Source organism: Lactuca sativa, chromosome 3, assembly GCF_002870075.4.
Source record: "Lactuca sativa cultivar Salinas chromosome 3, Lsat_Salinas_v11, whole genome shotgun sequence".
Lineage (NCBI taxonomy): Eukaryota > Viridiplantae > Streptophyta > Magnoliopsida > Asterales > Asteraceae > Lactuca > Lactuca sativa.
In genome coordinates this window covers 79,264,790-79,336,878 of record NC_056625.2, presented here as the reverse complement: position 1 = coordinate 79,336,878, position 72,089 = coordinate 79,264,790, and the positions used below count along the sequence as shown (strand labels likewise).

Genomic DNA, 72,089 nt, shown 5'->3' with positions numbered 1-72,089 from the left:
ACGTTCTATATATCTACGGAAATCGTATTGACATTTCCTACGTGTTTATGATGATTAATTTGGATATAAATTAATATATTTCTATGAGGTTTTATATTGAATTCTATTGGAAATGTAAAAATGGGGTGCTACACGATTTATACGATTTGGGGGGTTTTGTTATGTGTATTTAGGGCTAATTTATTATAAAGATACATTATTTGAAGAATATGATTCAATCTTTGTGGTGTTCTTGAGGAAAATTTGAGGCAAGTTATGGTATTCCAAGAAAAATCGATTTGGGGTTTGTGTTTTTTCGTCAGATCAGTGTTGTAGACTAATAGATGTTAATGGTTGGGTCTTCATCATCATTGTAATGGTTCTATAGATGCAACCGATTCATTAGTGTTCAAATCAATCAATAAGATTCATATTTATATTTTCCTGAGTGCAACGGAGGTTTCATAGAGGAGATTGATAGCTCGAATAGATTAAATGGGTTCGTACTTTTTAGAGTTTCACTAGAGTCAGTTTCCTGCTACGCCCATGTACATGGTTGGAAACGGGTAGCACAACCCATTGTTGAGTCCTAGCCTATTGTTACTCCGGAGAACTAGAAGAAATGATGGTTAATGGTCGCCAATTAACCTGATTATTGTTCTTTGTGGACCAACAAGCACACTGGAAGAACCGGGTAGTGGCATGGAGGAATTCAGCACTGATGATGGGTTTGAGATGTATTAAGAAGATGGAGATGGGTCGGATCTAAGGCCATTCCTAGCAAGTATGTTAGAGTTTATGTTGGGTTTAGTAGTGGATATGTACTCTGCCTCGAGGGTAGCGACAGGTTAGCGAATTACCACTCCTCTGAAGAGTTTAGATGATCTGCACTTGTTGTTTTTTAGTGGTGTGTGGTGTTCGTCGAAGTTGAGAGAGAGAGACGATGGTTAATGGAGGTTCGTGATACATAAGTGTGACATCCACGTTATCATGGCCCGAAAAAAAAAATTTTTATGCTTATTTAATTTAGAGTATTCTTTTATTGCGGAATTTGTTCCCACAACATTATTTTAATGTGAGATAATATAAACAACAAAGAATTTCCGATGAAATGTTTTTCATTAAGATATAAGTACTTGGGATGTCATCATCGATACAGAAACATAAGCATAAACTTTTCTTAACATGTCTTACATCATCTAATTATACTAATGGCCTAAATCTCCTCGAATCTCTCATCAGATCCAAACATCAATGTCTCTATACCTTTGTACTGTTACCTATGACACAAAGAAACTGAGTAGGTCAGGTTGGGAGGCCTGATGAGTACATAGGATTTTCAATCACAGTAATATAATTGTTTATTTTAATTATATATTTCATATTCCTTGCGACATCTCTAGGGACTTGTGATTTGGGCAGTGCTTCGCCTAACGCCTTAGATTTTCCTCTGATATGACCTAGGTATACACATCACTAAGTCTTGATCTTATATTCCTTGCGACTAATGATAGTCTAGATTACCCAATAATCTCAATGTCTACATCAAAATCTGTCAAATAAGGAATTACCAGGTAAGATCATATCGGAGGTAGGGTCCGTTTGGTATACAGAGTATATTGTTTGGAAATCTCACTTTAAAAACCTCACTAAATCTAGCATAGACATCACTCCCATAACTAGATCAATCAATATTATTAAATGAAATCACTGATAAAACTTATTTATAGATTCATAATACCGATTATGAATATAAATATAAGCTGCACTTCAAATAAAATAAGCACAACTTAACTTATAGAGTTTCCTGACAAAAGTTCGGAAAGTTCGTAGACAAAACTCTGACAGGATGTTTCTATTTGTTACATTCTCTAACGATTCAGAACCCCGCTAAATACTTCTAAAATCTAGGGAAACTGGACTCGAGAGGAATTGAAGTTTTGAGAGAGAAAGATAGTTGAGTGTGAGAACAAATGAGCAGCAAACACTGCTATTTATAGCAATCTTTTAGGCATGTCGTACCTATACAAGGGGTAGGCCGTGTCTCCTTACTACGTTTCTCCTCCAGTTTCGTGCCACATGTCGAAAAGGTGGTGGTATGTGTCGCCCTTCTAGAAGCCAGGCACACCGTGTGTACGATATTTTGAAAAAATCACATCTTTCTCATATGATCTCCATTTTCAACGTTCTTTATATCCACGCGTAGCTATCGACAAGTACTACAACTTTTATTTAGACTCCGTAAGGTAATTCTCAATTTTTTTAATTTATATTTTTAGAGGACTTAGAGTGTTAAAACCCGTGTAAAAATCATAATTCTTTTGTATGATTTTCGTTCTCGACTGTCTTTATATCGACAAAATTGTACTCACAAGATCTACGACTCTTGTTTACATTGTCTTGGCCAACACTCAACCGATTTTTGATTTCGACTTCTATGTCGCACACTACTATGGTGAATCTCCGAAAAATCATAACTTCCTCATACGAAGTCAGATTGGGGGTTCTCTATATGCATGAGTTCACTTTTATGGTAACTTCGACTTTCATTTTGCATTATTCCTACTAATTAGTCTTTTATTCTTAAAGTGCATTTCATTAACGTTATATACCCACAAATTACATATACTCAAATAATTCTCTTTTATTTATTTATAAAAGATTACAATTGTTGACCAACATAAATATATATATTTTATAACTTATGTTTAGCGAATCATCCATCAACAAACAGATGTGGATAGCGACTCTACATGTCACTTTCTGTCTCATGGAAGAGGCTCCGCTCCGTCGTATGTTTCCTTCGCACAAGCACCAATTCGACCATCTTATGTCATAACTTCTTCGTCTTATGGTAAAAAATTGTTTAAGTTATTAATAAGTGCAAGCTTGCTCTCAGCTCTAGAATCTATCAAAACCGAAAGTTGTATTAACTCTTAGATAACATATGAACAATAAAAAAAACAAACCATAATTAAAAAGTTAATCTTAAACCTAATTCAATTTGTAGTCTTCTTGTTTTACCCCTACGAATAGGGGTACTCACACATCCCGACTCCCAGGTATAAATTGTAAAGCTTTATATTCATAATTATAGACCTACTCGACGAGTTGGCTGCCTAAACTCGTCGTGTAAAAACTGATAAAGCCGAGTGGATTCTAGAACCTACTCGACGAGTTGAAGTTGGACATAAAAACCCTAATTTTTAGGGTTTGCACCTAATTTAAAGGACCTTAAGTCCTCCTTCCAGCCTCCTTACCACCTTTCACGTCCAGAAACAAACCCTAATCGAGCTAACCTCCTATTTTGAGTGTGTGTGTGTGTGTGTGAGAGAGAGAGAGAGAGAGGCTAAAAGTGTGTGTTAGGTGCATTTCTTGAAGAGGCTTGAAGATTGAGAAGCTTGGAACGAGAAAGAGCTTGTAGATCCAGCATCTATTTCGTTTTGGCATTCATTTGAAGGTAAAAAGTCATTACCTTGATCATTCTCTTGTTAGGTCTCTTCATTCAAGAGTTTAGGGTCATTTCTAGCTTATTCTTGAGGCATTTCTGGTATTGAGCACGCTTTAAAGTGAGGAGTTCAGATCTAGACTCCTTTAGGCCCTCAAGGACATAAAGCTCTCGACTTTATCAAGCTTTGGCCCTTCTCCATGCCCTAAACATCTTCCTAAGACTAGTTTTGGGTGTTTTAGCTTCTTGAAGCCCTACATGCACGTAAAGTTGGCAACTTTACGTGGTAACTACACCCTAATAGGCTAAGTCTCCAATTTGGAGCCTTGGTTTCACTTAAAAGCGTCTGAATGAGAAAAGGACTGAGGGAACTCGACGAGTTGGATGAGGGTTTCCCGTTTTCTGGATTTTGCGTGAACTCGGCGAGTTAGTGAGATAACTCGACGAGTTGGTTAGGGTTTTCCCTATATTCTAGACATTGTATGTACTCGACGAGCTCTTTGATAACTCGGCGAGTTGACTCGAGTTTTCGTGATTTTATGAGTTCTGAAGGAACTTGACAAGTCTATAACCTGCACTCGACGAGTTATGTCAACGGGGACTGTTGACCTTGACCTTTGACTTTGACTTTAACCAAGGGTTGACCAAGTTTGACTTCTGAGGGTACTTTGGTAATTGGGTCTTGATAGAATTGGTCCTATGATGATTATAGGTGGTTAATTTTAGAGTTGTGTTTAGGAGTTTGACATTATCATCCAGTGTTACTTGTGAGGTGAATTTTCCTCACTATACTCAAGGGTCGAAGGCACCAAGGTCGGCCCTTTGGATTGTTATCCTGGTTTATTATTAGTGTGACTTGTAGACCGGTATCTTGGTAGATAGGATGTTTCTATGTGGTTATGATCAGTTAGATCGGTATCCTGACAGATAGGATGTTGTTATGCTTAGATATATGTAGATCGGTTTGACTGTCTGTAGACTGTTATGTGATTATCTGATATATGTACACATGATTGATTGGAGGTTGAGGCTTATCTGCTTTGTGCAAGAGCCAATAGACCGGGGCATTCCAAACCGATGGTTGTGGGCCAAGAGTATTTCATCCCGAGGATGATTGGACACATAGTATGTGGGAAATCCAACCCGATGATTGTGGGCGGAGGGTATACCATCCCGATGATGATTGGACTCATAGTATGTTGACATTCCAACCCGATGGTTGAGGGACTGGGGTATTCCAACCCAATGGTTGATTGGGCCCATAGTATGTTGTTATTATATGTATGTTATTTGTTGTGTGGGTATTTTGGGGGAACTCATTAAACTTTAGGCTTACAGTTTTGGATTTTGTTTCAAGTACTTTGGATGATCGCGGAAAGGCAATGCTTGATCGTGCACCTCCTCGTATTTTATGATTTTGATTTCTGGATACTCTGATATGAAACTATTTTGAAAACATTTTGTAATAAATAATGGTTTTTGGATGCTTGAAAAAGTTTTAAATTTTCATGAATTTTATGGATGTTACATCAGATGACGCTCTAAGAATTGGTCGTGCATCACATAGGTCATAACTCATAATCGGGATATCCCAAATCTTTATAAAATGCATAATCGTAAACCATGACTCATTCTTGAAGCTACACGGATTCATTACCTCTCAAGATAACCAATTCTTTTTCTCTATATGGACTTGATAACTTGGATTTTTTTAGATCAGCACATGCAGTCGGTTCTTGAACTTCTGGAAAAATCAAACACATGATGAACATACACACAATAAGTGACTAAATGTGTACAAAAGCAAAACATTGTTGGCCAAAAAACATACATCAGTGGTCATAATGGTATTTTGTGAACAATCTAAACATATTTAATGATCATATGTGTACAAAAAAAACATAAATAACCAAACGAATACAAAAAACAAAACTATGTTATACTTATAAGTCATTATCTTTTAACAAACTTCAACGAAGTCTTATATTACCCTTACAAGTCATTCTCTTTTAACAAATTTCGACAAAACCCTGACGTAACTGATATTTATACATATAGTTAATTTGTGTTTTTTTTTAATTGTTACGTATGAAACATAGTTTGTGTTAGATGACACCGTAGAAAAAAACTAATAAACAAAACGGTTCTATTGATTTACACTTTTTTTAAAAAAAATTAAAGAATTAAACATAGTTTGTCTTAGATGACATTAGAGACAAAAAATAACAAACAAATCGGTTTTATTAATTAGGTGTTTGTAAACAACTATTAAGAAAGTAAATTATAATTTAAAATTTAATAGATAAAACAGTTTTGAGTTAAAATACATATTATATTTTTTTATTGAGTGAAACTTTTTGAACTTTTTGAAAAAAATATTTTATAAAATTAACAAATAATTATAAATATATTAAAAATAAATAAATAGTAAATTGTTATTCCGTTCTTATTTTATAAACTAAACCAGTCCAAAATCTAAAATAATAGTAATTCGGTTTTGATAAAATCCAATCCAAAATCAGAATATCCGAACAAAATAGTTTCATCCAAATTATCAAATTGAATAATTAGTTTTATCCAAACAGGAACGGCCTAGTGTTTGTTTGCCCGAACGAGGGTAGGGGCTCGTTGCTAGAATCAATTTGTGTGCCCAAAGCAGCGTAGGGGCTCGTTCCTAGAATCAAAGCAATGCCTGATAAAGACGAGCCATAAACTCATAAATAATAAATGTCAACCATAAAAATAAAACACAACAAGACAAAACACCCAAGAATTAAAAAATTTAACTGACACAAATTTTTTTAAAGAATTTTGTCAAACAACAATTTAATTAACACAAAAATAAAACCACCCTACTTTACATTACAACACTCCAAAATAAATCTATAAAAACATAAAATTTAAAATCCCCAACGTGTTGCAACTACTCACTTGCTCGGCACGTGTCATCCGATACAGAAGGCGAGTCAGAAACCGAGTCAAGCAACTCATGACTCGGTGACACCTCAACTCCCCGTATCTCCTCTATCATTTTCAATACATAACCCATCGTAGGGCGCTGATCAGGTGCAGCTGCAGTACACGACATAGCCACCTGCAACAACCCTACCATTTCCTCTTCAATATCCTTGTACCTCATCAACTCCAAATCAAACACCTCCGCCGTCCACTCCTCCCGGACCACCGACTGCACCCACCGTGGCAAATCCACCGCCCCACCGTACCCAGTCCCACCATGCTCAACCACCGCCGGACATTTCCCCGTCAAAAGCTCCAACAACAACACCCCGAAAGAGTACACATCGGATTTCTGAGTGGTTTTCCGGGCATCCATTGACGAAAGCTCCGGTGCTCGGTAGCCGGATTTCGGGGCGGTGGTCGGCGGAGCGAAGGCGGCGAGGCCGAAATCGGAGACGCAGGCGTTGCCGGATTTGTCTAGTAAGATGTTTGTCGATTTGATGTTTCCATGGGTGAGTTTAAGAGATCTGCATGAGTTATGAATAAAGACGAGTCCTTTAGCTGCTCCTGCTGCTACTTTTAGCCTTGTGGTCCAGTCTAATGGTGTTCTACCTGGACCTCTGTTACCTATTTTGTTACAAAAACAAAAGACGCATGAGAATTTCAGTCATGTTATGTCTTTTTCCATGAGTATACAAGTTTTTATGCTTAAGGTACAACTTCCAATGCATGGGGTACAAGTTGGAGTGGTGGAGTTGAAAGGATAGGGTACGAGTGGTTGATGCTATAACGGAAGAATCTTGAAGAGGATCTTGATTGAACATAAAGGGAAAATGAACAAACAGAAAAAGGGAAAAGTGGGGGTGTGAAAGGAAAAAGACAGAAAGATGTGGGGGTTAACAGGTAAGAAAGAGATAAATACAAGAGATATCGCAGTTCCCCAGATCAAGAGAAGGTGGGGGCAACCTACTCTCCTGTTGGAAGTGTCAAATCCTTTTTATTTATCTTTTTATCAAGTTGTTACAAAACTTTTCCTTTTAATATAACCATGTGACATAAACAGTCCCTCATGATACCAGTTTTGGCAATAAAAAGTCGTTATAGCTATTTGGTCACTTGTTGCATCAACAATAATATATTGATATGATACTTTTTTTATATGTTTTAATGAAGTCCTAATGCCAAAAACCCTTAAGTTTCACAAAGATGGTCTAGTTTATAATTTTTGCATTTTTCTCGTTATTAAAGTTGAAAGTTTGCAATTTTTTTAATTTTAACCTTTTACATATTTTTAATTCATTAAAAGCCCCTAGCTTTAACAAAAATATGCAGTTTTACCTTTTTTTCCTGATTTATTAAAGTCCTTAAATTTGTTAGAAATTTGTAAAAAATTTGCAAACCGCCAGCTTTAATGAAGCAAAAATACACAAAAGATCAAACCAAACATTTCTATCAAACTTAAAGGTTTTTATATATATTTGCCCTTTTAATAAAAACAAAATAAGCCTATTTATATTTTAATTAATTTATGTAATAACATAAATTTTTAATCATAAATTAGTAAATTTACTACCAGTTGAAAAAGAGTACATAAATAATAAATAAAATCATTTCGTCGTATATTTTGGTTAAAAATGTATTGTTTTGTTGCATAAACTAATCATCAACCTTTTTATACTATATGTGATATGATTAAAGGTAAAATTAGGACAAAAAATGAGTAGACAAAAAGGAGTGAAATAGAGTACATGAACTAATAAATAAAATCATTTCGTTGTATATTGTGGTTAAAAATGTATTGTTCTGTTGCATAAACTAATCAATCATCAACCTTTTTATATTATATGTGATATGATTAAAGGTAAAATTAAGCCAAAAATGAGTTAGACAAAAAAGAGTGAAAGGAGCGGGAGTTGTAAATATATTAAGGAAGATTGTTATGATTGGGCTCCCTAAACTATGCTTCCTTTTTCTTTTTGTTTCTTTCACAAACTTTAATATAATACTTTTCTACTTTTCACTTTTTGACCGTTTCATCCTTATGCCATAAATATTCTATTAACGAGTTTTAATTTTGTTTTTTCTAGAAATCTTTTGAGATAAACTTCAAAATTTCATTTTTATATTCACAAGTCTTAATTTGGTTTTGCCAAAAATCATTTTTATAATTCTTTTATTAAAAAAATATATCCTTTTAACAAGTTTTGATTTTGATTTTTCTAATAATCTAAAGCCATTAAATTTCAAGATTAAGATCTAGTTACAATTCAATTATACTACTTGTGAATCATTTAATGACAATTACAAATGCAAATTGAAATTTCTTAAGATTTAACGGCAAGAATAACATACCGTGAAGAAGCCAGAACAAGTTGCCGTTAGACATGTAATCGTAGACTAACAATTTCTCATCTCTCGCAAAATAATAAGCCTTCAAACTAACGACGTTAGGGTGTCGTAACCTCCCAAGAACCTCCATCTGCTGTTCAAAATCACGTTTACCACCAATCGCCGCCTCCTTCAGCCGCTTCACCGCCACCACATTCCCATCATCCAACACCGCCTTATACGCAGTCCCAAACCCACCTTTACCCAACATCTCCGCCGACGCTCTCAATAAATCCTCCAGCTCAAACTTCCTTGCACCTTCAAAAAAGACCATTCTACCCCTCTCAAAACCCGACTGCGCAGTCGGGTTCGGGTACGGACTTGATGAGTATACTATCTTTTCACCTTCAAGAATCTGCGAAGACGTTGACTTCGTCGTACCTGATTTTCCGGTGAAGTTACGCCAGAAATAACAGTAGAGAATTAACGACACTACCGCCAAAACCAAAACATCTCCGACTATAATCGCTACAATCGCTAAAGTACTTATCTTGCCACTACTATGGTGGTTGCTTCCTGATTTTTTATGATCGTTAGGTAACGACGCCGTGGAGGGCATGGAGCTCGGTGAAGACGACACAACAGTGTTAGCTGGTTTACCCACCGGCGAGGCTATACCGGGAATTTTGGGTTCTGTGCAGTTGGAGAGTGGAAGCCCGCACAAAACCCGGTTGTTTGTGAATGCGGATTCGGGAAACCCGGAGAGTGCGGTGGGTATCTCACCAGAAATTTGGTTCCCAGAGATATTGAAGTCTTGTAGAGTTTGTAGGCTTAACACCCCAATGGAACCGGAAAACTGGTTCTCCTCGAGGCGTAAAGTTAGTAAGTGTTTCATACGGTTGATTGTCGCCGGAATCTCGCCGGAAAAGTTGTTATACGATAGATCAAGCCGGTATAGACCGAATAATGAAGGTAGCGACGGCGGAAATTCGCCGGAGATTTGGTTGTAGGATAGAAATAGTAGCTTGAGGTCAGTGAGATTAGAGAGATCTGGAATGGGGCCGGTGAGGCGGTTACGTTTGAGAGAGAGAATCCGGAGCTGAGTCAGGGAAGCGAGTGAGTCGAAACGGCCTTGTAGGTCGAGGTCTTCGAGGACGAGTCGAGTAACCCGGTTGTGGAGGCAAGAGACGCCGTAGAAGGCGGAGGAGATGTTACATGGATCGGAAGAGTAGTTCCAGGAGGTGAGTTTGTTTGATACGTCGGAGGAAGCTTTGAATGACATCAATGGGGCAAGGTCTGGGTGGTCGCTCGCCGGTGGTGTAGCCTGGAGGGGAGAAAGGTGGAAGAGGAGGAGTAGGAATAAGAGAAAATGTGTGAGATGTAGCTGTGGCGTTGGTGGTGGCGATGGTGGTGCCGCCATTGTTGTGTGTGAGAGAGAGCCGAGTGTGTACTGACTACTGTGGTGGAGTGCAGTGCAGTGAGAAGAAAAACGTGAACGTTAATGGTGATAATCCATGTGAATCAAATATACACTTGTAGCCCTCGAACTTCTTTCAACTCTCAAAACAGAACCTCACTTTACCTGAAAAATAACACTTAATGGTCAAGACTTAAAAAATATTCCTGAAATGAATAAAATCTGAAAATTATATTTATAAAAGATTAATCAGTAAAATAATCAAACCGATTTTTTATGAAATGAACTTTGTAAAATTATTTAGAGAAGTTGCTCTTAATTTGTAAGCATTTTTCAAAATCTTGTATATTCTTTTCGAAATTAAAATCTAGGGTTAGGTTTAGGATTAAAAGTCAAATTCATCGCAATAAGATTATTTTTTATAACTACTACAGGGAATTTTGCCAAACCATATAAATATGTTTGAAAATATGTGCATCTTCTATGAAATGAGGATTCAAGTCTCGTGATAGACAAAAAAAATAGCTTAAAAGTAGGATTTAGAGTGTGTCATCAACATTTATTTGAAGAATATAACGATTTCAAGATATTAGCATCGATTTCAATACTTCTCCTTCAACAACATCGAACCTGAGATTATTGACTATTAGATGAAATTTTCATTATGTAATGTAATGTTTTTAATCGATTTGGATTTTGTTTTTGAACGTTCGATAAGCTTTTCATTGACATCAGCTTATATTTTAGGATGTTTATAAATATATTTTTTTGTTGTGATCATATATTTATGTTCGAAATATATATATATATATATATATATATATATATATATATATATATATATATATATGCTTATAGTATGTTCAGTTCTAAACATATATGTATGTTTATTTTTGAATGTAACACCCCTCACTAGGGCCTAGTTGTAAAATCATTTTCAAACAAAATGTAAAATCTTTTAAATTCAAAAGTTTCAAATCAAAGCGGAAAAGTTCAACGGTCCCCAAAAGTTAAATAAAAGTTTTAAGAAATGATGTTGTTCATTAGGTATCATAACAAAGGTTCAAGTTTCCCACAAGTCGGGGTCTTCTAAAATCCATGATATCTTCTAAGCACCAAGCCTCTCAATCTGAACATACATCCAAAATAAGTTAGACAATGAAATGTCTAATGAGTTACCATAAGATCAACTCATTTTGAGTAAGGAATAGCAATCCCAATACTTGAATTAATCATCCCAAAGATTTATAATTAACATTTTAGTTGAAAAATGGCGGAAATATTATATTCCAACAATAACAAAAGATGGATAATGTAACATCCCAAAATTCAAGGCCAAAAATTTCATTTTTGATTAATTAATTCATAAAACATTCATTAAGAAATATTGTATAAACACGTCATCTCAGAACCAAGTATCATGTTTGAAACCCACAACCATGGATAAATGTCATATCATAGTACAATCCCAGAAAAACACCGTGCGGAATTCATATGTGAGTGTGTGTGATGCCATGCTACGCCGTCGGCTCCTTTCCCTTGGATGAAAAGGTACCTGAAACCAAAAGCTGAAACCGTAAACACAAAGCTTAGTGAGTTCCCCCATCATACCACATACCATACAATACCATCGGTATCTTTCAACCGGTAATCATCATCGGTATCTTTCAACCGGTAATCGTCATCGATATCTTTCAACCGGTAACTGGGAACTATTCCACCCCTACTACTAGCATACAATAGCAAGATATAATCACACATTCAGACATATCCGGGTACTGACCTACCCCTTGGTCCTAAGGACCACTATCAGGGAAATTATCCCTATCATGTAACATATCATACAAATATAACTCATAACCAAACGCAAACTAGACCAAGATAAATTATCACAAAGACAATTATCTTCTAAGTACTCCTCAATGGTGGGTCGGCATTGTGGCCTTAGACCCACCCCTACTGGAAGGTAACTCACATCGTATCTGCTGAACTGTGCGGGAATCCTCTGACTGCTGCCACTGCTGCTCCGGAAATCCACCAGCTAAAATTCCCACAAATCACTTAGTCAGAGACTAACATCTACCCTTAGGGTAAAATGACCATTTTACCCCTTGACCAAATCAAAGTCAAAGTCAAAGTCAACTTCCGATTGACCTGACTCGCCGAGTTGACTCGTCAACTCGCCGAGTCCCTATCCTTCCATCATACCTCATACCCATCTCTACTCGTCGAGTTAGGCGATGACTCAACGAGTTTTCCTTCTAAATGAACACCGACTAAATCCACATCCGACTCGCCGAGTTGTATGAACAACTCGTCGAGTTCATCATTAACTGATACTCATGTCCTGACTTGACTCGCCGAGTTGTAGGAACAACTCGTCAAGTTACTCTTCATCCTATGAACACGTTCTGTCCTCGACTCGCCGAGTTCCATGAAGATTGTCTTGAACTCGCTGATTCCGTTCATGCACTCACCGAGTACCATGAATTCCCATACCACTTTGCTTAGTCCAGAACGTTGGGTCACTCCCCAGGACTCCTAAAACCCTTTCACACTCAACTGGTCCTTATGACCCTCACCGATATGGGACCAAAACCCTTGGACTCGCCGAGTCCAGGAATGGACTCGCCGAGTCTATCACATTCCTTACTAAGAACTTCAATTTCTGATGTACACCACTTAACCAAATGATAGATCCAGGCCCCCAAACTTGATCTAGAACGTAAAGTTACAAACTTTACGTGCATGCATGGGAATTAGAGCTTAAAAGGCTCTAAAATGGTTCTTTTGTTGCATGGGGCCTTCCTTAGTGCAAAAAGCAACCTAGATCTGACTTGTGGCTCATAAAATGACATGATACAGAAGCCCAAACCCCCAACCATGTTTGCAAACATGGCTGGCCACCAAAAATGGCTTATAGAAGCCCTAAATCACCCCAAAGAGGGATCTAACAAAAGAATGAGCAAGGTTTAGACTTTATACCTTCCAAAGACTGCAAATAATGAACCAAACTCGAATCCTTCAGTCCCCTCTTGATCCTTCTATGCTTTTCCTTCTTCCTTGAGATCAAAAACTCACAAGAATCACTCAAAAAGCCTTAAACCCTCACAAAAACGGCTAGGGTTTGCTATGAGGAGTGTTTGGGAGCATAAAGGGGAAAAGAGACTGCATAAGGTCATTTAAATAGGGTGCAAACCCCTAGATTAGGGTTTTTGCCCAAACAGCGGCGACTCGCCGAGTCCGCAACTTAATCCCCGCGCCTCATCCCACTTCTACTCGGCGAGTCAGTCCTTCGACTCGCTGAGTCCAAGGCCAAAATGCAAAAATAAATGAAGATTTAATAATAGAATACATACCAAGAACCAGGTGCTACATATAAGATTTTCATGCTAAATGTACTGTTATGCATGCATCTTTTCTAAACCTCGTGTCAATCTCAAAGTCCAACTCACAAATACCGGATGTGAAGAACATATGACAAACGAAATTATCAAAATTTCCCTTACATCCACAATCAAGGCACTAGGAGCCATCCAACCTAGGACACACGAGAGGTAGTGAGCCTCTACTCGTGTATGTGAGGATTATCTAGAAATATACTCACAACAACAATAATAACAAATATCCATTTGGGTACCCCAGGAATCTCAAAGTCACACCCATCCTGATATGAATATGCACACATAAGATGATGTAAACATTTTTCCAAGATTTCAGCTCTTTGGCTTATTAAAACATTTCAAAAAATCACATTTCATGAATTCACATACCAATCAATGGGTACATAGAGTACCATGCAATAAAAATCAAATAAAACTGATCAAATATAAATGAATAAGTAGGGAGATGTATGTTCCCGGTAACTCACCTTAGCTTCTAGCTCCATACAATCATTTCTTCTTTAATGGTAAGCTTCCTTCAGCATCTACCTGTAAAATCATATTAAATTAATAAAAATAACCAAATTACCCCTATAATATTTTTATCATTTAGATCTTCCTTGTAAGCTTATTTACTTCCTATTAGCCTATATATAAATTTTGAGGGCAATCTGGTGTCATTTACTAGGTTTTCCACAAAAAGTAGTACACTTAATAGAACATTTGACAAGCCTCGTGTCAAAAGGACATGCCCCCGTGTCATTTTGACACACCCCAGAACACTAACCTAATCTCGAAATAAAAGTTTTACCTTTTATCAACCCCTATTCCTTACTTGAACAGTGTGGTCTGTTCCTTTTCCAACCATAGTGGAACTTTCCTGAAGGAAATCTTTTATCTTCTTGTCGGGAAAGAGTTTGATTACCAAGTTCGATTACCATAAGTGGAAGTTCAAACCATCATGACTACAGGTCACTATTTTGTGTAGAATTTTGCTAAAAGCTCTGTAACTTGTTCCTTAGAATTCCAATAACCATCAAACTTTACCAAGTGGTTATTACAAAGTCATTCAAACCATCATTGGATGTTGTCAAGTATATAAAAACACAACTAAACCCATTGTAATTACATAAACTAACTATGGAATCCTCAATTCCATTCTATGTTTCCTAAATTGCCCTTATGGCTAACTATTCCATAATTTCAACTATAGATCACTCAAGTCTTCATGTTTTTGCATTCAAGTCATGGTATTAGTATAAAATCATGTTTATGAGTATCATATACTCATCAAATGCTCACATACAAAGAATTTCATTGTTGCAATTAACTTTTCCCAAAATTATCTCAAATCCAAGTTTATGCATAATCCTGCCATCATGGATGAGTTTGAGCATTCCAATTAGATTTATTGCTGTAAAAAATCATCTAGGTCAGAGAATCTAATACCATCAAGTCCTCATATCCAAGACATAGATCCAGGTCCTTTAAGACATCCTAATCCATAAAGTCACAAACTTTATGTGCTTGCATGCATGGATGGGGGTCAAAACATGATTTTAGTTCTTAAACAAACTTTATGACCATCAAACACTTGCATGGTTGTGGATTAACCATCAACGTCCAGTTTTTATGACTCTAAGTGCTTCCAAGAGCTCAAAAGGACAACTCTTATTGTCTGGAATTATCAAGATACAAGAAACCCTAACAATGGAGTCAAAATAACCCATAAAACACCCTAACACAATAACTAAGCATGCAATGGTCAAGTTTGAAGCTTGATACCTCAAATGAGTCATAAATGGTGCTAATCCCCTGGATCTACAAGCTCCCTTCAAATCCTTGCTCCTCCTTCAAATTTTTTTTTCTTCCAAAACACCAAAACAACACGAAAATGCTCTCAAATGGCTACCAAATCACAAGAACACACAAATATGGGTTATGGTTTTCTTGAGAGTTGCTTAAAGGTGAGAGGGGGTTGGACTAAGGGCATAAGGCTCTTTATATAGAGATCAAACCCTAAAATTTAAGGTTTTTAGTGTCTGCATGCGTACGCTGCGCGTACCCTTTGGTACGTTGAGCGTATGTGCATGGCATTCACGCCTTCATCTCATGAGTATGTTGAGCGTACATGGCATAGTACGCCCCGCGTACGACACTTCTCAGCCCAATCATAAGGATCCAATGGTCCAAGCCCAAACCAATTCAATTCATTAATCTTATGATAATATAATTAATACCTTATAAATCTCGGACGTTACAGTATATTTATAATTCGATGTAAACATGGTTGCATACTATTTTTATTGTAGCTTTTTTCCTGTGTTAACTAAGTTGATGGTGTTGTGAGATTACCTTTGGCAAGGTTGTAGAACTCGTTACTCGGTACCCGTTCGGCTGACTACTGTAACACTCGTGTTTCTAGCCTAGGCATTTATATTGAGTTGATAGTCTAGGTTAACCTTTGTAACTCATTTTGAAGAAATGAAAAGGAATTATGTGAATATTATGTGAATTATGTGTTTTATGCTTAATTATTAGGGCTTAATTAATTAAGATTAAAAATAAGCGTCAAAATTAAAGTGTGAGATAAGCCCGATATCTTTACATAAAGTTGTAGTGGTCAAAACAAGGATTTCGGGGATATAAAGAATACCAAAATCCGAGTTATAACGAAGAAGTTATGACCTGTCGAAGTTTCGCGACAAAACCGGCACGGTGCTGAATGTCGTAAAAAGTGAGTTTTTGATAAACTACTTTTTAGCCTTAGTAATCTAAACGAAAGTCGTAGTATTCGTTAAACCGAGAAGTTCGATAAAAAGAACGCCCAAATCTGACTTCGTATGAGGAAGTTATGATTTTTCGAAGTTTCAGCGTAGCAGTAGATAGCTAAAAACTCGAATTTTAGATCGAGTGATTTTTAGCCGACACAACCTAAACGAGAATTGAAGGTCTCGTCATTAGGCCGTTCAATGTTTCAGCCAGTTCAGTGTTTCAGGCAGCTCAGTGTTTCAGCCAGTTCAGTGTTTCAGGCCGTTCAGCGTTTCAGTCGTTTCAGCGTTTCAGGCAGTTTAGTGTTTCGGGCATGTTCAGTATTGCAGGCAGTTCAGTGTTTGGAAGGTTTCAGGGTTTTGGGTCAGTATTGTATTTGCGTTGGAATGCAAGTGCTGACGATATGGTTGGTTGATTTGGAAATGGCAAGTCCCTCCCAGCAGGATCAGTTGAGCCTTTTGCCGAGTATAAGTGATCTGTAAGGATAGCTAGGCAGGTAGCTCTTCATTCAGGAGGGAAGGCTCGAGTCAGTAGGAGATGAGTAATCAGGCGGGATAAAAGCAACCTGGTTCCAGCAGCATCGTTTCTGTATGAGCGGCAGAATGGATAGAACAGTTATAGATAGTCGAAGTATCTTCAGGAGTCGCTGGAAGAGACTAGGAGTTTGCGATGGAGTGTAGTGACCGGTGGGAGTCCGGTAACTCAGATATCGGGAGATTGGTTAGACCAGAATAGTCTCAGTGCATCCGGTAGGCGGATGGGAGGCAGCAGGATTTTTCAGTCGGAGGATGTAACGTTGAGGAATTATGGAAAAGAGAAGGTTTCAGTATGTTCTATCGGTAGTGATCGACACTGTGAGTGGTCGGAGTGATGGGCAAAAGGGTGATGGATTTTCCAGTCAGAGAGTTGGAGGCAGTTCGCAGTCAGTTGATCATAGCAAACTTCGAGGACGAAGTTTAGGTTAAGTGGGGGAGAGTTGTAACACCCCAAAGTTTGGAAAGCCAAGAAAAGAAAGAAAACCTCAAGTTTAGGGGAGACTCGGCGAGTCCATGGAGGGACTCGGCGAGTCCGAGCGGGATCCGGGTTGAGGTGTTAGCGACCGACTCGGCGAGTCGGCCAAGGAGACTCGGCGAGTTGGGTCTGAACGAGGAAAACCCTAAATCCGGGGCTTGGAGCCTATTTAAACGTCTCAATCTTCTTCCTAGGGCTCCTTTACTGCCCCTCACACCCAGAACGCCTCACCCTAAGCCTCCATTGTGATGATTCATGCTTTTGGCCATTTTTGAGTGATTTAGAAGAAGAAGAAGAAGTGGGAATCTTTGAAGCATCAAGGAGTGGCTTTGGATCTGAAGTTTGGGGAACATTTCAGAGCATTGGAAGGTATCAATTCGTTTCCCTCCTTTAGACCTTCTTTGGTTATGAGTTTTGGGGCTTTTAAGCCATGCCTAAGATCAATTTCAAGCTCGAGGTCCGGATCTGAGGTTGCTACCTCAGATCCATGCTTGATTTGGTTTAGAATTCCGTAAAGTATCAGCCATCGGGTGGATTTTGGAGCCTCTTGGTCTTAAACCCTAGTTATTAGTGCATTTTGCCTAGATCTCCCTCTCTACACGTAAAGTTTGCAACTTTACGTGGGGAATAGGCTTGGGAAGGGTAGATCTACAGTTTGGAGTTCATGCATGACTCGGAAGTCCTCTGCATGTAAGTGGATCTTAATGGACTCGGCGAGTCCTTCGAATGGACTCGGTGAGTAGCTTGAAGATGAGGAGGAACTCGACGAGTGGGATGAACAGCTCGTCGAGTCGGATGAAGATGAGCATGAACTCGGCGAGTTGGATGAACAACTCGGCGAGTTGGATGAAGTTTGCCGTGTGCTCGGCGAGTCTGTTCTTAGACTCGGCGAGTTAGGTCGCGTGGTCCCAAACCCTTCGAGTTAAGTCTCGAGTCAACAAGTCGAGCCAGGACTCAGTGGGTTGGGCTGGACAGGAATCGGGAATCAGCAGACTCGGCGAGTCAGGGGCTGACTCGGCGAGTAGAGTCGCGAATGAAAGGACTCTGGACTTATGAACTCGGCGAGTCAGTAGGGTGACTCGGCGAGTAGGGTTGACCTGGAAGGTTGACTTTGACCAGAGTTGACTTAGTTGACTGTCAGACTAAGTGTTATATGTATATTGATAGCTCGGAGAGCTAGAGGAGCAGCGGTTCAGGGGATTGTTGAGTAGCAGCCAGAGGTTTATCAGCAGAGCTCAGCAGTTCAGGTGAGTTTCCTTCCAGTAGGAACGGGTCTAAGGCCACAATGCCGGCCCGTTTAGCTAGCAGTAGTTTTCGGATGTTGATCTGATATAGTAGTTAGTATGTTTGATGCCTTCGTGGCTCAGACAGGATTTATGTGTTATGTGTTCCGGGCTACGGCCCGAAGTAGTATGCAGTATACGTGTGTTCATGCTAGTTGATATGTTTATGTTATGTTCTGTTCAGTTAGCCCGGACTTCGGTCCGATGCAGGGGACAAGGTCCCAGTTAGTCCGGACTTCGGTCCGATGCAGGGGGCAAGGCCCCAGTTAGCCCGGACTTCGGTCCGATGCAGGGGACAAGGTCCCAGTTAGTCCGGACTTCGGTCCGATGCAGGGGGCAAGGCCCCAGTTAGCCCGGACTTCGGTCCGATGCAGGGGACAAGGTCCCAGTTAGTCCGGACTTCGGTCCGATGCAGTGGGCAAGGCCCGATATGTGCTTTATATGTTTATGTGTGATATGTGGTTGATTGGGGGAGCTCACTAAGCTTCGTGCTTACGGTTTTCAGTTTTGGTTTCAGGTACTCGGTTTTCAAAAGAGGAGCTCGGGAAGATTGCAGAGCACACACCATAGTCAGTTAGCCTGGGAATGTTTGACTCTGATAATGCTATTATGTTTTGAATCTAATACTCAAAGTTATGTTGGATTTATGATACGTTGTTTATAAATCTATTTTCAGTAATGTTTTAAAAGAAATTTTTAGTCGTGATTTTTGGGATGTTACAAGTTGGTATCAGAGCCTTGGTTTGAGGGATTCGGGCGCACTCCTGAGTGTGTCTGAACTCAAACTAAGGAAGTGTTATATAGTTTCAAAAGAAAAATCGTAATTACAAAAGAATTTTGAGAAAAGAAAACAATTTAAAAAAAAAAAAAAAAAAAAAAAAAAGCAAAAAGAGTTTTGAAAAGAGAAAAGGGTGTGGTGCATGCAATCAGCCGAGCTCAAGTAAGTACTCCCAATTTACCCATACAAGTTATATTATGATTATCAGTATCGGTTTCAGTTTCAGTTTCAGTTCCAGCTTCAGTAGAACAGCATGCTAGAATAGGACTAAGGATCTAGGATGATGCCTTATGTGCCTGCTTTATGTGTTCAGTTTTATGAGAATTGCATGCTAGTATTGAGTAGACAGCAGTAGGATAGCCTGTTTAGGTTATGCCTGGTAGCACGAGCTTAGCATTGTATGCTAGTGTAGTTTCTCGTTATGAGAATAGTTTTGCCTGAGTATGTCTCCTTTATCCGAATGCTGCTTGCTTTGTGCTTTGTGGGACTCTGAGTGATGGGAGTTAGCCATTAGGTGAATACATCACATCACATATGATCAGGGTTGAATAATCTCAGAGTGTTGGATTTGGCCCTACTGTGCAGCTCTTGTCTGAGTCCAACCGTTGTAGGGATGAGTCTTTTACTTGAAGGATTATCTAAGCCTCGTCACATGTGATGGTATTCAGGTGGTGACTAATTGGCATTACTAGGAGACCTTCAGCAGCTGAGGACTGGTTGAGTTGAGTTAGAGGTTTCCCTAGGGTAAGCCTAGGATGAGAGTAGCAGAGATCAGTAAAAGAGTAAAGGGGACTGTGTGGAGTTGAGGAAACTCTTGAGGAAAGTATGGATAGATGTGGAAGGTAGTAGGGGCCCATACTACTGAAAGCAGAGGATCCGTACTCGATTCAAGAGGGGCCAAGACGAAACCAGGAATGGGGTAGTGAGTGAGAAATTCCTCAGCAGTAGTATGTAAATTGATCACAGGATTTTGTTATATGTTCAGCATGGTGACGTTGCGCGAGATACCAGTTAGCAGTTCAGGTGTCGAGGAGGGGTCTGGCTCGGGCTTCAGAGCCTGGCAGCTTGATGATCAGATGAGGGATTTCATTTCCGCAGAGATTACGCGCAACATCATTGATCAGACTCCAGTGATTTTCGGTTCGGTTAGAGAGGCCATTGTGGAGCTCATGGACAGTCATCTTGAGGCCTTTAAGGCCGGGTTAGTCTCAGGACAGATTGGGGCTCGTCTAGGTCCCGAATCTTATGGAGTTCCGGGATCCATCAGGGAGGGAGATCCCATTTCTAGTTCCTGCCATCAAGGGGCAGGGGTGAGTGGGGAATTTTGTCTCCAAGAGAGACCATTGCACGATTGGATAGTTGAGGAAGTTTCGCGAGCCATTCGCGAGGATCTGCCCGACATGGTCGTGAGGATCACTGATAGATTGATAGCGAGGCTTCAGGATCAGACATCTGTTGTTCAGTTAGCAGGCGTTGCCGTTGGGGTAACGCAGGAGCGAGAGTCGGGCAGGGAGTCAGAAGGGAAAAGGAAAATTGATGAGACTCAGGTAGCCACAGGTTCGGGTAAGAGGCCCAAGGGTCCAGGTTTGAGGACGAGGAACTATCAGAGCCGCAGTCGATGCGGGAAGTGCGGAAGGACGCACATGGGTGTGTGTAGGCGTAGAAGTGGTGGCGATGCTGGGTGTTTCAAGTGCGGCCAGATTGGTCATTTTAGCAGAGACTGTGTTGTTACCATCGCCCAGGGGCTTGATCCGTTATGTTTCCATTGCAGTCAGAGGGGCCACAAGAAGGCCCACTGTCCGAGTTTGTATCCAGCAGGGCAGGTGCCAGCTCCTGCCCTTGGGACTTCGAGTACCGCCAGCAATTGTCGAGGCCCGGCAGGGGTGCCTACGGCTCAGAGCCGAGTTTTCCGGTAGATTTCAGCAGGGATTCGAGCAGCACTGAGTAATTAAGGTACGTAACTTTTGTTTTTCTGTCAGTTTATGTCATGATTATATTGTTATGGTTCGGCATCAAATTGTGGTATAAGTGTTGTGTTATAGTGTGGCTTGCTTGTGATTATGTTATATGCCATTTGCATACCTCGGATAATTGGTTGGTGGTTAGGGGATGTGCTCTTATGGAGAAGGTTTCGGAGGATGCAGTAACTGTAGCATGGTTGAGAGAGATTTGGTTCGTTTCACTAGTCCGGAGTGGTTAGTGTTTGGGATGGATTGGTTAAATTCCTACCTGGCGAGCTTGGGTTTCCCAGTAGATGTTCCGGAATGGTAGTGAAGATCAGGATCTCTTTTGAGTGTGAATCAGCAAGGGGTAAGCAGGATCGAAGTGGGGGAGAACCCTCCGAGTATTCATGGACAAGAGACACGTAGACCCAGAATGAGTGCGCAGCCTCCGAGAAGAAATGGTAGTAGCACAGTGATGGATGGATTGAGAAGTTCAGAATTGGGAGTTCCAGAACTTTTCCCAGCAGCTAGTTCATGTAATCGAGATGGTTAGAAGCTGGTTGGGAATCCAGGAATGGAGGACCACCTGTCGGACGCATGAGAGTCGGAATGAAGATCTTGAGAACGAGTAGCAAGAGATGTTTTCGTATTGGTAGCCAGTGTCTGAGGCGGCATGCAGGTTGCGTAGATTCAGGAGTTGGGAGGGTGGAAACTTCCCAACAATAGCTTCTTGTATCCGGATTAGTAAACGGTTGGTTTGGGAACCAAGCCGAAGGATTCCTCAACGAAGCGCTAAGTATATCAAGGATATAAGATGTAGAGGATGATGCAGAATTCAAAGTCTAAGGACTGTCTTTTTAGAAATCAGGATGAGGAATCACTAGTGGGACTAGGGATAGTCAGGATGTTCTCGAGATAGCAGTAGTAGTGTTGTAAGTCTGCGGGGGTAGCCGTAGCGTTCACTAGTAGCCATGTAGTACTAGAGAGTTGTAAGTCCGCGAGCGTGGTCGCAGCCTTTTATCAGATTGGTAGGTAGCATGAGCGCGTGTTAGACGCGGGAAAGCAGTAGTACCCACCAGTTCGGGTGCAGCAGTGAGGATATGGGAATCCACGGGTTAGATTTCGGATTTCCCCAAATGGATCAGTTATGGCTAGGTCAGCAATTTGGGCTATAGATCGTCACATCAGTTATGAGATCAGAGTAGCAGTGGACCGTTGGGGTTCGAGTATGTTGCGGGCTACCGTCAGTCTGGGAGCCATCATGTTGTTAGTCGTGGAATTGATGATGTCAGGATGTGACGTATGGACCCGATCGGTTGGATTGGAAGGTTGCTAGAGCCACAGTGACAAGATAACTAGTGGAAACTAGTCCTAGAGGAAGATTTCGTTCAGAAGTCGTGGAAGCGACTAAGTGAGGAGTCCCTTGACTCCACAGTTGGGTTGGAGTTCAGTGTTTTAGCCAGTTTAGTGTTTCAGGCAGCTCAGTGTTTCAGCCAGTTCAGTGTTTCGGGCAGCTCAGTGTTTCAGGCAGCTCAATGTTTCAGCCAGTTCAGTGTTTCAAGCAGCTCAGTGTTTCAGTCAGTTCAGTGTTTCAGGCCGTTCAGCGTTTCAGTCGTTTCAGCGTTTCAGGCAGTTTAGTGTTTCGGGCATGTTCAGTATTGCAGGTAGTTCAGTGTTTGGAAGGTTTCAGGGTTTTGGGTCAGTATTGTATTTGCGTTGGAATGCAAGTGCTGACGATATGGTTGGTTGATTTGGAAATGGCAAGTCCCTCCCAGCAGGATCAGTTGAGCCTTTTGCCGAGTATAAGTGATCTGTAAGGATAGCTAGGCAGGTAGCTCTTCATTCAGGAGGGAAGGCTCGAGTCAGTAGGAGATGAGTAATCAGGCGGGATAAAAGCAACCTGGTTCCAGCAGCATCGTTTCTGTATGAGCGGCAGAATGGATAGAACAGTTATAGATAGTCGAAGTATCTTCAGGAGTCGCTGGAAGAGACTAGGAGTTTGCGATGGAGTGTAGTGACCGGTGGGAGTCCGGTAACTCAGATATCGGGAGATTGGTTAGACCAGAATAGTCTCAGTGCATCCGGTAGGCGGATGGGAGGCAGCAGGATTTTTCAGTCGGAGGATGTAACGTTGAGGAATTATGGAAAAGAGAAGGTTTCAGTATGTTCTATCGGTAGTGATCGACACTGTGAGTGGTCGGAGTGATGGGCAAAAGGGTGATGGATTTTCCAGTCAGAGAGTTGGAGGCAGTTCGCAGTCAGTTGATCATAGCAAACTTCGAGGACGAAGTTTAGGTTAAGTGGGGGAGAGTTGTAACACCCCAAAGTTTGGAAAGCCAAGAAAAGAAAGAAAACCTCAAGTTTAGGGGAGACTCGGCGAGTCCATGGAGGGACTCGGCGAGTCCGAGCGGGATCCGGGTTGAGGTGTTAGCGACCGACTCGGCGAGTCGGCCAAGGAGACTCGGCGAGTTGGGTCTGAACGAGGAAAACCCTAAATCCGGGGCTTGGAGCCTATTTAAACGTCTCAATCTTCTTCCTAGGGCTCCTTTACTGCCCCTCACACCCAGAACGCCGCACCCTAAGCCTCCATTGTGATGATTCATGCTTTTGGCCATTTTTGAGTGATTTAGAAGAAGAAGAAGAAGTGGGAATCTTTGAAGCATCAAGGAGTGGCTTTGGATCTGAAGTTTGGAAACATTTCAGAGCATTGGAAGGTATCAATTCGTTTCCCTCCTTTAGACCTTCTTTGGTTATGAGTTTTGGGGCTTTTAAGCCATGCCTAAGATCAATTTCAAGCTCGAGGTCCGGATCTGAGGTTGCTACCTCAGATCCATGCTTGATTTGGTTTAGAATTCCGTAAAGTATCAGCCATCGGGTGGATTTTGGAGCCTCTTGGTCTTAAACCCTAGTTATTAGTGCATTTTGCCTAGATCTCCCTCTCTACACGTAAAGTTTGCAACTTTACGTGGGGAATAGGCTTGGGAAGGGTAGATCTACAGTTTGGAGTTCATGCATGACTCGGAAGTCCTCTGCATGTAAGTGGATCTTAATGGACTCGGCGAGTCCTTCGAATGGACTCGGCGAGTAGCTTGAAGATGGGGAGGAACTCGACGAGTGGGATGAACAGCTCGTCGAGTCGGATGAAGATGAGCATGAACTCGGCGAGTTGGATGAACAACTCGGCGAGTTGGATGAAGTTTGCCGTGTGCTCGGCGAGTCTGTTCTTAGACTCGGCGAGTTAGGTCGCGTGGTCCCAAACCCTTCGAGTTAAGTCTCAAGTCAGCAAGTCGAGCCAGGACTCAGTGGGTTGGGCTGGACAGGAATCGGGAATCAGCAGACTCGGCGAGTCAGGGGCTGACTCGGCGAGTAGAGTCGCGAATGAAAGGACTCTGGACTTATGAACTCGGCGAGTCAGTAGGGTGACTCGGCGAGTAGGGTTGACCTGGAAGGTTGACTTTGACCAGAGTTGACTTAGTTGACTGTCAGACTAAGTGTTATATGTATATTGATAGCTCGGAGAGCTAGAGGAGCAGCGGTTCAGGGGATTGTTGAGTAGCAGCCAGAGGTTTATCAGCAGAGCTCAGCAGTTCAGGTGAGTTTCCTTCCAGTAGGAACGGGTCTAAGGCCACAATGCCGGCCCGTTTAGCTAGCAGTAGTTTTCGGATGTTGATCTGATATAGTAGTTAGTATGTTTGATGCCTTCGTGGCTCAGACAGGATTTATGTGTTATGTGTTCCGGGCTACGGCCCGAAGTAGTATGCAGTATACGTGTGTTCATGCTAGTTGATATGTTTATGTTATGTTCTGTTCAGTTAGCCCGGACTTCGGTCCGATGCAGGGGACAAGGTCCCAGTTAGTCCGGACTTCGGTCCGATGCAGGGGGCAAGGCCCCAGTTAGCCCGGACTTCGGTCCGATGCAGGGGACAAGGTCCTAGTTAGTCCGGACTTCGGTCCGATGCAGGGGGCAAGGCCCCAGTTAGCCCGGACTTCGGTCCGATGCAGGGGACAAGGTCCCAGTTAGTCCGGACTTCGGTCCGATGCAGTGGGCAAGGCCCGATATGTGCTTTATATGTTTATGTGTGATATGTGGTTGATTGGGGGAGCTCACTAAGCTTCGTGCTTACGGTTTTCAGTTTTGGTTTCAGGTACTCGGTTTTCAAAAGAGGAGCTCGGGAAGATTGCAGAGCACACACCATAGTCAGTTAGCCTGGGAATGTTTGACTCTGATAATGCTATTATGTTTTGAATCTAATACTCAAAGTTATGTTGGATTTATGATACGTTGTTTATAAATCTATTTTCAGTAATGTTTTAAAAGAAATTTTTAGTCGTGATTTTTGGGATGTTACACATAGATATGAAGTATTTACCTTAAAATACGTGTTACGTGTAAATATGTTAATTGTTTATTTGAGGTGACTGTTGTGTTGATATTCTATACAAGTTTTAAACTGTATATATATTTTTATCTACAAATATGTTGGGTAGAACATGAGTAGTTAGTTGGTGTGTAATAAAATAAAGTGATGAGAGGTATCGATGTTTAAGATGATCTAGTCATCTAACAGAGTATAGACAACGGCCACAGACTATTTTAGATAGTCTAGTGGAACGTTAGTAGACTCGTAATCGGTACATATGTTTGAACTATATGTTCATAAAGTGTTCTTGAACTATATGTTCCTTAGGCGTTTTTGAACTATGTGTTCATCCGTTAATTCTTCTTTTTTGACACTATTACGTGTCGGGGTACGGGAGCGTACGGGAGTACTTTATTAGTATTTTCCCTATGCTTTTATTTTGAAGAGATTTGGAGTCTTCGTTTCTTTTGTGAATTGATCGGACGAGCTTCATGAGTCAGTGTTTTCCTTTCCGATGCCGGATAGGGGTGAGTCTAGGGGTTCAGACCACAGCCTAGGCATTAGTTAGTGTTTTCATTTCTGATGCCGGATAGGGGTGAGTCTGGGGGTTCAGACCACAGCCTAGGCATTAGTTAGTGTTTTCATTTCCGATGCCGGATAGGGGTGAGTCTGGGGGTTATATACCTCACGATATTCAGACCACAACCTAGGCATTAGTTAGTGTTTCCATTACCGGATAGGGTGTGTCTGGGGGTTATATACCTCACGATATTCAGACCACAGCCTAGGCAAAGTTCGATGCTGGATAGGGTGCGTCTGGGGGTTATATACCTCACGATATTCAGACCACAGCCTAGGCATTGATAACTACACCCTGACTTAATTGTCTTGTGGTTCTTTCTTTTACGAACAAAGGTTCGTAGTTAAACTTAGTCCATTCATTCAATATCTTTATCGATCCTTGTTTACTGCTAGAGGATTTCTGAAGCAGTTTAGTTAGTTAGTTGTTCATATCGATTCTTTAGGTTAGATCTAGTAAGATCACTGTATAAAGTTAGTATGTGGGGATTGATGTTGTTAGTTCCTGTTGAGTAAATCTTGGTGACGATGTGACGTCGTGCCGATTAGATAAATCTTGGCGACAATGTGACTTCGTGCCTATTTGACATAAATTGTTGAAGGAAAACAATGTTGTCACCCCGGTGTTTGTTTTATTTGACATAAATTGCTGAGAAAGCAATGTTGTCACCCTTTGACATAAATTGTTGAGGAAAGCAATGTTGTCACCCCTAATGAAAATCCTTAGGCTAGGTTCCTTGTGATAGTTGTTTTAGGGACGTAACGTGAGGATAACGGGAATGGGTAATTGGGGTAATTTGGTTGACTGATTGATGTTTAAACATAATAAATTTATGTATTGTGGGTTGAAAACCCTATATGCTCACCAGGCTTCCAAGCCTGACCCACTCAGCTTTTTATGATTACAGGTAGTGGACCCCGAGCATAGTCGGATGATGATGATGAGTGATTTTGGATTATAGGCCATTAGTTATAAATAACTGTTGTAAGGCTTATAATGTCGTGTTTATGCTTTTGATCTGTATCGGAACATGACATCCCGAGGTTTTGTTATGAAATAAAAATATATATTTCTTAAAGCAAGGTTTTGATAAATTTTTATCATGTTTGACTTTGGGAACAAATTCCGCAACACTTTTAATGAAATGATTACTCTGATTTTATTTTAAAAAGCATAAACGAAATCGGTCTTTTCTGGCCGTGAAATTGGGGATGTCACAACTACCGAGTAGCGAGTACTCGGATTCGGTAATTTATGTAGAAATATTTTTAAGGAAATTATATATGTCAAAATCATAAGTTGATTGAAATATATAACAAAATTAGATAGATGTGAATACACAAAAATCGAAAAACATATAATGGTCTCGTTTCGTGAATAATTACTGAAAGTATAAGATATATATTTAGTAATAATCATATGTGTGTGTGTTAAATAATAAATCATTAAGTATATATATATATATATATATATATATATATATATATATATATATATATATATATATATATATATATATATATAACCGAATTGACCGATTTTTATAACACCGCTCAGTTCAGTAAGAGGTCGATCGGGGAGTAGTCGAGATTTTGTAACTCGCCTCGGTAGGGGGCCGAGTAGTGAGTACTCGGAGGAGTAATCGGCCAAGTCGGCGAGTTTTACAACACTGGCCTTTGGATGGGTAAACGTTTTACTATGTAAGAAATTTACAGTTCAAATCTAGGGTTGAGATATAGATGTATTTAATTCGTGTGGTGCTTATTATAATACTAGGTTATAGCCAGTGGAATCACGCTTACAAAAATAATTAACCTTTTATTGTAAAACTCTTAATTATTAATCAATTATTTTCAATAAATTATTGACTAAACATGATTTTGTAGGATTTTTCAATATAGAAATACAATTAATTATCGGCAATCATAACCGAAACTTATTCAATACACATTTAAATTTCTTATAAAAATCAGGAATCAAATAAATACTTACATAACTTATTATCAACATCAATATTTTTTTTAATAAAATAAAAAATGATAAGAAAATACCAAATATCATTTTTATAAAATATTTAAAAAAAAATATAAATTATGAGAAAATGACAGGTAACACTAATAAGTATTATTTTATTAATATAAAGATTATTAAATTCAAGTATTATTTTATTAGTATAAAGATTATTAAATTCGGACACTTCATTTGATTTGATGCAAACTTGTATCGGCTTTAGTTGCTCAAACTTCTAGCTCGTCTAGTGTAAGCCTTTCAAAGGCATAACTTTTGTTCTTGCTTTGGGACAATCCTCAATTTATGATGCCAATTAAAGAATTTTTTTTACATTAGGCTTATCCTTTCAAGGATTCATCAAAGTGATAATATAGTACTCTTGGTGTTAGTTGTATTGACGATTTTCTATAAGAAAATAAATTCTTTTATTATTACATTCAAATTAATAAAACTCTAATGTATCATCCAGATACTTGAAGACAGATTGACATATGTTTATGTTTGGACACTAGAAACATTAACACAGAGTTTAAAATGTTATTTGTTTGCTACAAAATTTGAAGACGATTGAAGTATTGTGTTAGAGTTGATAAAAATTTCGAAATATATTTTGTTGTGAAAAAATAAAAAGTTCATTAAAATATACATTAATATGAAAGACTTAATAAAATTTTACATTTTGATAATGAGCTCATGAGCTCATTGCAAAATTCATTGTAGCCTTGGTGAAAACTTAAAATAATGGCCACTTTATATGGGCATATCCATTTCGGTATGTTTGTGATTTTCTTAAAAAATATCTTTAGCCTCTCAAATCATTTTAGAAGTGGCTTTGTTCCATAAAAAAAGGTTATTGTCTCATTATTTATAATTTCCTAGAAATTGCCATTTTTGCTCTTAATAGTTGCTGATCTCAAAGCACCCACCACCCACAAAATACTTTTTACAAATTTGCCATAACTTGTTTAGTTAAATATTTTTAAATCAAGTTATAAAATTAAATGTATTATTAACCAGATTTTTATTTAAATTATGTGACAAATTATCTACAAATAAATAAATAAAAAATTATGATATTAATCTGATTTTTGTAATTTGTCGGAGTGGTTGAATATCCCTCATGTTGTAACCGTCTTTCTTGTTTGTTCGAGTTTCTAAGTTTTTTGTTGATAATAAGAATTGTTGCTGTTTAAAAATAAATAAATAAAGCATAATAAAATATAATATAATCGTAAATTAGATATTTTCAATCAGTAGAATAATTTAAAATTATTATAATTATTATAGAAATTTTAAAAAGGAAAAATGACTTAAAAAGGTAACGAAGTTTCAAAAATATACATAAAAGACCATTGTTTTTTTTTAGTACACAAAATACCATTTTACCGGCTATTGTAGGTTACCCGGTTTCCAAGTGTTCAAAAAATATCATTGTTGCTTTTTTAGTACAAAAAATATCATTAATGTTACTATTTATACACAGAATACCAACGAAGTACACATGTGTTCAACTAAAACATTGTGGTAACTAGGTACTTCAGGTAAATGAGAAAATGACTTAAAAGTGTAACGAAGTTGCAAAATGTTTAAAAAATATCACACTTTTTGTTAACTGTGTTGTTGTCAGATTATATAGAACACAATTACCGGGGATCATGAACCGTCATATTAGTTCGCAACAATTATGCAAATCTCTTTCATTCCTTCACTCGATCATTCTTGTGGTAACAAGAGAAGTAAGTGGGTAATAACATTAGTTAAACATTCTTGCTTCCCGATCACATTATATGACTCAAACCTAAAAGATATATACGTTATATAGATGCACATACTATACATCATGATTAGTCGTTCATTAGTGTTACGGCACAAGAGAGACACAAAGGAGAAACGAGTGTGACGTTATGTCATGAGAATTCATAAATATGGATTTAGATACAAACTGATTGAGTGATAGGATGAAAGATAGTACACAACTGGTGTGAACTGGTACGACGGTGACTAATCTCCGATGACTATGTTCTATATAATCTGGAGACAACGAAATTAACAAAAGGTGCTCGGAAAAAACAACAATGGTTTTTTTTTTGAGCATTTTGAAAATTTCAATGGTATTTTTTATACTAAAAAAAATAATGGTATTTTTTGAACAAATTTGAAACTTTGTTACCTTTTTAAGACATTTTTCTGTTACCTGCAGTAACAGGTTACACACAAGACTTTATTTGAACACATGTATACTTCATTGGTATTTTGTGTATAAAAAATATATTTTAATGATATTTTGTGTACTAAAAGAAACAATGGTCTTTTTTGTATATTTTTGAAACTTCATTACCTTTTTAAGTCATTTTCCTTTTTAAAAATAACGTTTCATTTTTTTTGGTGTGTGTTATTAGTTCACCAGTTCTTTTAAATTGATATAAAAACATAACTGTGTGCTTTGAACTTAACATTTCTGAGTTATAGAAATTTATTGTATCTGAAAACATTTAACTAGGAAAAAATGATTTTTATTCCATAATACAACCTTTTTGTTTGTAAAAAAGCATAGGAGTTGAAACTCAATAATAGTCAAACAGGACAAAAGAGAAAGTTAGGAGTGTGTGCTGAAAAGTTGTTATTACTAGTAACAAATATATATTATTGTTCCATGATTTAATATTCAATTTCAAGTGGTATATAATGTGATACATAACTTTAATGGCCTTGTCTCCAACATGGGGTTACAAAAACAATTAAATTCCATGTGCTTTACCAATACATATAAAAAATCAAATGTGGCAAATCACTTGTAAAAGTAATATTGGTGTATATACATATGTGATGTAGATTAACATTTATTATAGTTCAATATAACATATGTTCATCTAAATGAACTATTAATTTTCTCAGATACTAGAATGTCTTGGTATTGTAAGGACAATAACCTTATTTAGATGTCGATATTGATTATAAAATAGTAGACTTATTAAATCATGTGTACTATTAATCTAAATGAACTATTAATTTTCATCTAAATGAACTATTAATCATATGTTATGTTCATCTAAATCATGTGTACTATTAATCGTATGTTATGTTCATCTAAATAAACTATTAATCTAAATGAACTATTAATTTTCTCAGATACTAGAATGTTTTGGTATTGTAAGGGAATGTTAATTGTTTAGATTTTAAAGTGTAACCTATTTTGGCTTTGTTCATTTTGACTTATTAAATCATGATTTGTGAAGATTGAAAATCATCACGGTGTTATGTTTTCCCCCACAAAGTTATTATGTAAATTCTTTTTAAAAGCAAAATTTTATAAAAACCTAATTAGAAGTTAGAAATAAACTTGTACTCCTTTTGTACCAAAATTATTGTCTACGTTTGATTTTTTAATTTTTTTTTGTTCAACTTTGATTTTAAATAATTTACTTTTTGTTATATATTTTTTATGCAAGATATATAAATGGATTGTCTTTTAAATGTATTTTCATTGTTATAAGTTTCATCAAAAATTATATAACACAAAAAAAAGTTACTTATGGTCAAAATTGACATAGAAAAACTTTAAAAGTTAAACATGAACAATAATTTTAGGATGGAAGGAATATATAATAAAAGTAGCCAAGACAAAGTTTTTTTTTTTGTAACAAACAAACCCAATTAATAAATATCTCAAAACTTTTAATAACAATTCCAAAATAAGATAGAGCTACAATCTTATATAAAAGAACGGGAGGAACCAAAGGTTTTTTGAGAGACCAGGCCACTATTCCATTTAAACTTATAAGTTTAAAAATAAATGTTATATATATATATATATATATATATATATATATATATATATATATATATATATATATATATATATATATATATATATATATATATATATATATATATATACTAGCCGTCTACCCGCGCAAAGTGGCGGACGACGAATAATTTGATCTCTTTAGAGTTAAAACCATTTTGTGTTCACTTAGAGAAATGAATATTAAATGACATCTATTTTTTAAGAGTATTACCATACCATATTAAGAGGGTGTTTGGCTAAGCTTTTTTAAAACAACTTATTAGGTTTCACATCACTATAAGTTAAAAAAGTGTTTGGATTAAAATAACTTATTTCGGTGGGGAACCTCTAATACATCATTTTTTTCATAAGTTACCCTACACTTACTTATTAACTTATAAGCTAATAAACTAATAAACAATAAGTTTTTTTGCCAACACCCCTTAAATGATTATTCCTTCCATTTATAGATACCCAAACCACTTGTACTGTTTATCGTCCTATTTTTTTTTTTTTCGTTTTTCTTAATTCCTTTATTAATTTAGTGTCCTACTAAGTAAAATGCTAAAATATATAAACAATAGTTTATAAAAATAAACCTTTAGAATATCAGGTGTTGTGATTCAAAAGTCGATAAATAGGCCTTTGAGAAGGCCAAAATACTCAGGTGTCAACTTGTTCATTGTGATTTTAAATCAAGTTTGGTCACAAATTAAAACATTTTTAACGATGGTATGTAATTCAAGGATTCATATTGATTTAGGTTCTCGAAACCTTAAAATATTGAACAAAATCTATATAGAACCTTATAACAAGGACAATAATCACCGTAATCAGGAAGTCCATGTGATGAAACTTGATATTATAAGGACCAATGATGAAAAAGGTTTCATTTTTAGACTAAACAATATGAAAAATATACAAACTACCTTAATCATGTCAAATCTTGTGTTTAACCGTTCTTTATTGCAAAAGTAAGATGTCAAAATATACAAACTAATGATAATACAATGCTCTAACTGGCCCTCTTGGTTGAGTTCTTTGAACCTGCAAAGCCAACACATTAAATAAACATAGTAAAAACTTTTTTAGGAACAAACCTGATATAATAAAGCCTTCACCCAATATATTTATAAGATAAAAATACAAAAAGTTAAAAATGATGAAATCAATTACAAGCAAGGATTAAAATAAAAACCTGTTAAAAAAGAGTCATCTGCAGGAGGGATATTTGAATCAACATGTATTTTCTGATGGTTTCAAATTTTGAATTATCCGAAATTCAGGGAAAGAGATAGAATTTGTTGAGAAATATAAGGATTCAAAACACATGTTAAAATTTAATATTATTTTATTGATGACTACTTGTACTATTAGCTTAATGATTTGAACGTCTTAAAAAAATAATATTATTATATTCAATATATTTTTAGAAATAGTGAGATTTCTTTTATAATATATATATATATATATATATATATATATATATATATATATATATATATATATATATATATATCGCCAAAGGAAATAACAATCAGACTATAACTAACTATAACTTACATAGTGCAGTGCCTCACCTTTACGCCTAGTTCCCGAGTTTAACAAAAGAAAAGAAAATAAGATAAAAGAAAGTCAGAAGAGAAAATAAGAGAAATTGAAGGAAAACAAAATTTTCTTTTGTGTTCCGGAGTTGAAGAGAAGTGGAAAAAAAATTAATCATTTTGTTCTTTCTTTCCAAATCATCCCAAATTGGAAGGAAGTTAGGAGGGAAAAAGATCATTTCATTTCTATCAACTTCCTTCCTTTAATTGAACTCAGGAACACCAATTTCTTTTATTTTATTCTTATTTCCACCAATTTCCTTTCTTTTCTCTCCTTAACTTGAACTCGGGAACGAGGTGTTAGAGGTTGAGGTCTCATGTTCTATTCTTGTCATTTGTGTTTTTTCCAAGGCTTTGATTTTAATTTCAGTTTTGTAAATAATGCATCTCATCCCACATCGGTGGTGGGATGGAAATTTCGCCCGACTTATCCCTTTTATAAACAGACAAGTAGCTTCTTTCTTTTTTATTCAAACGCATGAGTTGTCCCACATTGTTTGCGGTATGAAACACTTGCCTACCTTATCTTTCTCTATAAGGGTTTTTATGTTCTTAAAGAATTGCTAAGTCCCAACCTAAACTTTGGTTAAATGGTGATTTTGTGGCTAAGTTTAAAGTTTACGGGTTTAAAACTTATCATCCCGAAACCGAACCCGAGAAAATTGAGACCGAAGCTTGTCGATTTGATGCCACTACTGCTGTAAATTTTTGAAACCAAAGCTTGTCGATTTGATGCCACTACTGCTGTAAATTTTTGAAACCAAAGCTTGTCGATTTGATGCCACTACTGCTGTAAATTTTTGCGTCCACCATGCTTAAATTAAGTATAGACATTCCTAACCCATTTTAAAAGCTAAAAGATCACTTGAGAAGTTTATCTTTTGAGTCTCTTACTTGTCTTCTTCTCCGCCTATCCCTAACCAATTTCAATCAGCAAAATATCACTTAATATGGTTCCAACTTATAATACGTTTTAACTCAATATATTTCAAAGTTAAGAATAAGTAGTCTGTAAAACGTCGAAAAAAAATAAAAATTCAAAGTTACTATTATTTTAAAGGGAAAATGACTTAGGAAGGTAATGAATTTTTTTTTGTTCGCATTTAGACATTTTTTTCGTACATGATTAACCACTAAACTTGTTAAATATGTTCAAATGTTATATTGTCATAAGCTATCTTAGATGTTGATAATAACATTTGAGCACATTTTGCAAATTTGATGAACAGTTATATTAAAAAATTGTTTAAATGTAAACAAAATAAAAAATCATTATCCTCCTAACTTATTTTCCTTATTTTAAAATGTGGGTTTTACACATTCAGAGTCATATTCTATCTAAATAAGATTAAGCACCAACAACAAGAACTTAAAGAATTGAAAGAATTTTGTACCTTATTTTAAAATGCGGGTTTTACAAATTCCAATCATATTCTATCTAATTAAACACCAACAACAAGAACTTAAAAAATTAAAAGAATTAAAAGAATTCGGTATATATAATTTCTAAATATTAAAATATCATATATTTTTTGATCTATTTTTTCTAAATATCATACTTACTCTTTGTAAACTTTCAAAAAACTATTTTCACACTAAACTTTTGTTGATATTTTTTAATATTTCATAATTATTTTTTATATTTTAAAGTCGTTATAAGTATAAAAAATAAATAAATAAGGCCATATTTTCCGTTGTCCTTGTTTGACCTTATGCTGTCACTGTGTTTAATCAGATCATATTACTTGCAGGTATTAAAACAAACCACCACATGTGACGATGATGGTGTTAGCTCGAGCTTCCAAAGCCACGTGGGAAGGTACCTAAAGAAATAAGTGTCTTTGCCTTGACACTAACCATCACGGGCATCGCCAAACAACTCTATGCACCACCACATGTCTACACCGACAACCAGCTCCCTCATCCTCCTTGGCCCTTTGCACCCTTTGTGGCTTTTCTCTCTAGCTGGGTCGATTTCCCATTGCATGCTCTTTCTTTTGGAGCTTCAATTCATGTTCTAGTATGCAAATTCGGTTTTCATAAGGATAAATAACGTAAAGGTGAGTACATCTATTATTGATACATACTATAAATGCAACCGGGTAGATACTGCTTTCTTGTGTTTTGAGAAGATGGGTGTTAAGAATAAAGTCACCTGGAATACTCTCTGGTTGGTGGGTTGATGAGAAATGGAGAAATTACTAGAGCAGTAAATATGTTCGATGAAATGCCTGAGAGAGATTTTATCTAATATACTTATATACCTTAATGTAATTGATGGGTTTGTAAAGAGAGTTCATTAGGAACATGCATTGGTGTGGTTTCAAGAAAATCAAGCTTTCAGGCTTCAACCTAATCATGTCACCTATTCACCATTGTTGTTGCACTCTCCGCTTGTGCAAATTTAGGATCACTTGGATTAGGCTTATGGACATCAACTTGTTTTGAAAAGGAAAATAATTTATAAGCGACAACTTTGGATAGATAATCCATATAACAGACATGCACTCAAGATTTGGTTGCACCAAATTCTCCCTTCAAGTATTTCACAGATGAAGTGACCTTCACTCGAGCTCTTACTGTCATACTGTGTGTTGTCATGAAAGCTTAAAACTTTTTGACTTCATGATACAAGATCTATAGAATAACCCCAAGAGAATTAAGCATTATAGATGTTTAGTTATTTATAGCTTTTAATTTATTAAATTGATTGCAATAATAATTTGGATAAACTTATATGATATTTTGAATGTTTATTAAAGATTAAAAGGTATAGATGATATTTAAATTTAGATTTATAGTAGAGATATAATAGTCGGTTGATATAAATAAAGATTTAAAATGATTATAAAATGCTTAAATTTTTTTAAAATGAGGATTTTGGGCAGTATGATATTTTGAAAGTTTATAAAAGACAAATATAATATTTAGAAATTAGATGATACAATATGATATTTTGATGTTAAGAATATATATATATATATATATATATATATATATATATATATATATATATATATATATATATATATATATATATATATATATATATATATATATATATATATATATAATTCTCCCTAAAAATTAATGAACGAGATTGTGTTATGATCGTATCAAGAACACTATCCTTGAAATGCAAATAGAAAACTATAATTGGTTAAAAAAACATAAATCAATACCATGAGGCAGTAAAAATATTAGCCAAAGTTAATAACAAGTTTTCCATTATGAATGGATTTCTCAACAGGTCCCTTATTACATGAGAACGCCATAAATAGTGATTACCAATATGTTTGAGTATTTTGTGCACCAAATGTCCCCATGTACAAATAAGGTTTTGGAGGCTAGTAAATGAAAAATAAAGATATAATTAATTAATCTGTAAGTGAGGAACCAACTAACTTTGATGGAGAAGACAAATAAGGTTTTGGAGGAATTTCCAATGATTCCAGGTCCCCTTCTAACATTTCTAACGCTTTTGTGATTGTTGGTCGGTTCAAGGGATTTGTTTGTATGCACCACAAGCCCACGATAATCATTTTTCTTGCCATCTCGTTTTCTTTATCGCTCATATTGCTACGTAGCCCAAGTTCTTCATCTAATTCGACCTTTTTATATATCCAATGAGGAAAGTATATTTCACTTGTATGATTATCTCGAACCTCAATATTTTTCCTCCCTCCAACCATTTCCAAAATCATCATCCCATAACTATAAACATCTGATTTATGGGATACCTGCCCGAAATTTCTAGAATATACTTCAGGAGCGATATATCCTGGTGTTCCTCTCATACGTGACATGGATATCATGCTTCTTTGCTCGGGGAATAGCTTGGCAAGGCCAAAGTCAGATATCTTGGGAGAAAAATCTTGATCCAAAAGAATGTTATGGGGCTTTATGTCAAAATGCAAGATCCGCGTATTACAACCAATATGCAAGTATTCTAAGCCTCGTGCAATCCCAATAGCTATCTCATGCAACTTTTCCCACCCAAGTTGGTTATTACTCGAAGAAGCTTGGTCATATATGAACTTCTCAAGTGATCCATTAGGCATGAACTCATAAATCAATGCCTTTTTATTGCCCTCGAAGCAAAATCCCACAAGGCTTACAATATTTACATGGGAAGTTTTACCAACACTTGCTACTTCATTTATAAAATCTTCATTGTTACCTTTCAATTTATTTAAAATCTTCACTGCAACTAAGTTTCCATTACTTAGCACTCCTCTATACACAAAACCAAAGCCACCTTGTCCAAGTTTGACTTGGAAGGAGCTTGTCATTTTCTTTACTTGCAAATACGAGTACCTTTTGGCAAGGAATTCATGATTTTTTAGAAAATTTTCCACATTACTAGAATTCTTTGTCTTTCTTCTTTGTTTAAGTTTCCATAAGAAACATAAGATTATAACAACCAATATTATCACAAATCCTACACAAAGAGCTGTATCAAACGATGAATGGTAAGTATGAAATTATTTATTGCTAAGATTAAAAAGGTTAGTGGAGTGAGCAAAAAATTGTGTATAATGAATTACCTGTGACAAGAATTACTTGTTTTTTGTTTGTGCTTCCTTGTTTTTTGCTTGTATCTCCTATATGCATAAGAAGCGAGTCAACTATCATATTATTGCAAAATTTAGAGTAAATTACACTAACTGTCTATTGTGCAAGTGTCAAAAGGTATATTCGGTCTTTATTTTCAAAAAATAACTTGAATTGTCCCTGGTATGTTTAAAACTTGCACGCTTCATCCCCAAAAGAAGATTTTCTTGCAGTTTTAGTATGTTCCAGATTTAAAATTACCATAATGCCCTTGTGTATTTATTTTTTAGTTAATCGAATAATATTTATTATTATTTATAATTTTAAAAAGAAAATAGATCCCACTCCCACTCCCACCACCCTCACCCTTTACCCTCACCACACCACACCACACCCATCCGTTATGCTTTCTCCACCTTTCTTTGTTCCTGCTCCGATTATCTTCTCCAACAACCCCAATTTGCACCTCCCACCTTTGGTTCCAAAATTCAAAATCAAAAATCTAAAACCCATAACCCACACATAGGCGGATCTAATATGTATCACGGGGTAGCCCGAGATACCCCTCAAAAAAAATTTAGTAGTATAATTTTTTTCGGAATTTTTTTTTCTTATTGGGAATGTCCCTTTACTTTGATCCTGAATCTGTCACTACCCATATAGTTTTAGAAATCCAAAATTGTTTTAGAATTAAGAGGATGTTTGAAATTACTTTTCAAATTGACTTTTTTTTGGACTTTTGGCTTTTCTGAAAAGCCAAAAAGTTTAAAAAGGTGTTTGACAATTTCAAAAGTCATTTTAGATTTACTTTTTGACAAGAAGAAAATGAGTTGTTTTAGAAGTCAGGAATTGGTGACTTTTGGCTTTTTGATTTTTGCTCTCTCAAAAGTTAATCCAAACACATCTAAAAAACCATTTTTAGAAAAAAAAACCCATAAATCCAAAAGTCCTTAAAATGACTTTAAAATGACTTTTTAGTTAAAAAACAATCCCAAACACCCTTAAAACCAAACTCAAAATCAACTTGAAATACAAATAGTTCCAGAAAATAAAAATGGCGGTGGATCTTTTTGAAAACCTGCAAAATCAGAAATCACCCATATATCTTTGTCTATTTTGCCATTCTCTCAGTATTGCACCAACACGGTTTTGGTTTCCAAATTAGAGCTTTTTGAAACCTAAAAAATAGTTTGATGATGGAGAAAAAACCAGAAAGAAGTTGACTATCGAGAAAACACAAGCAAAACCTAAACCCATCCGATTCCCTTCAGTGTACAACCCCCACTGGTCAATTTCTTCAAACCAATTCCTTAATCTTGTTGTTCAAGATCTTGTATCTGATCAATTTCAAGATTTAGGGTTCTTAGCATAGATTTAGGGAAAAAGGTTGGGGTAAAGGTAGATTTATCTCCCGATCTATAATACATGAGAAGAGACGAGGATGTTTTCTTCATGATCGGTAGGTTGTAAGAAAAATGGGCTAGGGAGAAGGGAATTGAAGGTGGGACGATGAAAGATAAGGTATAAAAGGGGGTAGGGTCCACTTCTATTGTTTTAATAAAAAAAAATTAAAATAATAATAGATAAATTATAACAAATAAAAAATAAATGAAAAAAGAAATCAATAAGGGAAATAAAGTCATTTCATGTTGGCATGGATGGAAATAGGGACCCAATGGTCTTTTGACATTGAAAGATGGATGATACATGTAACTTACTCTAAATTTTACATATGAATAGTTGTTGGTAAATATTAATAATCATTCTAATTTATTTTTCTAGAACCTTCGGGGTTTCAATCATGATACACTTAAAATATTACTAGTGTTCAATGCTTAGCCTTCCACATGGACACTATTCACTAGACATGGTAACATGTAGTACCTTCCATTGTGCATGATTTTGAGTAAAGACCAAAGATCCACCCATCATGTTAAAAATTTAGGTTTGTTAAAATGGGGTTAGTGGAGGGCGTAGAGTTCATAAATTATTTAACAAAAGAGTGCCACATTTTTTAAAGTGTATAAATTATCAAAGGGTTTCTAGTTTAGCAGTATCAAATGTGTTAGAATTTTGGGGTATAGAAATGCTTGGAAATTCTGAAAATCGTGTTGAACATTTTCAGATTAAAGTATTTGGGTGGTACTTTCAATCTTCTTTAATCAGATAAGACTAAAAGAGACAAGAATAGAGAATGTTTTGATGATGTTTCGTTATGTACCAGAAAAATGAGACCAAAAACGGATTTTAAGATCACTGTCTGAAAACTGTCATATGATAGTTTCAAACTGTTACAAACCACAAAAACGATCATAAAAAACGGGTATTTGGCTATAAGTCAAAATTGGGCCAATTCTCAAAAAGCCGGATTTCTATTGCATTTTTTATATAGTAACATAACCTATATAAAAAAACGGCTCGACCCCAGCTAGGGGCTCTGTCCCTTGGGCCCTGCTCCAAGGGGCGCTGCCTCTGGACCCCCTTTGGTTCAGGGGCAAAGCCCATAAATGACAGTGTACTTTGAAACTTAATTCAACTTAAACAAGTATGTACTCTACACCTTTCGTACTTGTTTAGTATTTATTAAGTCACTTTTGGTCAACAAATTAACCCCATTACACTTAAATAACATTATGATAACAAATCACCAACAAGTTGTTGCCCTCCATCTTAAGATTGAGGGTTCATGTCCTGTCTAGAACATAAATAATTTAAAAGAGTAGTTTATGAGTACATTAGATTTATCGTTCCAAAAAAATATCACATTTTATGACTAGTAATAAATGGATGTTTCAAGTGTATCTTATAATTTCATAAAAAACGACCAAAATAGAAATAATAGTAAATGGATGTTTCAAGTGTATTTTATAATTTCAAAAAAAACGAGAACAAAAAAGAAATAGAAATAGGTGGCCCTATACAGAAACAATGATACATAAAAGTAAATAAAACCTTAAGGAATTCATTAAGTGATTATTTATTTAGTTGTGTTAATTAATATATATACGTTAGCTAGTCAAGTGTTTAAAAAATAATATATGCATGAGTGCATGACATAAGCCACTAGTCATTTTGCAAAGGAAAAGACTTTACACTTACCAACTGGGCACGTATCCTTAACGTCGATCGAACTCGGGCAGAGACACCGGAACTGGGAATCAATCCATCCACACCTTCCTCCACTCTGCTCACACTGGTTACAACCTGGTGCAGACCAGCTCATCGTAAATCCCCTCTTCATTACCTCTGTATAATTTCCACCAACCACCACCTGATCACCGGGCACTTCCACCGGCGCCACAACAACGCTATTACAAAATTCCTTTGCCATTTCCAAATGTTCATCATCACCAAGCATTACCAACATAACATCTGGATCACAAGACCCAATCCTATACTCTGTCATATTATTTGGCACTTCCTTTGAACATTCCGTAAGAAAAATAAGCTCCGAAGTTAAACCGGCAGGAAACACCCCTACCAGCTGGCTATCAGAACCAAGTGTTATGTTTCTGATATCCAAGGGGCACGTGCTGGTTGGGGCATGAACCAACCGCATAGATTTTTGTTGGAAGTCAATATCGTTAACTGAGTAGTTAGTTCCAGATATGTTAAGAACTGATGGGAGGCCATTGAAGTTGCATTGGAGCTCGAAACCCGGGTACCCACAATACGATCTTTGTAAACCTCCAACGAAAAATGGATAGCTTATGTTTATATCGTTACCACAGTGTTGCGGGGCACAATCTTCATAGAGGGAACCCGAAAGAGACCCTATAAAAAGAACCAAAAAGATGTACAATAGACGTATGCGGTATTTCATTTGAGACATTAATTGAGGAAAATAATAAACATGGTAGATTATGAGGGAGATAATTGAAGAGATTTAGTGTGGCTGAACATGATATGTTTGACTTTGCGTCTACTTTTCCAATGTTGGAATGATTGAAATACTATAGTGTAAGGCAGTCGGAAAAGTCGTTTCATTTTAGTGCTAATTAGACTTGACTAGCTGAGAAATACCAACGAAATCGCAGATATCACATAATAGTCTTAAGTTTGAAAATGTTTGAGAAATTTTTGTGATCTTTTAACTCGAGACAAGCTGGTGAATCCGGACGCTTTGAACTCAGCGTGACGAACCAAAGTTGAAACTAAGGACGTATAGAGTTCAATGGATTGCCACATCATCTTTCTATAATCCATACAACTCTATTATTTTTTCTTTACAATGCATTCAACTCTACAAAGTTCAATAGAATGTTATAAAATATAATTTATAGTAAATATTTAAGAATTAAAACTTTTCTTTTTCCCATTGAAAAGTTCAATGGCCATTGAACTCCAAATCCATTGAATGCGAATGTGGCATCTCACAATGGTAGAGTTTCATCCATTGAATAACACATGGACTTACCACCTCATTCAACTCTCTCATTGAACTCACAATTATGGATGCTCTAATAGTGTACATGTTTATATATTATATGTAGGACAATGTAAATTGTTTATTTAATTCGTATAACGGTCCAAACTTTATAATCGTGTTATAATAAAAGAATATATTTTTTTGTTGTGTCACTCATTTACACCTACTAATTAATAATATGTCACTTGTCAATTTTTGTTTCTTATAATTTTGCAAAATGTTATTATACCTTCTATCCAATTTACATATTATCACTAATCTCCCTATTCTAATAAAAAATCTATTCTAATAAATGAAAATCTTTTTGCCATGTGTCACACTTTCATTGATTTGGCCACATGTCATTTTATAGTTAATTTCAATTAAATTTTTTTCTAGACAACATTTTGTGGTTGTTTCATTTTTATTGAATTTCACATAATATTTAATTACATGTATTAATTGCAATAAATATAATAATAGGTGCATTTCAATTTCATTAATTGTCTTTCTTTTAATTTCAAAATTTGTAAATTAAAGTCCATTAGTTTCTTTTGTTTATTTATCTAAATTATTTGTTAAAATTTAAAACAGAAAAAACACTTTAATTTTAATAATTTATTTTTTTTTAATTTTTTTATAAATTCAAAATTTTCAAATATTTAGAATTTCCTATTTAATTTTTTTAAATAAACCCATGTAATACATGAGTCTTACACATAGTTACATATATAACCACTAAATTTATGCATACTAAAATCACGAATTCCATTTTTTTTTTGTAATTATACCTGATTAAAAAAAAAACAGTTCGTACACCTTTATCTTCGAAATAAATTTTACATATTCATTTAAATCAATACTTATAATTTTACATAACTAATATATATATATATATATATATATATATATATATATATATATATATATATTAATAGTTTATTTAAAAAATTTATTAGTAATTATTAGTTTTTCTATGAAAGCTTAATTTATTTTGTAACAATGGTTCCCACGGGTTATAACCTAATATATATATATATATATATATATATATATATATATATATATATATATATATATATATATATATATATAAGTCTGTGTCTGCTCATACGTTATTATTCGTATATGAATATGATGGTTGGTGGCAGTGGCAGTGGTGGTGTCGGTAGGTGGCAGAGGTGTTGATGACGATGACGAATATTCATATTAAATAAGTATATACTTAATCATATATGAATAAGTACATTCATATATGAATATATAAGTATATTCATATATGAATAAATATGTATTTATTCTCAAGTGATTATTCATATATGAATATGGTGGTTGTGTTGGATTAGGTGTCTAAGCCAATAACTAAATTGGTATGTACTTAAATTATTAACAAAGTCCTTTTGGTGTAATGTCTAAGATATATCAGGTATTGTATTGCCTTTTATTCAATTTATGATTATCAAATGTTGGGATTTTTGGGGTGGAGCGTACGTTGGGCGTATAGGGGGTAAGCACGGTGTACACATATGAGGCGCGGATCAGGGGACTGCCATGCGTATGCTGGGCATACCCATGCAAACGCTGGGCGTAGGGCAACCAGATGCAAACCCTAAATTTTAGGGTTTGCGCCCTATTTAAACAACTTATAACCTTCAAAATCCTTATCCTCTCAGCCTCCCTTGTCCTCTCAGTGCCAAACTCGAACCTTAACCCCATTGCATGTATTTTGAGCTCACTTTGAACATTTTGGTGGTTTTGCAGAAGAAGGAGCTTGAAGGAGGAGCAAGAGCTTGGAGAAGGCTTGTAGATCTAGAAGTTTGGCATAATTTATGACTCATTAGAGGTATAAAGCTCTAAACTTGATCATTCCTTGCTTAGATCAAGTTTTGGGGTGTTTTATGTCACATTTTGGTCCCACACTTGAGGTCCTTTAAGTTTTAAAAGATTATGTCCAAATGAGCTGTCCTTTTTGGTTCTTGAAGGTGTTTAGAACCATAAAAATTTGATCTTGATGGTTAAGCCACAACCATGCAGGTGTTAGATGGTCACAAAGTATGTTTAAGGACTTAAATCATGTCTTAACCCCCATCCATTCATGCAAAGACATAAAGTTTATAACTTTATGGTTTAGGACATCTTAAAAGACCTGGATCTATGTTTTGGACGTTAAGACTTAATGGATTAAGTCACAAAGGAAGTTCTAAGGAAAGTGACCAGTACGTTGGGCGTACCTCTGGGTACGCTATGTGTACTGGGTCAACCTCCCCAAAGCGGTCAAGAGTCGCGTACGCTAGACAGAATGGTTAAATGAGTTTTTGGGCTTTTGGTGATTGGGCCTGGATTTGTGGGCCTCATGGTCTATTGTGGAGTAAGGCTCAGGCCCTAGGACTGGGATTTATGGTGGTCTGTTGGGCCTTATTAGGCTTTATTGGGCCTTAAAGTTTAAAGTAATGGACTTGGGCCTTAAATTTATTATGGATTAGGCCTCAGGGAAAAGGCCCATTAGGGTAAGGACTAAGGAACCTTTCCTTAGGGAATGAATTAGAAGTTGGGCCATAAGGGAGTCGTACTTGGCCCAATAACTAACTAAGGGACTTACTATGTTTTAGGGAAAGGAGTCCCAAGCCATCCAATGAGTACAATTACGACACACACAATTGAGGTGAGTTACCTTCCTGTAGGAAAGGGTCGAAGGCACCAATGCCGACCCTGTAGTAGTTGTTTGTAGTAGAGATGATTGTCTTTGTGATAATTTTCTGGTATGCCACTATATGTTATGTTTTACGTGCTTATTTGCTACGATGTTATGTGGTAGTGATAGGGGGAGAAATAGACCCTGTATCCGGTTGAAATAGACCGAATGGGAGGCCAACACCCAGATATGCTCGGCAGTATCCGGTTGAAATAGACCGAAGGGGAGGCCAACACCCAGATATCCTCGGCAGTATCTGGTTGAAATAGACCAAAGGGGAGGCCAACACCCAGATATGCTTGACAGTATCCGGTTGAAATAGACCGACGGGGAGGCCAGCACCCAGATATGCTTGGCAATGCATTGTTGTATGGTATGTGGTATGATGGGGGAACTCACTAAGCTTTGTGAGTTTTTCAGTTTTGGTTTTAGGTACTTCTTCCTCAAAAGGAAAGGAGCCGACATGATTACAACGCATCACACCATGGTTTTTCGCACATGAGATCTTTGGGAGTTATATTATGATGTTGTTTTACTATGACATGTTTTGATTAGTGACATATTGGTCTTTGTTATGGGATGATATTATGAATGTTTTTGAACTATTGGTTTTATAATTGCTTAATTAAAAATAAAAATTTTGGTCTTGAATTTTGGGATGTTAGAGGCCAGCACCCAGATATGCTTGGCAGTATCCGGTTGAAATAGACCGAAGGGGAGGGCAGCACCCAGATATGCTTGGCAATGCATTATTGTATGGTATGTGGTATGATAGGGGAACTCACTAAGCTTTGTGCTTACATTTTTCAGTTTTGGTTTCAGGTACTTCTTCCTCGAAAGAAAAGGAGTCGGCATGATTGCAACGCATCACACCATGGTTTCCGTATATGAGATCTTTGGGAGTTATACTCTGATGTTGTTTTACTATGACATGTTTTGATTAGTGACATATTGGTCTTTGTTATGGGATGATGTTATGAATGTTTTTGAACTATTGGTTTTATAATTACTTAATTAAAAATGAAATTTTTGGTCTTGAATTTTGAAATGTTACAAGTTGGTATCAGAGCCTTGGTTTGAGGGATTCGTACACACCTTCGGGGGTGTCTAGACACAAATTGAGGGTTTAAGAGATTTTTACAAGATAAATAATTTTTCTAAAATGTAAATAAGGTTTTTAAATGAAGAACAAGGTGTGTGATGCGTGCAATCGACTTTTAATCTCTAAAAGGAGATCTGAAACTATTTTTTGTAGTTATTGTTGTTGTACATCTATTTTTATATAGTGATTGTTGGTTTAAACAATTTCTAGTGTAATATATAAGCGTTATGTGTAGTGATGTTTGATAAATTATATAGTTGATTTATATAACTGATTTCTTGAGCCTTTATTCAAATTTTTACCTATAGTATATATGTGGGCTCAAAGATTATAAATATTAGAAAGTTGAAAGTAATGTATATAATCGACATGTTTTATGTGTCTTTTTTACTTCTTTCATGATTATCATGTGAGATTTTGTGTTTTTATTAGTTTAACTGGGAAGAACAAAATGCCTAAATATGGTTATAAAAGAGAAGTTGAAGTCCTTGGATTGATAGTGTCTTTGCAAAAGATTTTGGATTTTAATTGACATATTAAATATTAATTTTGAGTTTATTTTAGGTAATTGATAGATATAAATGATTTTCAGTAGTGGCCCAACTGGTCGGACCAGTCTAAAAAACCAGAAAAACCGAATGATGTAACAATTACATTATCATTGATTTTAATATATTAAAAATACAAAAAATATATTTTTTTTAAATTCTCGGTTTTTAATGGTTCTAGCTACCAGATTGGTTTTTTCGGTTTCACTTGATGAACGGTTTTTTTTGGCTTGTAAGACATGTTCCCGGTTGAACTGACGGGTCCGCTTCGGTTTTCAAAATATGACATAATACTATCAAAAACTTATAACTTAAAATGGCATGCATTTCCTTTTTAACATAAATACTAATAATATACATAAAATAATTAACCAAAGATATTTGAAATGAATATATTACTACGTTTATTTACCAACAATGGTGACAAGTAATCAGACTTCGATAAAAAATGAGGGGATTCTTACAAAAATAACATCAATGTGTATTTTTAAAAAGTATTATTAGATCAAAAAGTATAATTATATCCAATAGATTGACTTTCCAGATGGATGAGGTTTCATTAGACTCATACGGTAACGGTAAGAGTTATATAAAATTGCAGAATTAATATTAGAAACCTAAGTTATCCATGTCGGATCATTCAAAAAGGGGATACAAACAAAGAGAGTGAAAGTCGAACACAGGACTAATCAACTTTGAGATATTGGTGTTTACTGTTGCAACATGTAGCTATGTTAGTAAAGTTCTAATTATATCTTTTATGGATTTTACACCGTGATTTGTTATTGTATATGAGATAATATTGTTACGGAATATCGGCCCATCAAATGGTTTGTGTAACGTCACCCGATTGATATGTGAAAGTTTTCAGCACAATGTCATTGATGTCGAAATAGCTGTTCATCAACATGCTGGAAAGATGGTATTTTTCAAGGATTCCCTTATGTCCATCTAAAGATAACATGTTCTCATTCAAGCTTTCAAGCTGAAGAGAAAACAACCAATAAAATTCAGAGAGAAACAATTCCAAATGTAAGTATTTGCCTTTCAGACATAGTTTCTCGCATGACCAACTTTATGTGACATTAACCAGAGGGATATCACGTGCCAATATAAAAGTATTAGTGAACCCTGAAGAAAAATTCAGCGACAGTGAATTTTATATATAAAATATGGTGTATAAAGAAGTGTTGCATGATTAATAATACACAATCAAGTGTAAAACTATTACTTAGTTTTGATTAGTGGGTTAATTTGCTAAATGAAAAAAAACCTTAAAAAAGTACGTACTTTCCTTAATCGTGATCACATTCCTGATTCACATCATTCCATCATCGAGAAATCGCAACCAACTTAAATCAAATGATAGAAACTGGAATCGCAATTCAGGGAGTTCAAAAAATATTGCAATTCACAACGAATCGAAATCAAAAAATCGTGATCACATTCCTGTTTCCCCTGTTTTTTTTGTTCAGACGACTGTAATTCACAATGAATTGAAATCAAAAATCGTGATCACATTCCTGCTTCCCCTGTTTTTTTTTGTTTAGACGACTTCCAAGTAAGTCATTTCTCCTCGCCTACTACTCTATCGTCTGTTTTTTGTATCAACTAATTGTGTAGTTTCAAGGTTTGTATTTTTTATTATCAATTGGAATGGTTTGCAATTCATACAAGTATACTAAGTTTACAAAATTATTTGTAGTCCTTAATTTCAAAATTTTGGTCCTGAGTGCGGTCGCTAATGCTGCATCTTTTTTTTTTTTATTTTTTATTTTTTATTTTTTTTTATAATTAATGTTGAAGACATATACTTCATTGCTAAAAACAGTTTGATTGGTTATAGCTGGTTTAGGCAATTCATTATTTTAAAGAGCTAACTTCATGGTGCCTCCTAAAGTCTTTGTTGTGGGTTAACTCGGATGAACTTGATCCAACTTATTGCAAACAATGAAAAATTGATAATAAAAAGCAACAGACAAATTGAATATGAAGTCATTGGTTGTAATGTATTTTAACGAATGATTTTTTTTCTATTCCGAGTTGTAATGTATTTTACGAATGTTTTTTTTTTCTGCTGCAATTCCATGGAAGCCAATTAAGGTAATTCATACAAATTGCAATTGGTTGTTAATGTGTTTTTTATGTATAATGTTTCCATTATATTCAATATAAAACAATTTGGTGTTAATCTTTTATTTGGAAATGTGCAACGTTGTCTATTGTAGATCATAATGAGTGAATCCGAAGCAACTAATCAAGCTATAGAACCATATATAACCGAAGATATTGACACAAATGATTACGTGGAAGCAACATATGAATGTGAGAAAATAAATAGTATCGGTGAGAACATTGAATTTAACGAAGATGAAGTTAACGATGAAAGTATACTGGGAAAGGTTTTTGATACACCCGAAGATGCCTATACATTTTATAATGCTTATTCATTTTTACATGGCTTTGGTATACATAAAGATGACACAATTAAAAATCCTAAAACAAATGAGCCTTTTCGGAAGATATATGTATGCAACAAAGAAGGTTTCAAAAGGATGGACAAAAATGCTTCAAGTGAAAATGAGAAAAAACGTCGTAGAGATTTTAGAACTGGATGTAAAGCAAAGCTTCGAATAACAAGACAAGAGGATGGGAAATGGTTGATAGACTCGTTTAATGACACACACAATCACGAATTGACCATGACACCTACGAAGGTGACGAAGCATCGATCTCATAGCAGTTTACACCGTTCAATAAAAGGTAAATACATTATGATGCAATTTGGTGAAGCAGGGTTGAAACCTTCTCAGATTAAAAAGGCTGTTAATACAATGAAAACCTCAAATGTAGCTGATGTAACTTCAAAGCAATGTGCCGATGTTCTATCTGAGCATCGAAAACAACATAGAGGAAAGGAGTTCTATGGAATTATAAAACAATTTCAAGATAAAACATTAGTGGACAGTGACTAGTATTTTGTCATGGATATGTCTGATGATGGGTACCCTAGAAATATCTTTTGGACTGATGGTAGACCAAAAGATGCCTATAAAAAATTCAGAGATGTTGTTGTATTTGATGTCACTTATATAACTAACAAATTCAAGATGCCTTTTGCTCCCTTTACTGGGGTGAATCATCATGGATCATTGCTTGAAAACGAAAAGGAAGAGACATTTGAATGGTTATTTGAACATTTCCTTAAATGTAAGTTTGGCAAGTATCCGAAGGCAATTATTACCGATCAAGACAAAGCTATGCGCAATGCAATAAAAAAAGTGTTTCCAAATACTCGACATCGATTTTATTCATGACATATCAGGAAGCATGAAACTAAGCACCTTCGATCGTATGTTTCCCGTTATCGTGATTTTAAAGAGACGCACAAACAATCGGTAAATAGTGACACCATTAAACAATTTGAAGCAACATAGGAAGATATACGTATTAAGTATGAACTAGATAGAAATTGTTGGCTTAGTGACATGTATAACCAATGTATACATTGGGATAAACCCTTCTTGAAGGATATTTTCTTTGCTGGTACGACCACAACCGGACGAAGTGAGAGTATCAATTCATTTTTTTAATTGATTTGTTAACTCGAGAACCATGTTGAATGAATTTGTTGTACAATACCACAAATTAGTCGAGTCACGAAGGGCTGCCAAAGAAGATGAAGACTTCAAGACTAAGAACTTGAGACCGGTTCTTTCTTCAGTGCATCGAATCGAAACAAAAGCAGGTCAATTTTATACTAGAAAGATGTTTGATACTTCAAAACTGGGTAGTGTTAGTATCAGACTCGGAGAAATAAATAATAAAAACGGAGTTAGTGCCTACACATTATTTTGTGTTCGTTTGAATTTTACTAAACTAATTGAACAAGCAAGGGACTCCCCTTCAGAGATACAAAAACTCAATACGTTATTGATAAGTCTTTTAGATGAACAAACAAATAAAAAAAATCTATGTCTTTGGAGAATGCATCTCAAAGTTCTTGTATGGGAGTTTCGCAAGTAGATATGATGTCACAGTTATCTATCTGTGATCCGCTTGGTCCAACAACTACAAAAGGGCGTCATAAACTTGCAAGTAGAATAAAGTCTTCTTTAGAAGCCCCTAAAAAACGAATATGCTCTTACAATGGTATATTGTGAAGAAAACAAAATTATGAGGGTATTTTGTGAAAAAAACAAAATTATGAGGGCATTTTGTGAAAAAAATGAATGTACGATGATATTTTGTGAAAAAACGAAATTATGAGGTTATTTTGTGAAAAAAACGGAAGTACGATTGTATGTTGTGAAAAAACAAAATTATGAGGGTATTTTGTGAAAATAACGGAAGTATGATGGTGTTTTCTATAGAATGCATGGAGTGAAACTAACCCTCAAGACCACATTTTTATGACTCAAGAGCCCTCATAAGGTCTAAAAGGACGACTTATTGGGTCAAGAACATGACATGCTCAAGAATCACCATATTTGGGATGAAAAGTTTCTTAAAGGAAGAAGTGTCTAGATCTACAAGATAGAGTTATCAAGTTGTGAACTTTATACCTCCTAGAGATTGCTAACAAGAAGGACATCTCATATCTAAGATGCTTCCAAGCTCCAAGCTCTTCTCACCACCTTCTTCTTCTTTAATAACACTTCTAAAATACTCCAATGGGATCAAAATGTACTCTTCTCACTTAGGGTTTGTTTGGGGTCATTTTACACAGCGGGAGGCTGATGAAGAAATGAGACATGAAGCTATAATGGGGTTTATATATGGACCAAACCGTAGAATTTTGGGGTTTGCACATTCTTCACGTACGCCCTACTTCCGAGGTGTATGCGTAGCATACTAGGGCGCGGCCTAGTACGCCTAGCATACACAGGGTACACTCAACGTACTACTTCAGGATGGAATTACCATATTGCCACTATGGGCCAATTTGCAATCAATTCAAACCCAAGAGCTAAAATCCAACATGATTCCAAAATAAGATTGAAATTGAAGTTACCTTGATATCGAGATGTTACAATTATGTTGACGTTTTTAAAATCGCATGTATTCCAAGGACATGAAGAGTCGGAAGCTTGCATTACCGGAACAAAAATCGTGAAATCGCGATCTCCTATCGACCAGTGATGCAGTTTTATTAAGTTGCCTACTATTTAAGGCATCAGATTATTGTAAACATTAAATATCATTGAAATCTATTTTTCAATATTAACACATTCACTATTTATGTTATCTTTTGTACTGTTCAATGTATGTTCAATCACTGTGATCCATGACTACACCGCATAGCCTTGTGTTTCTGCCGTCGACCGGGGTTGTGATAGACAGGGAGCTGGTGAATCCAACTGAATATAGAAGAATCATGGGAAGTTTAAGGTACCTAATCCACACACCCATCCCTATTTTTCCTTTGTGGTTGGTGTAGTTAGTTGTTTCATGGAGAAACCAACTACAAAGCATCTCAAGGCAGTGAAAGGCGTCCTCAGATATGTAAAAGGTATTGTGGACTATGGTTTAGTCTACTCGAAAGGAAAGAATGAAAATATCATTTATGGTTACTCTAACATCGATTTGGCAATAGATGTGAATGATAGAAGAAGTACATGGTGGTATGGCATTCTAAATCAACGAGAATCTTGTCACATGGGCATCTCAGAACCAATGGTGTGTAGCCCTATCCTCATACGAAGCGGAGTTCATAGTTGCGACCATGGAAACCTACCAAGCGATATGGATATGTCGTCTTCTTGAAGAGATAACCCGACAACCAGTAGCCACATTGATAATAAGTTTGCATTAGACCTCATGAAAAACCTCGTGTTTCATGGGCGCAACAAATACATTGATACCCGATTTCAATTTATTAGAGTGTGTGTGGAGAATGGAGAAGTAAGAGTGACTCATGTTTGCAACAAAGAACAAAGAGCTGACATATGCACAAAGGCAACGACACAAGTGAAGCATAAGGAAATGCGAGAGCTAACTGGTTTAAAAAAGGTAATAAATTCTGGATTAGGGGGAGAATATTGTCATAATCCAGATTTCATTGAATGTTTTATTTACTTCATGTTTTATTTACTATTTTACCAATTCTAGGAGGTTAAATAATTCAAAGCTATGTTGGATATAGGATCTGGTAATGGGTAGGTATTGTTTCCTTATTTTATGGGATTTTCTTAGTTCAAATAGGCAACGTGTTCTCCCTTTTCTTTTTTTATGAATAAAACTACTGAATAAAGCTTGTGTCTTCAGGGTAAAAGCCTTCAGTGTTCGATGCCATCAGAAGCCATTTTTATTAGCCTTCCACTAGCATTTGATAACGTTTTACAAACAAAGGGATATGTATCTACAGTGATATAGAAAAGCAACAAGTAGTTCTAGTTTAATTTAATGACAAGTATTTTCCATTGACAAAATTGATCCTGCTGCTACACCAACACAGTCTCAGAGATATAGTAATTGCTTATACGATAAATTAACATCCTTTCATTTTGATGTAGTGTACTATGCGTACAATAATGCACTTAAAAAATTAATGATTGAAGTTTTATTATGAACTTATAATCATATCCAGACCAAGATATGTGTGTCCTTGAACCACAGATTGACAAAAACTATTTATGGTAAAGAAAATGTGGAAATATAAACAGTGCAATGATGAAGTAACAAATAAACCAAAATCATGAATAACTTTTCAATTATGAATGAATTTTCAAACCTTCTCCCTTATTACATGACACTCGCCATATATAATAATTGCTAATAGGCTTGGGTATTTTGTGCACCACAAGTCCCCAGGTACAAATCTATGATTTATAACCACATGAAAATATACTTGAGTAAATGAGCATTAATGATCTAGCTAATCTGTAATTGAGGAAGCACCCAACCTTGATGGAGAAGACAAATAAGGTTTTGGAGGAATTTCTAATGATGCCAAGTCCCCTTCTAACATTTCCAATGCCTTCGTGATTGTGGGTCGGTTAACGGGATTAGTTTGTATGCACCACAAGCCCACTATAATCATTTTTCTTGCCATCTCATTTTCTTCATTGCTCATACTTCTATGTAGTCCAAGTTCTTCATCAAATTCAACCTTTTTGTAAATCCAATGAGGAAAGTATATTTCACTTGTATGATCAACTTCTGCCTCAATATTTTTCCTCCCTCCAACCATTTCCAAAATCATCATCCCATAACTATAAACATCTGATTTATGGGATACCTGCCCGAAATTTCTAGAATAAACTTCAGGAGCAATATATCCCGGTGTTCCTCTCATATGTGACATTGATATCATGCTTCTTTTCTCAGGGAATAGTTTGGCAAGCCCAAAGTCAGATATCTTGGGAGAAAAATCTTGATCCAAAAGTATATTATGGGGCTTTATGTCGAAATGCAAGATCCGTGTGTTGCAACCAATATGCAAGTATTCTAAACCCCGAGCAATCCCCAAAGCAATCTCATGCAACTTTTTCCACCCGAGTTGGATATTATCTGAAGAAGCTTGGTCATGTATGAACTTCTCAAGCGATCCATTAGGCATAAACTCATAGATCAATGCTCTTTTATGGCCCTCGAAGCAAAATCCCACAAGACTTACAATATTTACATGGGAAGTCTTGCCAACACTTGCAACTTCGTTTATGAAATCTTCGCCTTTACCCTTTAATTCACTTAGTATCTTCACGGCCACCAGGTTTCCGTTCCTTAGCACCCCTCTGTACACAGAACCAAAGCCGCCTTGTCCTACTTTGACTTCAAAGGTGTTTGTCATCTTCTTTACTTGCAAATAAGAGTACCTTTTTGCGAGAAACTCATGATTTTTTAGAAAATTTTCCACATTAACATAGCTCTTAGTACTTCTTCTCCTTTTGAATTTCCTTATGAAGCATAACATTATCACAACCAAAATTGCCCCTAATCCTATACAAAGAGCTGCATTAAATAATGATTTAAAAGCCTTAAATTAGTTATTTTTGAAACTGAAAAGCTAAGTCGGGTGAACGAAAGGTGTGTATGTGATAACTTACCCGTGACAATAATCACTGGTAAATTTTCTTTTGTTCCTACATGGACAAAAACCCAGTCAAGCTATCATATTTTAATAAAATTCAACATATTGATTAGCTGTTGATTATTTATTCTAAATTTAAACTGTTATCACCATAACTCAATTTTATTAGCTTTATGTGTTCATCATTTTGTATGTTGCCTTATGAACCCTAGAAACCTCGCTACCCTCCTAGGAATAGTTAACTTTTTGACTTTAGGAATGTGGCCACAAATTTTTGGTTTTAAAACATAGGCCGCAAACTTTTGGTTTTAGGACTTTGGCCACAAGACTTTTGTATGTTGTCAGGTTTGGTCTCTGTATAAGAAATAAATCGCAAAAAACCGGCCCTATAATTTTCATAAAAGGTTCATGTGCAGTTTTTCTTACAGAAATGACCCACATGTTTAAAAAAAAAAAATACAAAATGGTCACTTTATAATATAAAATTTATAGATTACAGAAATGGTCAATATGTTTAAAAAAATTGCAAAAAATGTCTCTGCCAATAGAAAAGTTATAGATTACATCTCCCCAAAGCGGGGTAATTTAATATATTTTAAAAGTCAATGTCAATGGATGTTTTTACCGACAATTTGCACCAATTTTGTAAAATGATATTTTCTACTCTCTACTTTTTCAAATACTTCGTAAAATGGCATTTTCCACCGGTCTACGTTTTAAAAATGTCATTTTCACTCATTCGACTTTGAACTTTGTAAAATGTCACTTTTACAACCTTCATTTTCTAAACATTTGTGTTTAGCCCTCATAGTATATATAAATTTAAGTTTGTCTACGTTTGTAATTTTTTTTACGTTTTCATGTTTATTTTTATGTACGTTTCTTATGTATATTCAAGTCACATATAATGTGTTTTCTATTGTCTCAACTTTCATTCGTTAACTTAAAAAACATTTACTCACTTATTTTTATGTACGTTGTAAATTCGATTTTCTTTACGTTTCGACGTAAATTTATGTGTACATTTTCATGCTTATTTTTAGGTATGTTTTCTACATATGACTTTGATCATATATAGTCATACGTTTTCATATGACGGTATAAATTGAAGTTAGTCATGTAAACCCAAAATAATAGCATGATGTACCAAAAAGTCCCTAAAACCAAACTTCTATCGACATTGGATGAACACGTTTGCGACTCCCACAAAGCGGGGAGGGGTCAACTTCTAGTTAGAAATAAATACTTAAATAACTAGTTTATACATTCCAAAACTATATTATGTGCATAGAAATCAGTTAAACACGATAAAGGAAATAATTAAAAAATAAAACTTTACCTATCATTTATCAAATATTCAATAAAAATATGAAAAACAAGGAAAAAACTTAAACACCTATTTTGTGATTCTGGAATAGACTAAAACACGGTCCAGTCAATAGTATCTTTAAAATCCGGTCGAATCGAAACAGTTCAACTAACATCAGTTTTATGTCTATTTTTAAATCAAAATGAACCAGTCGGTTTTTACAAACAACAAGTTGAATCCATTGAACATGTTAAATTGAATAAAAACACATGAAAATAAAACATTTTGCATAACAAACATTGGTGGTCTTTTTACATCTATTTAGACTTCTCTTAAATTAAATAAAAACACATGATAAATGTTATGAAGTTTTTTGATACGTTTGTATTCATCTAAAACTATAATTTTATTTCGATATTATATTTTATTTCATTTTTAATGTATGTGGATTGATGTAAAACTTATGGATATGTTTTTTCTTAATTTATTTGGTGTGATCTATCACTAGTTTTTATAGGTATTTCTAATGTTCGAACTTATGTATACAGGAAATTAAAATGAAAATAGAAAAAATAATAATAATAGAAACCGGGTTAACCTGCCAATTGACCCGACGGTGATCATCTTTGTTCAATTAAAAAATTAATTTTTAAACATCGGTGAAAACATGATATAGCATTGCTAAAATTGAAAAGTAAAATAATGTCGTAAAGTGAACATATAACAGTGGCCGGTGGGTGATGCATTATTGTTTGGGAGGTGAGTTTTATTTATGTTTTTTATTTATCTTATATAAAACAAAATATTTTAACTTTTTTATACTAGTATCACATTCCTACGTTATTTATTAGTCGTATGTGAAATTGAGACAAGTTGATTTTATACCAAAAATGAAAGTTCTTACCAGTCCGGCAACTCACCATATGGGGCCTATCGCGACAAAAACAACGAAATCCGAAAGTAATCTGATTGAACCCACACCTACCACCGCTGCTCTCACAAACACCACAATCCGCCGCAAGCCAATGCAACACGAACCCCCTTTCCACCACCTCCGGGTAGTTATCACCGTCAACGACCTGACTCCTCCCTTCTTCGCCACTCAATTCTACCAGCGTCTCCACAACCTTACGACCATACCCACAACTTGTCGTTACATTTCTCAAATTCATATCATTAGCAAGCATCACCACCTCATTACTTTCCTCACAGGATCGTATTCTATACCTTTTCAGATTCACCGGCAATACACTCGAGCAGTTCGAAATCAAAATGAGTTTCGTAGTAGAAACATTGTCTATCCGGAATCGGTTAGGATCGAGCGTTATGTTCCTGATCTTCGAGGGACAGGATTCAGTTTGATTCGGCAAAATCGCCGCGTCTTGGAGACGGAGGGAACTGTTTTTGTATTGAATATCTTTAACAATGAAGTCGTTTTCTGCGATCCGAAGAATTGAGGAGCCATTGCTGCAGCGGAGCTCAAATCCGGGGTAACCACAAGAGGAATCATGTAGTTCGTTGATGAAAAATGGATAAGTAACTTTACGCCCATCTCCACAGTCTTTTGCAACACAAGCTTCGTACCTGGGATCCCAACTGAGCGATTGGTTAAGAAGTAGGAAAATGGTGAAGACAAGGGTGTGTTTTTTCATAATCTTTGTAAGAGATCTACACAGATGTTTTGTCCGAATCTCGATAGATAGATGGGGGTATGATGGAAGTTTGGTTTAATGAGGATTGAATATACCGGGCCTCGTGGTTGTGCGTTTTCACTTTTTGACTTTAATTTTTTTGACTTGAAAACAATTTTTGGATAGTTTTAACACACGCTACTAAGTTTTTTATTTTATTTTCTCAAATGACATGTATTGTCGTAATGACTATAGATGACTACAAATGTTTATCATTGAAATCATAATCTTCTGTTTTCCCTTTGTATTTCCTTCCTTAGCTACATGCTACTCGTTGGGCTTTTCTATTTATATCAATATATTTACCATTTCCAAAAAAATTAAAATCATCGTCATATGGAATAAACGATAGGCATTTGTCCATCTTAAATTCACGACATACATTTATGATATACAAATACAACTATTCATTAAATATAATGATAAAAAACTAAAGCAGGTTGTTTTTGTTTTCGTGAATTTTCACAAAATATATTGTTAACGACACACATTTCTGTCTTTCATAAATCAGATGTGTGTCACAATCCATATGTCATTATAGTTTCTTTTTCTTGTAGTGGCATATCTATACTTATATAGATGTTTGGGTGAGTGGTGAAAATTTTGCATACGAGTATTTAATACTCCATCCGTCCCAAAATTATAGTCCACAGACAAAAAACCAATGTTTTAAAAACCGATTTGAACCGGCCGGTCGAACCGGGAACCGGGAGAGGGAGCGGTTCAACTATCACCAGTTTTATATTGATTTCTAAACCGGATTGAACCGGCCGGTTTACGGGTTGAACCGGTCAAAATAAACCGGTTGAACCGGTTAAACCAAATAAAAACAGATGAAAAAGAACCATTTATATAATAAACTTTAGTGATTTTTTTTTTCAAATTTATTTAGTTCTCTCTAAATAAAAACATATGGTAAATGTTATAAATTCTTCTGAATTGTTTGTATTCATCAAAAACTATATTTTGTTTCGGTATTATACTTTATTTTTTCTTTTTGACGTATATGGATTGATGTAAAACACTAAAACTTATGGTTATGTGTTATTTTAATGTATTTGGATTCATCTACAACTTATTTTTATGTGTATTTTTAATGTTTGAACTTATAAACAACAAATTTCATAATTTCTATATGTATATATGTGTAAGAAAGTAGAAAAACACATGAAAAATATAGAAACCGGTTCACCCGGCGGTCGAACCGGTTAAACCGGTTGAACCAGGAACCTGTCACTATACCGGTTCAACTAAAAAACCGGTTTTTAAAACATTGCAAAAAACACACAGATTAAGGAAACATTAATTACCACTAACTTTATACAATAAAATGACAGTTTTGTCCTTAGTTTGCATTTAATGTTCCATTAAATGCTTAGTTGTTTAAGTAATAATGAAGGGGTATTTTGGTAAAAGTGTTATTTATTTTTAGAAGTGAACTATTATTTTGGGACAAACGAAAAAGAAAAGATAGACTATAATTTTGGGACGGAGGGAGTAGTATTTAAGCAGATTAAGAACTAAATCTAGAGAAAAAAAACTCTTTTTAGAGAGTAAATTTTGGTATGTGTTTTCAAAATGAAAAAGGGTTGTGAATATATACAAGAAAAAGAAAAAAAAAGGTTGTGAATTTATACAAGGAAATGAAGAATGAGAGTTACAAAGTCGATTAGGTCATAACTGAGCATAGCAACCTCATGTTGATATGGAAAACTATCAATATTAAATCTCTTTATGCCCCTCAAGCAAAACAAAAGTAGTGATGTGAAGCTTGGATCCTAAGTATGAGAACTAGGCAATCAAAAGACCTTTTGTTAATATACAATTGAGTCATGGTAGGAACATGAGAAACATCAAGCATCCTTATATAACCATGTCTCAGATGAAATGGATACCAATCTCAATATGTTTTCAAATTACCTACCAAATAGGTGATACTAAAACTATCACACCATAGAGTCAACGCACAAGGAAGGGTTAGGCAAAGCTCATGCAGAAAAGTCAGCTAACATATATAAGTACACGTTGATGTAAATACTTGATACTCGAAATAGATACTAGATTTAAAAACAACATGTTTCCTTTATACTCTAACCAATCAAATTCAGCCAAAGAAAACACAAAATCTAGTAATGAAATTTCAATCATAAGGGAAACCGACCCGATGCATATTTAAGTATGCATTTAAAATCAGGTGTAACGCCCGCGTTTCTAGGCTAGACATTAAAGATGATGTAATATTTTAGGCCAACCTTTGTAACTTATTTTGAAATAATAAAGATGTATTATTAGAGTATTATGTGCTTATACTTAATTATTATGATTTAATAAATTAAGAATTCCATAGATATAAAGAATACCGAAATCCAAGTTATAACGAAGAAGTTATGACATGTCGAAGTTTCGCGACAGAACCGGCACGACATTGTGTGACGTAAAAAGTAAATTTACGATAAAGTGATTTTTAGCCTTAGCGATCTAAATGAAAGTCGTAGTATACGTTAAACCGAGAGTGTGCATAAAAAGAATGTCTAAATCTGACTTCGTATGAGGAAGTTATGAATTTTCTAAGATTTGGTATAGCAGTATACAGCCCGAAAATCGAATTTTAGACCGAGAGATTTTTAGCCGACACAACGTAAACAATAATTAAAGATCATGTTGATAGTAGTTCAATGGTAAATAGACAGACGAAAACGGACGTCGGATGAAGAAGTTATGAATTTTTAACGGACTTTTCCTGTCCCGGTCTGTTAAAATATAACCTTAAAAATAAAATCAAAACTAGCCAACAGAGTCTAAACGAAAGTTGTAGAGCATAATTTCACCTACGCGTGGATATAAAGAACGTAAAAAATGGAGCATGTATGTGAAAGATATGAATTTTTGAAGTTTCAGGCACAAACTTCGAAGCTGGAAGAACGCCCGGCGTACCAAGAGGTACGCTTAGCGTATATATGTATGCCCAACGCACGAGATATGTATGCCTAGCTTACTATTGTGTTCATGGTCCGAAATTGGCCACGTAGCCCTACTCCATTTCATGGTGTACATGTGTTCATAGCCTTAACGCGTCCGAGATAGTCCATTTGTACGCCCAATGTACTGGTTAGTGAAGAAGTACGCCCCGCGTACCATGATGTTACGCCCAGCGTAAAGGCTGGTAAAGAAGTACGCCCTGCGTACCAGGAAAGTTACGCCCAACATCACTCGAGGGTTCAGCCACTATCAATAGTGAGTGAGGCCATCTGAATTTATGTTACAAACTTTCATTCTCTCACCCTATACTTTCTTGTATGTTACAATAAATACCCCTAACCCTAAAATACTATCCTAGCATCATAAGAAAGCCCTGAAGAACCCGAAGATCCCGAGAAAAAGAGATTTCGAGTCGAATTATCATTAAATCAAGTGATTGTGTGGTCACGTTCCTCTTACACATAAATATGAAGTATTTTCTATAAAATACGTGCTATGTGTATATATATTGTTTGTTTATTTGAGATGGATGTTGAATGAATGTTTTATACAGGTTTTAAACTGTATATGTATTTTTATCTACAAATATGTTGGGTAAAACATGGGTAGATGAAATAGATGATGTATGATAAAATGATGAGAGGCATCGATGTTGTTGTTGTTGTTGTAGTCATCTAGCGGCGTATAGATGACGACCACGGACCTTTCTAGACAGTCCAGTGGAATGCTAGGAAGCTTGCAACCTGTAGGTGTTGGTGAACTATATGTTCGCTGGTGTATTCCATCCCCCTCATGGTTGCCTTACAGACATATATGGCTGAGGAATCCCCTTAGCGGTAAAGTCCATCCCAATGATGATTCTTAGGCTAGGTCCCTTGTGATAGGTGTTTAGGGACGTAAAGTGAGGATAACGGGAATGAATAATGAGGGATATTGTTGGTTGATGAAACTAATAAATTTATTGTTGCTTGAGAAATTAATAAATTTATTTATTGTGGGTTGAAAACCATATATGCTCACTAGGCTCCCAATCCTAACCCACTCAGCTTTTTATTACAGGTAGTGGACCCAGAGCATAGTTGGATAACGATGAGGGATTTTTGGATTATAGGTCAGTAGATGTAAATAACTGTTGTAATGCCTATAATATACTGTTTATGCTTTTGGTATGTATCGATGTGGACATCCCGAGTTTTGTAATGAAATAAAGAATACATTTCTTTAAGAAATTCTTTGATAAAATTTTATCATATTTTGTTTTGGGACAAATTCCGCATATTTTTATTGGAGAGATTACTCTGATTTTATTTAAAAGCATAAACTAAATCGGTCTTTTCTGGCCGAGAAATTTGGGATGTCACATCAGGTGACTCTTGGATAGGAAGACCATGAATAATGATACCCTTATGATACGATAAAATATGTTAGACTACTGATGTGTGATTTTATATATTAAAAATTAAGCAAAATTTTAAATTTATACAAGTGATTTTAACACAACTACATTATAACACACACTAGGCGGTGTACCTAATTGTATATCAGTATCATTGCAGCAAGACCTGGTATTGAACCTAATGGGAACAGGTATGATTTCGAATAAGAATATTAAACTCGAAATTAAACTAAAACAAAAAAGTAAATTGGGGGTTTTATTTAAACTAAATTAAACTTGAATTAACTTGCAAACTAGCAAATGAAAGCAAATAACTTGATTAAAACAATAACTTTAAAGTACTTCCACATAGATTCCGAATTCCCCTCTTTCCCTATGGTTGATTTAATAGAAGTGCAATGGATTTATATTGTTAATTACATATCTCTATATTGAATATCTTGATCTGATTAACTAATATTATTAGTTATAAAGCAACTAAAACAATGGTCACACAATTAACTAACTAAATAATCAATTAAATGTTCGAATTATAAAAGATTTGATCTAGTGATTAATCTTAATGGTCATGAAAATCAATATAAGCATACAAGGTCATCTAATGCTAACTTACACATTACAAGTCATGATTATATAACCTAACCTTAGGATTTGGTTCATCTCTAGTACAAGGTCATCTAATGCTAACTTACACATTACATGTCATGATTATATAACCTAACCTTAGGATTTGGTTCATCTCTAGTCCTAACAGTTTATTGTTCATAAATTAGTTAAGACACAAGCATATATAGTCAGACTGATCCTCTAAACTATATAAAACTCGGTTATAAGTAATAAAAATCAAAACTTTAATACATAAGGATTTTCGATCAAACAAACATAATAAATAATGATGTTTATAAATCCAACTAATAAATCAAACCATAGTATTAAGGATTCATTTATATCTAAGCGGATCCCAAGGGTATTACTCCATAATTATAGCTAAAACACACAGAGAAATCAAAAAGGAATTGCTAAATATTATACTAAAGCAAATCAAATGATTAATTTATGTTTCTATGCTTAGATATTCAAAACGACACTCTGTTCTTCAGCTTTGAATTCCCATATGGTTTTTGATTTTCGTAATATAGCTAGTCTCTCAAGTTGGTATATCTTCTGGAATAGAGGGGGTCATCTATTTATTTGATTCTCGAAAAACATCGGATTCGCGTCACATAAGGTCCAAAGTCGTGTCGCCTTTCGCTAGTGTTCGAGTTGTGCTCAGAGGTTTGCTCACATCGTGAAAATGGATTTTCCTTTTTCAACCCCTACCCTCAAACTTATTACATATAATGCTCTCATTGTTTTAAAAAAACATCTAAAGCATATTAAAGTTAAAGGGAAAAAAAGGAATATCCTCCTTTTAGTGGCAGGATCTAACTTGATTGTTAGTGGAAACTTTTTAATACAACGCTACAAACTTTTTGCTAAAATTATGGAATTCTTACATACTTGTTGACTAAATTTGGATGCTTGACAGATAAATTAGGCTGATAAATGCTATTGAAAAATGAAGTGTATCCAGATATGGAGCAAACTCGTGTCATGAAGAAAGAATTCAGTAGTTGAGAGATTTCCATATTGTCGTCGCGACGTATAGTAAGAATTAACATGTCGCAAAGTGGAACGATTTTAGGATTTTTGTAGAATAAAGTCGAAATTTGAACTAAGTTAATCAGGCTCACAACATGTCTCTCATATAGGTTTCCCTAAAGTAAAACAACAAATTCTTAATAGAAAGCTCATATGATTCTCCATGTTGTAGTTGCACCTCACACTTGAATGTTGCCATGCCTTTTGCCTTTTCTTCTCTAATCATATCCTCAACTGAAATACATCAAAGCTAAAAAAACACATTAAAGTAGAATCTGATAATCAAAGGTACAAAACTTTATTCAAAAACTAAAAACTAAAACTAAAAATGCGAAATAAATTTTCGGGTTACCTCCTACAAAGTGCTTCTTTTTTAGGAGTCGTGAGTCGGACTCCACCCCTCACTTAAGTAATTTTAGTGATTTGGAGGGTTACCTCCTTGTTTATCTGCATTTCAAGTCTCCTCCTTTTAAAGTTAGCAACTCTCTTCTTTGCGATTTTTTCTCACTTCTTCTTCTCCCAGTTCATACTTCTTGTAATATTTTTTCTCGCATCTCTACTAGCAGCTCCCCCAAGAAGCTTCACCCCCACTGACGGTCGTCCAATGTCAGCAGGGAATAAACCTGAATGAAGCTTCCTACCATCACATGAAGGCCAAAATAGCTCAGTTTTCTTGATATTCAACTCAAGCCCCAATATTGGTCCTGCCATCAGTAATGATGTCCAATACTCTGGTCAACTCCTCTGAATCTCCAATGACTGTCCCATCATCCAGGTACCAAGCATGAAGAAGAATCTTACAATTGTCTCTAATTTGATGTATAAGTGGGTGCAATACAAGAGCAAAAAGAGGTGTTCCCAAAGGGTCGCCTTGCTGGAGCCTAGTAGTAGACCAAATATGCTTATCTCCGAAATACAACCTTGTTGCATGGCCATATAAGAATTCGACCCATAAGGAAATGGAAGGGCACCTCATCTTGACCTTGTGAAGTAGGATTAGCCCATTTGGTAGACATGGAAGCCTCTTAGATCGAAGGTCTCGGGTTCAAACTTGGTCATATGTGAATTAACAAACTTAGTGAATCTAACATCTAACGACTAACCATCCGTTCAAAAAAAAAGTTTCCGAAAAAACCGAAAAACATCTTTTTGATCCCCTAAACAATTTGGATGGTCGAAAACATCATACGTAATGGAAAAGCTACGAGTTTTGTTAATTTACCTCGCATACATCGTTTGAATTTTGTCAATTTATGGGGCTATTGAATTACTTCATCATATTTATTGATGATGGCGTTTTACTTTCATTCCTACTTGTGCTAACATCATCTTGATATGAATTAACACCTTTAACTCGTACATAAGTTTGGTCATATTGTACTAAGACATCTTTGTACAAGGTTTGAAGTCTATTATAAAGGCTAAGGTGGTGTTTGGTTCGCTTGAACCCTTGAAAATTAGAGGAAATTTGAATCCAATTCGACTAGATTCTCATGTTTGGTTCATGATTTGCTAAGGAATTGGATTCATAAATGAGATGAACTTTCCATTAAAAAAAGGAAAGTCCACCATCAGCCAACATTTGCCATCACTGCCACCACCACCACCACCACCATCCACCCCATTGACGCCGCCACTTCCAACCCCATCACCACTACCGTCACCATCACCCACACCACCATCGTCGTCGCTCCCACCTTCATCCTGTCACCACCACTATCCATCATCTCCACCACCACCACCGTCGTCACCACCTACCACCACCATCACAACCACCGCCACTGTCACCACCATCCACCGCTACTGCCACAACCATCATTTACGATTTTTATAATTTATATAATATATCTTTACATATAAAATATAAACCAAAGTAAAATTAAACAAAAGATAAGTAATAAGAAAGTCAATTTTATCAATTTATATTATTCCAATTTCATTTACAAAATGTGGAATTAGATTCTAATTTCAATTTCTGCAACCAAACAGAATATATATAACTAGATTATAAATTTTAACAGATTTTAAAACAGGTTCACATTGTGAACCAAATGTCACCTTGTTGTTTCTCTAATGGGTCGTAGTTGGGGTAAACGGCCCCACACACAACACCTCCAAGGTTTACTTTCAATTGGTATAGACGATAGTTCAAATATTTATGACAATTTAATTATATTTTTATAAATCTTTTGTTTCAAAAAACGACCCTTTAATGGAAATGGTTTATGCTCTCTAGGTGTTCATCGTTAGATTATTATATTTTCTACATATTATATAGTCGTTTATTCCTGGTTTGACTGTGTTTATTTTTAACCCGCCACACATGAAATGTTGTCATGTCTTCTAACTACTCACAAAGGAAATGTTAAGTTAGAGATAGTAATTAAGATTCAATTTCTCTTCTGCTATTTTGAATTATATGATAATTTTTTAACAAGAATATAGATTTTACGTTCAAAAGATGTATGCCATTGCTCTAACTGAAAACTGAAAAGTCTAGATGGACATCATCCCAAGAGATATGAGTGGGAGGCAATGATGGAGATTTATGTGGCTGAAGATGAGGCTTGACTATCGTTCTAGTTTTAGAACATTAGAAATTATTGCAATACGAGTCTTGGTCGTCGTTGATTTTAGTCTTTAAAATGTTACGTTAGTTTACTTTTCAACCCATGGTTTACACTTTACATCTGAATATTGAATCAGTCAATCACGTATACCAACCTAATGGCTTATTTTTCATTTTTCTGCTAAACGCAATTGGTTTCACGATTTTTTCATCATGATTGGAATTATGATTTATAAAGAATGTCATAATCACAAACAAATCGTTTTTAATACCATAAACAAAGACACCCGAAACAATCAATGTTCCTAACTCGCTTATTGTTAACTCAACCCCCTACAAAATTTGTTAAATTTCTATCAACATCTTACCAAACAATAAACACTCTTCAATCCTAAATTTCCATCATACACTACACAACTCATTAAAACATTATTACCAATTACCACATATACATTATGGTGTCACACCACCTTTAGATTCAAATCAATCATCTACCTCAAATAAATCAGCTAAGTAACTTTAACAGTTTAACTCCACTCGGTCGCTTTCTTTCCATGGCATCTTTCTTATTACGAAATCAGCACAAAGAAATGGACCTTGCCATGGCTTTGAGCTTGTTGAAAAGATAGAACCAGCATGAACCGATATCCCTTCACTTGCCCCTAAGTCAACTTGACAAACCGCACACATGAAAAGACCCGTTGTTGATGAACCACCACTCTCCTCGTTCCCCAACTACATTAATAAAGGGTTATTCTTCTGGAAACCTCGGAGCTGAGCTGGCCCACAAAATCTTGTCTGACTGTGTCTGAATCGGAATCAGTTGTCTGTCAAAAGTGTCATAAGAGCCCAGTGCCAACAAGGAGACAAATCCACATTGGAATTGAAACTCCCACACCGCAACCGTTGAGACTCGAACTGTTGACCATTTTTACAGGTTGTAAGAATTATATGACCAAACTAACCTTTCTGCAAGCATGGCTGAACCTTCTTCAAAAAGTTCCTCAACGATGCCTACAACATATAGTTTTTTGGATAGTTTACTAGTGGAACTATGGGACTTTGTTATGAAGAAGAAAGATCAGAGTTTTCTGTGCTTTTTACGGGGTGGAGATGGTGGCGGCATTGCAGTGTCAGGCGGAATTATGTCCACAACTATAAAGGTCAGGGGCGGATTTAGGGGGGTTCCGGGGTGGCACCGGCAACCCCTAAATTTTCCGGCCGCAGTGGAAAAATTTTCAAAATTTTTAAAATTTTTATTTTTTCTGCTATCGTGCAACCCCTAATTTTCCCGTGCAACCCCTACTATGAAATCTTGCGTCCGCCCCTGATAAAGGTTGTATCATCTCTTGATCCCCTTATTCTTAATACTTCCTGAACAACCATCCATACAAGCAATAAGAAGATTAGTCATACTTGAATTGGTTGAAATTGACTTTCGAAAGGTCAAAAGACAAAAGTTTAACTTCAATATTAGTGTCAACCCTTGAAGAATTTCTAGAAAATATTGACAACCGATTAAAAACCATATTGTTAACAAGAGTTACTTGTTTTTTGTTTGTTCTTCCTTGTTTTTTGCTTTTTTCTCCTATATGCACAAGAAGCGAGTCAACTATCATATGGTTACAAATTTTAGAGTAAATTACACCAACCGTCTATTGTGCAAGTGTCAAAAGTATATTCGGTCCCAATTTTCAAAAAATAACTTGAATTATCCCTCGTATGTTTAAAACTTGCACGCTTCATCCAAGAAAGAAGATTTTCTTGCAGTTTTAGTGTGTTCCAGTTTTAAAATTACCATTATGCCCTTGTGTATTTAATTTTTAATTAATCGAATAATATGTAGTATTATTTAAAAAGAAAATGGATCCCACCCCTCACCCTTTACCCTCACCTCACTCACCCACCCCACTCCACCTCACCACACCACACACATCCGTTATCCTCCTTTCCCTATATACTTTTCTCCACCTTTCTCTGTTCCTATTCCGATTATCTTCTCCGACCACCCCAATTTGCACCTCCACAATCCAAAATCAAAAATCTAAAACCCGTAACCCACATATAGGCGGATCTAATATGTATCCCGGGGTAGCCCGGGATACCCCTCAATAAAAATATTTAGCAATGTAATTTTTTCCAGAATTTTTTTTCTTATTGTGTTTACGCAAATTTTTTTTGTCGGGGATACCCATTTACTTTGATCATGGATCTGCCACTACCCACATGGTTCTAGAAATCCAAAATTGTTTTTGAAATAAAAATGATGTTTGGAATTACTTTTCAAACTGACTTTTTTGGACTTTTGACTTTTTTGAAAAGCCAAAAGTTTAAAAAGGTGTTTGGCAATTCCAAAAGTTATTTTAGATTTACTTTTTGACAAGAAGAAAATGAGCTGTTTTGGAAGTTAGGAATTTTTGACTTTTGATGACTTTTGGTTTTTTTGGCTTTTTCCCTCTCAAAAGTTAATTCAAACACATTTTAAAAACATGTTTTGGAAAAAAAAACCCATAAGCCAAAAATCTTTTGTTAAAAGGGACTTTTTAGGTTAAAAAGCAATCCCAAACACCCCTAAACTTAAACTATAAATCAACTTGAAATCAAAATAGTTCTAGAAAAAAATGGCGTTGGATCTTTTTGAAAACCTGCAAGATCAAAAATCACCTATATCTCTCCGTCTATTTTGCCATTCTCTCAGTATTTCACCAAAACGATTTTCGTTTCCAAATCCGAGTTTTTTGAAACTTAAAAAATAGTTGACGATGCAGCAAAAATGTTACACCCCCAAACCGAAACGGTGAAACGTTTGGGGGCAGATGACGTCATGTTTAGTATCACAACAATTGAATAATAGTAATTAAAGCAACAAAAATCATTGTATTAATAGTAATATGTTTACATTGTATTTGAATCATACATGATTGACACCAAAAGTAAATGACAAGTAAAGTCTTGAAGCTACTATGCTCCATCTTCTTGAATCTGGTGTGTGTATCTAAGGGTGGCAACTCTCGACCCAACCCGTAATCCGACACTGACCCAACCCGAAAATAGACGGGTTTGGGTTGAGATTTTTGACTCGCCAACCCGGCAACCCACCAACCCATTTATTTCATGGGTTGGGTTGGGTTATCTGTTTGGGTTCGCGGGTCAATCCGCCAACCCGTATATATATATATATATATATATATATATATATATATATATATATATATATACACACACACACACACACACATTACATTTAAAAAATGATATATTTAATTATTAATGAAATTTTATTTCCATCCGTATTTGTAATATTTCGTATCATTGTATTTCTTCCGTATTCGTATGTGACTAATGTGTGTTTGCGGTTCGTTAATCAAAAACGAAAAAATACATGTCGTTATTTTTTAGATAGTCACGAGTCACGAACGAAGAACACATCCACTTTCTATGAATGTTTTTTTTATTTTTATTTGGATTTTATTGACTTTATGAATTTATGTTGAAAACATTTTTTTATGTTAATTACTTTATTCATTTTATGAATTTATGTTGAAAAAACCTCACTTTTTAAAATGCGTTACTTATTTATTAAATGGGTTATATGGGTTGGGTTTGACCCATTAACTTGTGAACCCGCTAACCCATATACTTAAACGGGTTATATGGGTTGGGTTGGGTTGAGGTTTCCAACCCACCAACCTGTGACCCGCCAACCCGTCAACCCATATATTATATGGGTTGGATTAAGTTTATGTTTTCTGACCCGTCAACCTGCCAACTCGAACCCAACCTAATTGTCAGGCTGGTGTGTACCTGTCTACTAGTGTCCTGAGAAAACAAGTAGGTTTTGAAAGAGTATCAGCATAAAGCTAGTGAGTTCATAAGCTTTTTGTTTTGGAAAATTGTTCTTTGTTCTTTGATAACTGTTATTAGTGTTTCTCAAGAAAATCCAATATTTTCTTAAGTAAAGCCTGATTAAATCCATTCTTTTTATGACAGTTAATTGTGTGGATCTGCCCTAAACCCACAACCAAACAATGAACAGGGAATGAGGCGGAAACCACACATTCCACAGTCTATCAGATATTCTTCATACGTAACTCGGATGCATAAACTAAGGGGTCATGGAATTTATAATGAATGCTCGTTAGTTGAATGATAAACCGACTGGTTGTAAAAATCTGATGTTTACCTTGGAAAATCCTATATTTTCTCTAAGTGTACGTTATTGAATTATCTGTTCCAAATCGTGGTGTACAAGTATCTACCATACTTATGTTGTTTAAGCATTGTTCTGTTTGAAAAAACCATGGCTAACACTAGTAATGTATAATAGATAAATAAAACTAGTTGATAACGTGTTGTTCTTTATCCCAAAAGTGTTGTTAATACCCTCCTGTGATTACTTAGTACATACGAGTTATAGAAATCTAGATCGAACAAACAGTCGATTGGGTGATTCTGTCCTAAGCCCACAACCAAACAAGGAACAGGAAATGAAGCGGAAATCACACTTCCCACTGCAAGTCGGATGTTAATTTCATATTACCCTAATGTTCATACTAAGTCATCACATAGTTACAAACCCTGTTGACTGTTTGTTAGGTATATTATTACATGAACGAGTAGTTGTTTCACCTGCGGATTCTTATAACCATACTGATGGACGAATACCAAAACGACGTACTTCAGACGTTGAAAACTAAACAGACGTTTGTCACCCCCGGTTGACTGTAGCTAATAGTCAGGGTGCGAGATTGTCAGTCCCGTATAGATCTATACCCAAACTCACGTTCTCCCTCCAAGAGACTCTGGTTACAAGGCGTCTCACACTATAGTTTTCTCAACGAATCCACAAATAATACTAAGAAAAACTTTTTGTTATTAACATGAATCCTTATAAAATAATATCTTTTATTTTATAATTCACAAGTTTGTTTCCTTTGTTCTGAAAACTGTATTTGCAACGTTTATATTTTTAAAGCTGTCCGCAAATCTAGTAGTAACTACGTTCATCAAGTTTAGTAAGTTCTATGTTCAATGTATACTAATGATAGGAAAATATAATAAACAAAATTATATTTTTAAACACAAGATTACTTGTTTTTTTACTTGTATTCCCCCCTGAAAACATTAAAAACTCAGAAAATATAGGGCTATGAACTCACCTTATGTGGGAGATTCGATTGAAGGCTTTGCGTAAGGATGAGAAGTTCCACGAATGAAATCCCCGAGACACAAATGAGTCCTAAATGACATATAATGGCATATATAGGCATGTAAGTAGTGTTTTGGACAACTATCATGCAAGGAAACACCCTTAGGGACTAGGAAATACTTGAAACTAAGTGTTACAATCACATGTGATTGATCAAGGGGGTGTACGGCCAAGGGGATGTGTTTACGACCATACCAAGTGTGTACCGCCGTACAAACTCCAAGAATGGTGAAATCTGGGTCTTGATGCATGGGGATTCAAAGGGTTCAAGGGTAATAAGCATCTAGAAGTGTTTGAGGCTCAAGGTTATCACCCTA

The 72,089-nt window shown here is 35.7% G+C and overlaps 5 protein-coding genes across 7 annotated transcripts; 2 read left to right on the top strand and 3 right to left on the bottom strand.

Annotated features, from left to right (window-relative positions):
• Positions 1-6,200: 6,200 nt before the first annotated feature.
• Positions 6,201-10,214, bottom strand: LOC111904534 (probable leucine-rich repeat receptor-like protein kinase At1g68400). Its single transcript, XM_023900284.3, has 2 exons — positions 8,738-10,214; positions 6,201-7,012 (listed from the first exon to the last, which is right to left on the bottom strand). Exons 1-2 carry the CDS (start codon positions 10,131-10,133, stop codon positions 6,351-6,353), a joined length of 2,058 nt encoding a protein of 685 aa, XP_023756052.1. The 5' UTR covers positions 10,134-10,214; the 3' UTR covers positions 6,201-6,350.
• A 26,640-nt stretch (positions 10,215-36,854) lies between these two features.
• Positions 36,855-42,096, bottom strand: LOC111904533 (LEAF RUST 10 DISEASE-RESISTANCE LOCUS RECEPTOR-LIKE PROTEIN KINASE-like 2.7). Its single transcript, XM_023900283.2, has 3 exons — positions 41,296-42,096; positions 38,190-38,246; positions 36,855-38,095 (listed from the first exon to the last, which is right to left on the bottom strand). The coding sequence occupies exons 1-3, from the start codon at positions 42,026-42,028 to the stop codon at positions 37,020-37,022; spliced, it is 1,866 nt and encodes a 621-aa protein (XP_023756051.2). The 5' UTR covers positions 42,029-42,096; the 3' UTR covers positions 36,855-37,019.
• A 7,084-nt stretch (positions 42,097-49,180) lies between these two features.
• LOC111904594 (protein FAR1-RELATED SEQUENCE 5-like) lies at positions 49,181-49,921 on the top strand. Its single transcript, XM_023900343.1, has one exon. The coding sequence runs from the start codon at positions 49,181-49,183 to the stop codon at positions 49,919-49,921; it is 741 nt and encodes a 246-aa protein (XP_023756111.1).
• Positions 49,922-53,631: 3,710 nt separating this feature from the next.
• LOC111904532 (LEAF RUST 10 DISEASE-RESISTANCE LOCUS RECEPTOR-LIKE PROTEIN KINASE-like 2.1) lies at positions 53,632-58,098 on the bottom strand. 3 transcript variants are annotated; one of them, XM_023900281.3, is made up of 3 exons: positions 57,192-58,098; positions 54,995-55,030; positions 53,632-54,887 (listed from the first exon to the last, which is right to left on the bottom strand). In XM_023900281.3, the coding sequence occupies exons 1-3, from the start codon at positions 57,937-57,939 to the stop codon at positions 53,824-53,826; spliced, it is 1,848 nt and encodes a 615-aa protein (XP_023756049.1). In that variant the 5' UTR covers positions 57,940-58,098; the 3' UTR covers positions 53,632-53,823. The 3 variants fall into 3 exon arrangements, with proteins under 3 accessions (XP_023756049.1, XP_023756048.1, XP_023756050.1); XM_023900280.3 differs by having other exon boundaries at positions 53,632-54,899; positions 57,192-58,092; XM_023900282.3 differs by lacking the exon at positions 54,995-55,030.
• A 7,433-nt stretch (positions 58,099-65,531) lies between these two features.
• LOC128132782 (chitin-binding lectin 1-like) lies at positions 65,532-65,828 on the top strand. Its single transcript, XM_052769737.1, has one exon. It carries the CDS (start codon positions 65,532-65,534, stop codon positions 65,826-65,828), a length of 297 nt encoding a protein of 98 aa, XP_052625697.1.
• Positions 65,829-72,089: the final 6,261 nt, after the last annotated feature.

What these genes read in the sequence shown, in the direction of transcription:
- LOC111904534 (XM_023900284.3), bottom strand. Translation starts at nt 10,133, where the DNA reads ATGGCGGCACCACCATCGCCACCACCAACGCCACAGCTACATCTCACA. An exon ending in CTTGTTCTGGCTTCTTCACG is followed by an intron (nt 7,013 to 8,737) that starts GTATGTTATTCT and finishes GTAACAAAATAG; the next exon opens with GTAACAGAGGTCCAGGTAGA.
- LOC111904533 (XM_023900283.2), bottom strand. Translation starts at nt 42,028, where the DNA reads ATGTCTCAAATGAAATACCGCATACGTCTATTGTACATCTTTTTGGTT. An exon ending in TAAGGATACGTGCCCAGTTG is followed by an intron (nt 38,247 to 41,295) that starts GTAAGTGTAAAG and finishes TTATGCATATAG; the next exon opens with GAGATACAAGCAAAAAACAA. An exon ending in ACAAGTAATTCTTGTCACAG is followed by an intron (nt 38,096 to 38,189) that starts GTAATTCATTAT and finishes CGTTTGATACAG; the next exon opens with CTCTTTGTGTAGGATTTGTG.
- LOC111904594 (XM_023900343.1), top strand. Translation starts at nt 49,181, where the DNA reads ATGAGTGAATCCGAAGCAACTAATCAAGCTATAGAACCATATATAACC.
- LOC111904532 (XM_023900280.3), bottom strand. Translation starts at nt 57,939, where the DNA reads ATGAAAAAACACACCCTTGTCTTCACCATTTTCCTACTTCTTAACCAA. An exon ending in TATGGTGAGTTGCCGGACTG is followed by an intron (nt 55,031 to 57,191) that starts GTAAGAACTTTC and finishes TTGTCCATGTAG; the next exon opens with GAACAAAAGAAAATTTACCA. An exon ending in ACCAGTGATTATTGTCACGG is followed by an intron (nt 54,900 to 54,994) that starts GTAAGTTATCAC and finishes TATTTAATGCAG; the next exon opens with CTCTTTGTATAGGATTAGGG.
- LOC128132782 (XM_052769737.1), top strand. Translation starts at nt 65,532, where the DNA reads ATGAACTTTCCATTAAAAAAAGGAAAGTCCACCATCAGCCAACATTTG.